The sequence below is a fragment of the Dendropsophus ebraccatus genome, chromosome 9 (genome assembly GCF_027789765.1).
Source record: "Dendropsophus ebraccatus isolate aDenEbr1 chromosome 9, aDenEbr1.pat, whole genome shotgun sequence".
NCBI lineage: Eukaryota > Metazoa > Chordata > Amphibia > Anura > Hylidae > Dendropsophus > Dendropsophus ebraccatus.
The window spans coordinates 121580605-121652693 of record NC_091462.1 but is presented as its reverse complement, the minus strand read 5'-3'; the positions used below and the strand labels follow the sequence as shown (position 1 = coordinate 121652693).

The 72089-nt window shown below is 50.2% G+C and overlaps 3 protein-coding genes across 4 annotated transcripts in view; 2 read left to right on the top strand and 1 right to left on the bottom strand.

The window, feature by feature from the left end:
* The first annotated feature begins 17571 nt into the window (after nucleotides 1–17571).
* On the top strand, nucleotides 17572–47384 carry LOC138801951 (carbonic anhydrase 4-like). Its single transcript, XM_069985047.1, has 9 exons — nucleotides 17572–17661; nucleotides 19006–19237; nucleotides 22776–22802; nucleotides 28400–28564; nucleotides 33349–33491; nucleotides 39732–39821; nucleotides 43039–43108; nucleotides 43430–43593; nucleotides 47178–47384. The coding sequence occupies exons 1-9, from the start codon at nucleotides 17572–17574 to the stop codon at nucleotides 47382–47384; spliced, it is 1188 nt and encodes a 395-aa protein (XP_069841148.1).
* Nucleotides 47385–48617: 1233 nt separating this feature from the next.
* Nucleotides 48618–70642, bottom strand: RNF25 (ring finger protein 25). Its single transcript, XM_069982424.1, has 10 exons — nucleotides 70474–70642; nucleotides 65265–65336; nucleotides 65095–65191; nucleotides 60814–60881; nucleotides 52144–52213; nucleotides 50771–50842; nucleotides 49492–49590; nucleotides 49333–49419; nucleotides 49120–49254; nucleotides 48618–49048 (listed from the first exon to the last, which is right to left on the bottom strand). The coding sequence occupies exons 1-10, from the start codon at nucleotides 70494–70496 to the stop codon at nucleotides 48659–48661; spliced, it is 1113 nt and encodes a 370-aa protein (XP_069838525.1). The 5' UTR covers nucleotides 70497–70642; the 3' UTR covers nucleotides 48618–48658.
* A 1109-nt stretch (nucleotides 70643–71751) lies between these two features.
* The window catches only part of STK36 (serine/threonine kinase 36), a 146743-nt gene continuing 146405 nt past the window's right edge, over nucleotides 71752–72089 (top strand). Inside the window, exon 1 of one of the 2 annotated variants that reach the window (XM_069984782.1) lies at nucleotides 71752–71822. The gene's annotated coding sequence lies outside the window, so the exon portion shown is untranslated. The remainder of the gene's footprint in view (nucleotides 71823–72089) is intronic. The other variant, XM_069984783.1, reaches the window with a different exon arrangement.

Here is a 72089-nt window from a genome sequence, read left to right as displayed (position 1 = left end):
CCACTACTTTTCACGGTGTGCCGTCCGAGCCCTACACCAGTTGTTGAGCGTGTATGGCCTGAAGAGGAGGATTTGGTGGAGGAGGAGGAAATTAAGGCTAGTGAGGAGAGGGAGTTTTTGCGTGTTGGGACCCTGGCGCACATGGCTGACTTTGTTAGGCTGTCTTTCCTGTGACCCTCAGGTTAAAAATTTTTTGACAACACTGATTACTGGGTGTTCACCCTCCTGGACCCTCGGTACAAACAGAACTTGGCCACTCTTATTCCTGCCGTGGAACGCAGTATGAGAGGGAATCAATATCAACAGGCCCTGGTGCAGAAGCTGAAAATGTACTTCCCATCTGACACCACTAGCGCCAGAGGACGTAGTTATGTGGGCCAAAGAGCGGGGGAGAGGAGCGGTGGAGCAGGCAGCTTGTCAAGGGGCAGGGAACACTCTCCAAGGCCTTTGACAGTTTCATGGCACCCCAGCAAGACTATGTCAACCGTCCCCAGTCTAGACAAAGTAGGGTCTGGCCTAATTATTGGGAGGCTCAATTGCTTCCTCACTCACTTCTAATGGTTCTCTCTGTCCTCACTGCCATGCTCTGACGTCACACTACGTCTGCGGAGGAGCGGGACTGGTTGCCGGGGGCCCGCCGATCACGCCCCCGTCAGCCAGCCAGCTGTTTTATTTTAGTTTTTTTGGTCTAGCCGTGGCCAGGGCCTCACCACCCCTGGTCAAGAGGCATCAGGTGTACCCTTGATGGTGACTGACAGCTGGCCTAGCCAGTTAGCTGTCAGCACCCGGGTTTGTGTGTAATTAGCAGTGAGCTTGGTTGCGTGTGACAAGGGGCGGAACCTGGTGGCAGCTCTGCAACTTGGCAGCCTCACAGATGTACCATGCCTGGCCCACGTCTTCAACCTAATGTTGCTGCGGTTCCTTAAAACTTACCCCAGTGTGGCTGACTTGCTCAATAAGGTGCACCACATCTGTGCACATTTCCGCAAGTCAACCAGTTAAACTAACCCCAACTGCTACAGTCCAATTCAAAGTCAAATTCAAACTCAAAACAACGGTGGGGGAGAAATGGGGAGTCACATGATGCAGGGAATGTTACCCCAACTGCTACAGTCAAATTCATAGTCAAATTCAATTTACCTTCCTTGTCTTGTCCATTTCGAACCATATTATCTGTGGATGTTATCTTACGGGTGTCCTCTGTCCTCTTCTTTCACCAGTACCTTCGACCTTTTTTCGATGTTGTAGCCGTTTTTAAGGCAGGATTGACCAGAGCAGTAATAGACATCCATGTTGACTACTGGTGTGCCTGCCCTTGCCTCCATGTTGGCTACTGCTGGGCCTTAAGTGGCATCCATGTTGACTACTGCTGACTACTGGTGTGCCTGCCTTTGCCTCCATGTTGGCCACTGCTTGGCCTTAACTGGCATCCATGTTGACTACTGGTGTGCCTGCCCTTGCCTCCATGTTGGCCACTGCTTGGCCTTAACTGGCATCCATGTTGACTACTGGTGTGCCTGCCCTTGCCTCCATGTTGGCGACTGCTGGGCCTTAACTTGCATCCATGTAGACTACTTCTTGGCCTTTACTGGCATCCATGTTGACTACTGCTGTGCCTGCCCTTGCCTCCATGTTGGCTACTGCTGGGCCTTAACTGGCATCCATGTTGACTACTGCTGACTACTGGTGTGCCTGCCCTTGCCTCCATGTTGGCCACTGCTTGGCCTTAACTGGCATCCATGTTGACTACTGGTGTGCCTGCCCTTGCCTCCATGTTGGCGACTGCTGGGCCTTAACTTGCATCCATGTAGACTACTTCTTGGCCTTTACTGGCATCCATGTTGACTACTGCTGTGCCTGCCCTTGCCTCCATGTTGGCTACTGCTGGGCCTTAACTGGCATCCATGTTGACTACTGCTGACTACTGGTGTGCCTGCCCTTGCCTCCATGTTGGCCACTGCTTGGCCTTAACTGGCATCCATGTTGACTACTGGTGTGCCTGCCTTTGCCTCCATGTTGGCTACTGCTGATCCTGCCTAGCCTCCATGTTAACTACTGTTACTCCTGCCTGGCCTCCATGTTGGCTACTGCTGTTACCGGGAGTTCTCTGTGTGCTCTATGCCATGCAGTGTTTGGCCTAATTTTAAGGAGGCTTACTTGCTTCCTCACTCACTCTTAATGGTTCTCTGTGTGCTCACTGCCATGCTAGGTCTGGTATAATTTTTGGAAGGCTGACTGGCTACCGCTTCTACCTTGTTCACTCTGTCCTCACCGCTATGCTGTGTCAGGCTGAATTTTTGGGTAGTTCATGATATGCTACCTCTGTTTTAATGGTTCCCTGTGTTCTCACTGCCATGCTGTGTCAGGCTGAGTTTTTGGGTGGTCCATATGCCTACCTCTGTTTTAACCAGGCTGTTGCACAGAATTAGGCATAATGGTGCCATTAGGCAGCCTCAGAGGCATCAATACATGCTGCCCCTGCTGTTCCTGCCCATTTCCGTTGTGTTTCCATCAATTTCTGAGGTTGACAGGTTTTCACACGACCTTCTCTCTACCAAACTTGAGTCTCCTGCAAAAAAGCTCAAGTCTCCCATTGACTTCAATGGGGTTCGTTACTCAAAACGAGCACTCGAGTATCAGGAAATACTCGTCTCAAGTAATGAGCACCCGAGCATTTTAGTACTCGCTCATCACTAATAGTAACTGTATAACCCGGATAACACTGCAGCAGCTGAATATGTGATATATAAGTTACTGTACAGAATAGCAATCAGCATGTGGTATATAATGTATAGTAACTGTATAACCCTGATAACACAGCAGCTGGATATGTGATATATAAGTTACTGTATAGTATAGCAGCATGTGGTGTATAATGTATAGTAACTGTATAACCCTGATAACACAGCAGCAGCTGGATATGTGATATATAAGTTACTGTACAGTATAGCAATCAGCATGTGGTGTATAATGTATAGTAACTGTATAACCCTGATAACACAGCAGCAGCTGGATATGTGATATATAAGTTACTGTACAGTATAGCAGCATGTGGTATATAATGTATAGTAACTGTATAACCCTGATAACACAGCAGCTGGATATGTGATATATAAGTTACTGTACAGTATAGCAGCATGTGGTATATAATGTATAGTAACTGTATAACCCTGATAACACAGCAGCAGCTGGATATGTGATGTATAAGTTACTGTACAGTATAGCAGCATGTGGTGTATAATGTATAGTAACTGTATAACCCTGATAACACAGCAGCTGGATATGTGATATATAAGTTACTGTACAGTATAGCATCATGTGGTGTATAATGTATAGTAACTGTATAACCCTGATAACACAGCAGCTGGATATGTGATATATAAGTTACTGTACAGTATAGCAGCATGTGGTATATAATGTATAGTAACTGTATAACCCTGATAACACAGCAGCTGGATATGTGATATATAAGTTACTGTACAGTATAGCAGCATGTGGTGTATAATGTATAGTAACTGTATAACCCTGATAACACAGCAGCTGGATATGTGATATATAAGTTACTGTACAGTATAGCAGCATGTGGTATATAATGTATAGTAACTGTATAACCCTGATAACACAGCAGCTGGATATGTGATATATAAGTTACTGTACAGTATAGCAACATGTGGTGTATAATGTATAGTAACTGTATAACCCTGATAACACAGCAGCTGGATATGTGATATATAAGTTACTGTACAGTATAGCAGCATGTGGTATATAATGTATAGTAACTGTATAACCCTGATAACACTGCAGCTGGATATGTGATATATAAGTTACTATACAGTATAGCAATCAGCATGTGGTATATAATGTATAGTAACTGTATAACCCTGATAACACAGCAGCAGCTTGTAGCTATATGATGGAGCTGCAGATCCCCATAATGCAGTAGTGTAGTACAACAGGCTAGAATAGAGAAGCAGGGCTGCTGTCAGAGGTCTGTGTGGTCATATGACAGAAATGGGGAAGGGGGTGTGCTCAGCATGGACCAATCAGGAAGTGATCATCACAGAGCTGTGCAGGAGGACAGGGGCAGAAACTTTATATTAAGCAGTGTGTATAGCTGAGTGTAAGTGCAGGCACATTATAGCAGCAGTCTGTATAGCTGAGTGTGAGTGCAGGCACATTATAGCAGCATTGTGTATAGCTGAGTGTGAGTGCAGGCACATTATAGCAGGAATGGAGAGGATGGGAAACACAAGGGCTATGACTGTAGGGAGCATGAAGGAATGAGCAGGGCAGATGTGGGCACATAGAGGGGTTACAGCTATGAAGAGATTACCTCCACAGTCCTGTCCCCTTATGTAAGCCCCAGCCTGAAGTGGCTCTGCTATGATTTGGGAGGTGAGGGAGACTTCCTGGGTCAGAGTACAGGGCTGTAGACCCCACTATGCAGACCATGCCCCTCCCACCCAGCTCTTACACCAAAGCAATGCTCTTACACCAAGTCACAATTTTAAAAAATGGGATCTCTTCTTGCAAAATAACTTTCAATCCAAGTTACTCTTAAATCAAGGTACCACTGTATAGTGATATTATACCATGGGGTATATACATACATAGTGATATTATGCCATGGGGTATATATTATATTTATAGTGACAATATTTCATGAGATATATATATAGTGATACTATATTATTTGGTATTTAGAGAGATGGTGACATTATATCATGGAGTGTATGTATATATATATATATATAGATTTATTAGAGATGAGCCAGTACTAAAATGATGCTCGAGCCCCATTAAAGTCAAAGGGAGACTGGAGCTTTTTTTTTTCGGTGGAGGGGGAGGGTTTGAACTCAGCAGGGGGAGCATGAAGGCATCTTAGACCCCCAGCTCCCTGTATTAACCCTAACCCAGAATAAGGTCCAATGGAGAAAGAGTTACGAAACCCTCTTTCCTGTCCATCTCTTTGTAAATAAACCAATAAGGGAAAGAAAGAAACTCCTCTTACCCCCTTATAAGCCGCCCCATCGCTCACCTTACATCCTGTCATCTCTGACAGCCATAGATGAGGGGGAACTCTAACTGCACCCACTGGTACCTGGCATTGTGTGTGTCTGACATGGTCAGAGCCGCCTGGTTACATTCTGAAGGACGGACTTGTAGACTCCTTAATCCAATGCACATAATATCTACCGAAAAGAGGGAATCCCATACACCCCTCATTACACATAAAGGAGGCCTCATGCACCACTGTTAAAATCTTGTGCCCTCCTTAGGGTAACAGAGCATTGTGGTGACCCCCGTAAAAATTGTTGGCTAGTGCCTGTTGTGCCCCTTTTTATAATTTCGGGAAAGAGCCTGTTGTGGCCGTGGATAAGAGCCTGTTGTGAGCTTCCTGGTGGTGTCAGCCTGATGGTGGTCGCAGCGGCACCTGCTGGTGATGTCAGCCTGATGGTGGTCGCAGCGGCACCTGCTGGTGGTGTCAGCCTGATGGTGGTCGCAGCGGCACCTGCTGGTAATGTCAGCCTGATGGTGGTCGCAGCAGCACATGCTGGTGATGTCAGCCTGATGGTGGTGGTGGCACATGCTGGTGGTGTCAGCCTCATGGTGGTGGCGGCGGCACATAATGGTGGTGTCAGCCTGATGGTGGTGTTGGCAACACATGCTGGTGGTGTCAGCCTGATGGTGGTGGCGGCGGCACATGCTGGTGGTGTCAGCCTGATGGTGGTGGCGGCGGCACATGCTGGTGGTGTCAGCCTGATGGTGGTGGCGGCGGCACATGCTGGTGATATCAGCCTGATGGTGGTGGCGGCACATGGTGGTGGTGGTGGCACATGCTAGTGGTGTTGGAAGCACATGCCGGTGGTGTCAGCCTGATGGTGGTGGTGGCGGCACATGCTAGGGGTGTCAGCCTGATGGTGGTGTTGGAATCACATGCTGGTGGTGTCAGCCTGATGGTGGTGGCGGCGGCACATGGTGGTGTTGTCAGCCTGATGGTGGTCACGGTGGCACATGCTAGTAGTGTCAGCCTGATGGTGGTGGCGGTGGCACATGCTGGTGGTGTCAGCCTGATAGTGGGGGTGGCACATGCTAGTGGTGTCAGCCTGATGGTGGTGGTGTGGTGTCCTACCACGGGTGTTACTATTGGTTACACCCTTCAAAAAAGCCTGTGCTTGTTGTATAGAAATGGTGGAGGTAGTGATAAAGTTTCCCCACTAGATGTCGCTGTATTAGATATGTGTATTCAGATGCTGCACAGCTGAAGTATGTAAAGGGTTATTGTTTATTTGTATAATTTGTCACATGGATCTGCAAACCAATAGGAATCTGTTCTTCTCTCCTATCACCTCTCTTATTACTTCTTCTGTTTGTACTCTTCACCCACTCACAGCACACTTTAGATACACTGAGGAAGGAAGTCACCTGGGTGGAAGGAAGTGCATGGGTCTTTCGAGCTGGACTTTGTAGAGGAAGGACGCAGGCTAGACTGCTCTCTACAGTGGGCCTTTCTGGGCCCTGGCCCTCTGCCAGGTCCCCGTACCCTCAAGGGTCAGTCTTAGTCTGGACCCCGAATGGGTAGGACGTCAGACAGGGCACAGCTAACTGTTTTCTTCTCAGTAACGCTACACAACACTATGCAGTGTTAAACCCCCTTCAAGAGAGAACAAGTCAGAGACAACCTCAACCCACGCGTGGACTAGGAGAGTCACAGAGCAGGACAGTATCCACAGACAGCAGTAAGCTAGGAACTGATCCAGATAGAGCAAAGTTGCAATAAGCCTAGGAACTCTATCTCGCAGCGCGGTTGTCAGCAGGGAACCCTCGGCCTTCTGCTCATCCCAGGTAACATGGTCTGGGCCTAGTGTCACCCTCTAGGACGCGGGTCCTAGAAGGACAGCCTGATGGTAGTGGCGGCTCATGCTGGTGGTGTCATCCTGATGGTGGTGTCATATTGACGGTGGTGGCGGTGGCACATGCTGGTGGTGTCAGCCTGATGATGGTGGCGGCACATGTGGCACTATGGGTCACTATGGATTAGGGCTGTAGGGTTGTAAGGTACTATTAGTTGTAGGTATGGATGCACTATGGGTGACCATGGATTAGGGTTGGAGGTTAGCCCTGTGGGATTTTGGGATGATATGGAGCAGCCAGGTTGCCCCATTACATTTGAATAGATCTAAATGAGCGGTTTAGATGTTGCCCAGTACATGGTGTAAGGTTGGGCACCCTCCAGGGCAACAAGCTGCACAGTGCTGTCCTACATAATATACAGTCATGGCCAAAAGTTTTGAGAATGATACAAATATTTTTTATTTATTTATTTATTTTTTCCCAATAAAAACGAACAGTAAAATGCCATAAACCATGTCCTGTCATATGGACAATAAGAAAAGGCTTCTAGTTACATTGCATATACAAGCATTTCAATATAACTCACATTTCCATATGCCATACATTTACAAATGAATCACATACGTTTCCATGTGGCATACATTATTGCATACAAAACCCTTATGATCCCCCCCACCCCTGGCCGCTCGGAGGAGGAAAAAAAAAGGGGGGGGGGGGGAGAAAACCCCCTCCCCACCTTCCTTTTATTCAAATCCAACATATTAACACTTCCCCTCTACCAAACATGCAATTTCTTTCAGATAGTAGCTTCTCTCCCTCTTTCTCCATACAACAAGCCTCCCTCCAGTTTTTTGTCAACCTGGTTTATCCCTTCCTGTTTTGTTGGTCCGGGGTCACTCAACCAATTCCTTAGCACCACCAACCTTGCTTGGAACAGAAGAGTGTTGATGTCTTCACCCAATATTGCCCTTTCAAAAGACAGAGTTTCGGAGAGAATCCCCCTACCTTGTAACTCATCTGTTACCTGGAGCCAAAAGGTTCTCACCACCTGACAAGACCAAAAACTGTGAATCTGTCCCGCCTCTTCCATACCACATCTATGGCAAGTAGAATCTTTATGGAAACCAATACGTTTCATAAGGACAGGGGTATAATAAAATCTGTGTAAAATTTTAAACTGAGTAAGTCTGTGTTCTGGATTCGAGGCTACCCTCACTATCCCCCCAATTATACTATCCCAGCTCTCCTCTGTGAAAGGACCCAAGTCCTTCTCCCATTGTTTCCTAAACCCATTAACTGCATTATCATATTTCTGTTCCAATAATATTTTATGTATTTTTTAGAAATTAAGTGCCAGCCCCTCACTGAGCCAGGAGAGTCTTGTATTCATCCGTCTTGACCGATTGGTCCCAGTAGAACCATGTCATGACCATGCATCTGTGCAGTGAGATCTTCCATGTGCTTAATGTCCTCGACTTTGCGGATCCACATGGCGTTTATCAGGTGTCGGAGAACAGAGTGCTGGTAGGTCTTGAGGGGAATGTCCACAATGTGCAAGAGAGAGCGCTGGGGAGAAAGGCAGCTGCTGATCGGTGAAGGTGGAGGAGATACGCCACACCTCCTTCCAGAAGGGTACCAATTTGGGACAACTCCAGATGATGTGTAGGAGGATTCCCTCCTCACCGCAACTTCTCCAGCACAGTGGCGAGACGTCAGAGAAGATCCGGTGAAGCCGTGTGGGGACCCTATACCAACGAGAGAGTAATTTGTAGCCCGCCTCCTGGAGGCGAGAAGATATAGAACCGGAGTGTGTACAGGTTAGAACTCTGTCAACTTGGGCCGCAGAGAGGGAGATACCTAGATCTTCCTCCCAAGCGGTGAGAAAGGGAGGTGGTGGCTGCTCTGGTGTGGAGCCCAACAGGGAGTATAAGAGGGAGAGAGAATGGCGGAGTGGTCCCGAGCCCAGACAAAGAGTTTCAAAGTGCGTGGAAGGGCGGGCGAAGCCAGAGGGGATCGGAAGGGAGCAAAGGAAATGGTGGAGTTAACGCCCTCCAGAACCCCAAGGGAGCCGGGTCCAAGAGATCCTTGAGGTCAGTGAGGGACCGCCACGCCGAGCCCTGGAGAAAAGCGATGGCTGGGAAGGAGCCAGCTCTGGACCAAGCCTGAAAAACTGGATCCTCTGTGCCACTCGGGAAGGAGGGGTTACCCAAGACAGGGAACAGGGGAGAGGGATGAGGGGCCAAAAAGCCAGCAGAGAGATGCTTATGGCCCATCTTCAATGTGGGGACAATAGTGGGATGGGAACCAGCAAAACAAGAGGAAGCTGGGATCCACAGGGCTGCCAGCAATGAGATTGGGGAGACCATTTCCAGACCTACCCATAATTTAGTGGGGGCAATCTAGTACCAAAGAGAGATGAGCAGCAGCATAGTATTGATAAAGGTTAGGAAGACCCAGACCTCCTTTCGCTTTGGGGCGGTACAGTATCACTTTGGCTATGTGGGGTTGCTTATGTGCCCAAATAAACTTCGTAAGAAGTGTAGACAATTGTCGGAAGTAGGACAAGGGCACCGCTACCGGGAGGGCTTGGAAGATGTAAAGCAATCGTGGCAAGAAATTCATCTTGAAGATCGCACAACGCCCAAACCAGATGAAAGGTACCCCCGCGCCACCTGAGCAAGTCTGCATCGATACGACTAAGTAAGGGTGGGAAGTTAGTTTTGAAGAGGTCAGCTACCACAGGCGTTAGCTGGACCCCAAGGTAAGTCAGCGAAGAACGTGACCAACGAAAAGGAAAGGAAGATTCCAGGGAGGCAGTGACAGAGGGGGGAAGAGAAAGGTTAAGCACTTCCGATTTTTGTAGGTTGATTTTATAGTTGGATAGATTTTGGTAACGGGAGAGTTCAGAGAAAAGGTTGGGCAGGGAGACAAGAGGTTGGGTGAGGAAAAATAAAAGGTCATCTGTATAAGCTGCGACTGTGTGGCTAATTCTTTTTCTCCCCCATATCAGTGGGTTCAGAACCCGCTCCTGCCCCTTGAACCATTTATCTTTGATCCATATTGGGGATGCAGACAAGTAGAACCCGATCTGGGGGAGAACCACTATTTTAATCAGAGCTATCCTTGATGTCATAGATAGGGGAAGCTTCTCCCATAATTTAACATTATCCTCAGTTTTCTTTAGTATTTTATTGAGGTTGTCTTCCTTAAATCTCCGGGGGTCTGCTGTTATAACTACACCCAAATATTCTAATCCCTCATCTACAGAGAGGATCTTTATATCCTTTATAGGATTGCCTATAGGGCTATCTAAAGGGAGTACCGACGACTTGGTCCAGTTTATCTCCAGGCCCATCGGGCCACCCATCTTCTGAAATCCTTTCATAATGTCCTCCAAGCAGTCCTTGGGCCTGGAGACAAAGAGGAGCACGTCGTCGGCATAAAGCAAAATCTTTTCTCTCTAACCTCGAACCCCAAACCCCTGAAACTGACAACACCCCCTTACCAATTCTGCCAAGGGTTCAACATATAAACAAAACAACATGGGAGAGAGGGGGCATCCTTGCCTGGTGCCTCTATTTATCGTAAAGGGGGAGGAGGAGGTCCCATTTATACTGACCCGGGCATGAGGATTTCTATAAAGTAATTGAATCATCCCCAAAAATAAATCCCCAAAACCAAATTTCTCCACAGCTTTCCAAAGGTATAACCATTCTACCCGATCAAAAACTTTGGTGGCTCTATCTTCCCCCTCCTTTATTTGCATATTAATGTATGTACGTTTAATGTTGGTAAAAACAGTGTGTCCAGGCATAAATCCACTTTGGTCCTCCTTAATTAGATCCTCAATCACCGTCCCCACTTCTAGCTAGTAACTTTTGTAGTCGTGTTGAGTAGTGAGATCGAACAATATGACTCAATCTCAGATGCCTCCTTACCCTTCTTTTTAATTAAAATAATAAAAGCCTCCTCCATAGAGCCAGGCAATGCCCCCTCACGGCAGGATTCATTAAGAACCCTTGTCATAACTGGAGGAAGTATCTTAGCAAATCTACAATAGAATTCATATGGGAGGCCATCGGGGCCCGGGGCGGAGTTCCCTTTAATAGAAGCGAATGTCTCCTCCGTTTCAGAGATGGTAATGGAATCCTCGAGTTGTAATTTCTGCTCCGCCTTTAATGTAGGAAGGTTAATCTGGGCAAACATCTCGCTGTCTAGAAAATCCAAGCTAGGATTAGAAGAGGTGTATAACTGAGAAAAATAGTTTCTAAATTTTTCCTTTATCTGATTTGAGTCCCTAATTAATTCCCCGCCCTCCCCCGGACCACTTTAATCTCATTTATCTCTCTCTGATTTTTTTTACTAGGTCGGCAAGTAGCTTCCCTGGTCTATTCCCCTCCTGATAAACCTTCCTATCCCAAAAAAGCCTCTTATTCTTTGCCTTATTCCCTATGTATGCAGCGTAGTCCTCTTGTGCTGCCCTCAGTTCCTCAAGACAAACTGGGTCGGGGTCCTCGGAGTATGTTTCCTGTGCTCGTTGTATATTTTGTAATAGCTGTGCTTCTCTAGCCCTAAATTCCTTTTTCTTAACGCTAATCTCTTTGAAATACATTCCTCTAACAAAGGCTTTTAACGTGTCCCAAACCACTTTTTTGGATCCTACATTAGATTCCCCCCAAAAATTAATTTCCTTACCCACTCGCTCATCATTATCCAACAAGCACAACCACTGTGGGTTCAGATTGAACTGCGGACTTAAATCCTGGTTTCTTCTCATCCCTCGGGTCTCCCACACCAGTGGGGCATGATCCGAAACGGTTTTAGGGGCGTAGAAGACCTTACTAAGTTCCCTGAGCCCACAGTGGTTGCATAGTAGAATATCTATCCTTGAAGCTGCATTGTATGAGGTACTAAAACATGAGAAGATGTTAGTATTTGGATGTAGAAGCCTCCATGCATCAACCCAACCCCCTTCTTCCGTGAATTTTTTTTTTTTAATAACACTTTAAGATTTTTCATATAACATATACATACATAACAGTTTACCATATGCAGATACCAAGCAGACTTCCGTCATATGGTATAGACATAATCAGTAATGATCACTGGTGAATGCGCGCATAAGTTGAGCTCTCTATTACTCCTGCTGAGGCATTGGAGAAGCAGCTGTGGACTGTACACAGTGGGTACACATTGGGGTGGGGGTGGGGGGAAGATAAGGCATGAGGCAATAGGAGGTAAGAAATAGTCAAGGGGTAGGGAGGGGGACCAGTGAAAGGAACTAGGAGAGGAAGGGAGGGGAGGGAAGAAGAGAAATAGGGACATAGGATCACTGGGCCAGGGACAACAAAGACCAACACATAACTATAAACCAATCAAACTATCAGGCAAGTAGGATAACAGCATATCAGGCTATAATAACAATGCAATGTATCTACAGCAGTGGTGGTGAGCTTTATACATTAAGGCTCTCGTCGTTGGAATAATAGTTAGGACTCTCCCCTGGTCTACCAGGATTGACCACTTCTCTCATAAATTAGCTGTGGGCCACTCCGCCCATTTGAGTAGAAATTGTTTGTTTGTGCCTTGGCGGCGAGCTAATAAGTCCTCTAGTGAGTAATAAGAGTTCACCATCTTCATAATATGAGTTAGGGAAGGGATAGATGTGGATTTCCAGTTTTTTGCAATGGAAGTTCGAGTTGTAGTAAGGATATGGAAAATCGTGTAAGATCCTAAGGACAGGAGAGCCACTTCAGGTCCCCACGGAATACGGTAGCCAATTAGGGTAGTTATTTTTTCCTCCACTCTTTTCCACAATTTTTTGATGTGTTCGCACTCCACCATATATGAGGAGTGGACCTATGTGAGAGGCACAGCGCCAACATAACGGAGACACAGAGGGGTCGATTTTTGACAGGCGATAAGGTGTATAGTACCATCAATACAATAATTTGCGGGAGGCCTCTAAATGGTTCACACATTTGGATACCCGTTTCGGCAATGTATAAACGAACTGCCATTGCTCGTCTGTCTGTGTATGATTTTCCCAGGTCTGTCTCCCATTTAGTGCGAAAGGTCAGGAGTTCATTCTGGCCTACCCCCATGATGCTAAGGTATGCCATTGATATTCCCTTATTCACTTTCCCTTTGTTAAGAAAGTAGGCTTCATAAGGTGTTGGAGACACGTCCTGCTGCCATTCTAAAGTGGCCACTACATGCCTTATCTGGAGGTACTTGAAGAATTCAGGGAGGGAAAACCTGGAAGCGATATATTCAAACGTATGCAATCCATTCTGGTCACCAATGTCTCCTAGGACATTGATGCCTGCCTCTGACCAGTTATGAAGGTTAGTATGGGGAAGGAGTAACTGGATGGCCTGAATGGGCATATCCTTCAATCAGAGGGGGCAAATCGTCCTGCTAGGGGATACCAGGGACCACACTTTCAATGCGGCTACAATTGTGGGAGATACAGAAGGACGGTGGCGGGGAGACAGGCCTGCTGCCCACAACATGTTCCATAAGGATGAGGTGCCCAGCATTTGGGCTTCTATGTCTACCCACTTTGCAGATCCCAAGTCCTTCCACCACCACTTCTTCACCTGATCGAGTATCATTGCTCTATAATATGTGAGGAGGCAGGGACACGCAAGGCCTCCCTGGGCTACTGGTAAGTATAGTATCTTTGCTTCTACCCTTGGCCTCCGACTTAACCAGATAAATTTCATAATCGTTGATTGTAGTTTACGAATCAGAGGCAAAGGCACAAGCACAGGAAGGTTACGAAACATATAAAGAATTTTGGGGAGAATCATAATTTTTACTACTGATATGCGTCCTATCCACGAGATAGGCAGATAGGCAGTGAGGAAAAGGCAAGTATATCTTTGTTAATTTGTTCCATCAACGCCGTATAGTTAGCAGATACTAGTTTGTTAGGTGAGACTGTAAGTAAAATGCCCAAGTAGGTTATTGAGCTGGGGGACCATTGAAAGGGGAACAGTTGAGCTAATTGGGATTTCACCAGTTGGGGTACATGAATGTCTAAGATCACCGACTTAGTAACATTCAGTTTGTAGTAACTAACTGCACCAAAATCGGTGATGATCAACATAACCGCCGGCAGCGAGACAATAGGTTCAGTTATAGCTATAATTACATCATCTGCAAAGAGGCCAATACGGTGTTCAGTCATACCGAGTTTAACTCCATGCAGATGGGGGGAGAGCCTCACATCCTGTGCAAAGGGTTCCATCACTAAGGCAAAAATCAAGGGTGGCAGAGGGCACCCCTGCCGGGTGTCATTATTGATGGAAAATGGTTTGGACATGGTCCCCATATTATATACCTTAGCGGTGGGCCGGGAGTAGAGGGCCATAATTGCTGAGATCAATCTAGAGGGAAATGCCAGGCGTTCCAGCACCCCCCTTAGATAACCCCAGTGTACCCAGTCGAACACCTTCTCTGCGTCAAGTGAGACCAGCAGAGAAGGCATTCGGCTCGTATGCACCCCATGGATAATATTCAGAAACCTATGTGTACCATCTATGGTCTGGTCGTTGTTCACTAGAAGTGGGAGGACACCAACAAGTCTCGCCGCTAGTAGCTTTACATATAGCTTCAGGTCCGAGTTCAGAAGTGAAATGGGCCTAAAGTTAGAGGGTGCATCCATAGCTTTACCTGGTTTAGGGAGTGTCACGACTACTGCCTCTAACATCTCTATAGGGGGTAACTGCCCAGCCACAAAGTCATTAAATAGCCTAGTGAGATAAGGGGCCAATGTGGGGCCATATAGTTTGTAAAATTCGTTCGTCATCCCATCAGGGCCCGGGGATTTAGCAGGTTTAAGACTTTAGAACAGCGCAGTCACCTCCTGTTCTAGGAACGGTCCTGCAAGGACAGAAGCCTGTTCACTTGATAGTGGTGGTAGCTGGGCTGTAGCCTGGAATATAGAGGATATAGCCTCCTGGGTGGGTTGTGGGGTAAGGGGGTCCTTCTCAAGGCTGTAAAGGGATGAGTAATACTGAGCAAAGCAGTCAGCAATCCCTTGTGGATCATACACTTTTCGTCCCTGCCCATCCTGCACATAAGGAATTCTCATTTTAGCATCCCTACGCTTTACTTGACTTGCTAATAAAGCCCCAGCTCTATTTCCTTGCCAGTAAAAGTTTAGTTTAAGTTTACGTAAAGCTAGGTCATATTTATGCAGATTGAGGGCGTGCAGTCGACTGTGTATTTTGGATATTTCCTGCGCCCTTTGGGGGGAATATTTAACTTTATTTTGTCTATGTAAGGAGGCTAGTTCAGTTTGTTAAGTCTATTTGTGCTTAAATACACTTCTTTTTATCATATGCCGTCTGACTGATGAAATGTCCTCTAATGGTCGCTTTAAAAGCGCACCACAAGGTGCTAGTATTAACAGCGTGTGTGTCATTTAACTCGAAGTAATCTTCAATATGGGACATCGTAGCAGGGCGGTATTGGGGGTGCTGTAGTATATAATTGTTGAGACGCCACAGAGTTGACGGGTGGGCGGAGTATTTTTCAGCAATAGTTAACAATATGGGGGCATGGTCAGACCATGTTATAGGATGAATGTCTGAGGAGGTAATTAGTGGCAAGGATGCCTTAGCAACTAAAAAATAATCTATACCTGTATAGATTTTATGTGGAAAAGAACATATAATCTCGCTCAGTGGGATGACCCACGCGCCAGGCATCATATAGACCCATCTTATTCACCACTGTAAATGCCGAAGTTGGTTCGGGCACCTGGGATGAGGAAGAGGAGTCTACCGATGGCCAAAGGGTACAATTGAAGTCCCCTGCATTAATGGATAATCCCTTAGCTGCAGCTGATACTTTACGCAGGGTAGTGCGGAGGTAGGCACATTGTTTTTTGTTGAGGGCGTACAAGGTCGTCAAAGTATAAGTGACATTGTTTATCTGGCATTGTAAGGTAACAAACCTGCCTCCAGTGTCTACCTCTATGGGTCCTTTGGAGAAGCCACAGAATCTCCTATGGCTATTGTCACACCTCCTCTTTTCTTGGTGGCTGGAGCTGCAAAAATGTGCGGATATTTTTTATACTTCAGTCGGAATAAGTCTTTCTCCACCAGGTGGGTTTCTTGCACATACAGCACATCCACATTAGAGGAGAGAGCCTCCTTCCACAGCATCGAGCGCTTAAAGGGTGAATTTAACCCTTTGGCGTTAATGGACAGGAGTTTAATGCCCATAATGGATGGGGGGGGGGGGGGTGTCAACGCTGGAAACAAGCTTACCACCGCTAAGACATCTATGTCACTCATATTCCACCATCTGCCTGTGATTGTACTCGTGGGGTACCAATGAGAATCTTGCCTAGAACTCACAAACAGGAATAAACATAAAACCATACACCAGACCATGTCTGGAGCTAACTGAGGGAAAAACATTAGTAATAGCGTCACATAGTCTTCTACCCCCTGTACGTTTATGTACACTATGAACTTAGTCAACATCATAACATAAGCAGCCCATTCCAGGCCTAATAACAGCACTTAGACCCAGAACCACTCTCCCAAAGAGAACTATGTAAAAGAGAAACTCGGTCCCTTTGGGGTGGAAGGCATAACTGGTCGCAAGGCATACTGTAGATCAATCACTCTGGTCTACGGTTCCTGTTAGATACGGTCGACCACTCTTCTTGAATCCTGTGCGGACGTCCCGATGGGGAGGTGGAGCCAGGAACATCTGCAGGTGATAGATCCCATTTGGAACATAAACGACCCAACGCCTCTGGAGTGGATACAACCCACTGCACACCATGGTGGGACATTATTAACTTCACTGAGAAGCCCCATTTGTAGGGAATTCCATTATCACGCAGAAGCTTGGTGCCCTTTGCAAATTCCCTCCTTTGGGCAAGAGTAGCTGCTGATAAGTCGGTAAAGATTGCAATGTCCCGAAATCTTTCCGGTAGATCCGGAGGGTGACGGGCTGTCGCCATGAGTTGCTCCTTTACATGAAAGAAATGTATGCGAGCAATTGTATCCCTGGGTTTTGTAGAGGGGAGATTTTTAGGCTTGGGGAGCCTGTGTGCACGGTCAATGAGCAAGTCAGCATTACCCGCCCGTGGTAACAGCGCAGTAAAGTAATCGGTCAGGAAGTCATGCAAGGCGTCCCCTCTAATTTCTTCTGGGATGCCCCTGAAACGCAGATTGTTCCTTCTGGAACGGTCTTCTATGTCTGCTATTTTAAGTTTAAGAGCAGCCACTTCCTCTTCTAAATTGTTGGCAGTGTCTTCTACTTCATTGTGGGACTTAGCAAACTCCTCCATCTTAGATTCAATATGGGAGGTACGCGCTCCAATAGCCATTACATCCTGGCGCATAGTATGCATAGCCGGCTTGAAATCCTCCTGCAGAGTGGACTTTAGATCAGCGATCAGTGTCCGCAGCAGTTCCTCCGTAATAGGGGTTATGGAGGTCTTCTCTACTGTAGGAGCCGGGCTGGAGCCAAAGACCTGCTCCTCCACATGTGGCTGCAAAGATGGCGCCCGCTTACCCACTCCTGCAGGGTTGCGTTGTCCCGATCCTCCTGAGCCACCGCTCATTGCTATCGGTGAGTAGCCCTGGCTGTCAGATCGAGCAGAGGAAGAGGAGCCCGGGGATCCGCTACTGTCCGGTGCAGACACTTGTGACGCCGGCAAGAGCGCGTCTCTGTGTGGAGCAGATGTCTTGGGACGGGTCCGCCGTTGTAAAGAAGTGGGTGAGCTTCATCGAACTCTCAGATGCCCGGGCCACCGTCTGGGTCAGAATTCGGGTCAGTGTGATGCAGTGAGCCGCGTATATAGGCCAGTCTCAGAGCGGAGCTCCTGCACTAAGCATCCGCCGCCATTCGTTGCAGGCCACGCCTCCCCTTCCGTGAAATTTTTAAGTGGGGAATTAACTATCCCCCCTCTCCTAGCTGAAGACCTCCTATCTCGTGGTTCCATCACACAGTTAGGCTATGTTCACACTACGTAAATCTACGGCTGTAGTTCTCGCCGCAGAACTACAGCCATAGATTTGCGGGGTGGAACATAGCATTATTTGCTATGGGATCCTGGCCGGAGCGTACACACATCGTATACGCTCCGGCCGGTTCCCATGCGACACCACAAACTCAATGAATTCCGCCCGCAGAAGGACCTGTCAGTTCACACAGTGAACCGCTTGCTTCACTCTGTGCTATGGGAAGCTCTGAAGCGTCCGCATCAGAGCTCCACGGAGGAAAGATCATCCGAACGGAACGGCCGGTCTCATACGCAGTGTGAACATGGCCTTATAGTCACCTGATACAAAAATGGCCTTTGCAAAATAACACATTTTTGATCTTCGCTCAAAATTTCACCAAGTTCAGGGTGGGTGGGAGATTCATTCCCCCCCCCCCCCCCCCATCACCTCACCAGGAGGGGCCTCCCCGAGCACCGAAATTCTAGAGCCCGGGGTTCCTCCAGCCGAGGTGAGGGAGAGCCTGTCCTTCCCAACCACCCTTTTCCCTATTGGCGGGGTCTTCAAGAATTTATCCAGCTTGCTAGTTTCCCCTTTACCTTTTGGCGATGTTTTGGCCGCTCCCCTATTACCTGCCTTGGTGGGCATTCCCACCCGGCACCTGAGTGTATATCACCAAATGAAAGATCTTATCCGCATATTAACAATAAAACAACTTATAATATGTTGTGCAGGGGAGAACAAAAGGGCATAAGCGTCTTGCATAAGAGATTATATAGTTTGAGTATTTCCAAGTACAAACTGTTCAGATGAGTCCAAGCCTGAAGCCGGTAATGTTACAGCGGAGGAATCGCACAATGACGAATCACATCAATTCCACCAGTTTGAGTGATGGCTCCATATGAAGCTGCAGATAGTCCAAGTCTAGAACTTTTATGTAGTTTGAGTCCAGACCGGCTCACTTAGATAGGAGTAGCCTGCTGCCACTGTTTCCAAGAGGAAAGAGCTAATCCCAGCACTAACTGAAAGAGGGCAGTTGCCTGCTCTGACATACCTGGAGTATTATAAAAGTGAGGTAGCGGTCTCACAGGGTCAGCGTCCCGGGACCAGCCACGTGCAGCTTTCCAGTAGGGGAACCTGGACCAGAGGAATCCTCTCCCGGACCCCGCCGCAGGTCCGCAAGCATCCACCATCCCCGCCCGGCGCTCCCATTGGGGCCCACCCCAGCACTCCATCCAACCACCGGAGGCCCTCCGAGCCTCCTCTCCTACTCCACGGCAACCGCGCCGTGCCGCTCATCAGCTTGGACTCTGGCACACTCCTCCAGCTCAATGCCTCCCTGAAGGCCCGCACACCGGCCCACAGGATCGCGGATCCCCAGGCACCCATCCTCCACCCGGCCAGAGGTACCCAACGCTAGCGGCTAATCCCCACGCATGGGGGGGAGGTGATGGACGGCGGCAGCGATGTTACATCATGCCGCGCATTCTCCTGCTTCAGTTTTTAAAATGTCAATTTGCATATACTCCAGAATGTTATACAGAGTGATCAGCTTAACAGCAATTACTTGCAAAGTCAATTTTTGCCTAGAAAAACCTATCTCACCATCATTTCAGCCCTGCCTTACAAGGACCAGCTAACATTGTTTCAGTGATCGCTCCAGTAACACAGGTGTGGGTGTTGATGAGGACAGGGCTGGAGATCAATCTGTCATGATTAAGTAAGAATGACACCACTAGACACTTTAAAGGAAGGCTGGTGCTTGGCATCATTGTTTCTCTTCTGTTACCATGGTTATCTCTAAAGAAACACGCGCAGTCATCATTGCACTGCACAAAAATGGCCTAACAGGGAAGAGTATCGCAGCTAGAAAGATTGCACCTCAGTCACCAATCTATCACATCATCGAGAACTTCAAGGAGAGGTGTTCCATTGTTGCCAAAAAGGCTCCAGGGCGCCCAAGAAAGACCAGCAAGCGCCAGGACCGTCTCTTAGAAGTGTGATCAGCTGCGGGATGGGGCTACCAGCAGTGCAGAGCTTGGTCAGGAATGGCAGCAGGCAGGTGTGAGGGCATCTGCACTGTGAGACTGCGGAGACTCTTGGAGCAAGGCCTGGTCTCATGGAGGGCAGCAAAGAAGCCACTTCTCTCCAGAAAAACATCAGGGACAGACTGATATTCTGCAAAAGGTCCAGGGAGCGGACTGCTGAGGACTGGGGGAAAGGTCCAGGGAGAGGACTGCTGAGGACTGGGGGAAAGGTCCAGGGAGCGGACTGCTGAGGACTGGGGGAAAGGTCCAGGGAGCCGACTGCTGAGGACTGGGGAAAGGTCCAGGGAGTGGACTGCTGAGGACTGGGGGAAAGGTCCAGGGAACGGACTGCTGAGGACTGGGGGAAAGGTGCAGGGAGAGGACTGCTGAGGACTGGGGGAAAGGTCCAGGGAGTGGACTGCTGAGGACTGGGGGAAAGGTACAGGGAGTGGACTGCTGAGGACTGGGGGAAAGGTGCAGGGAGTGGACTGCTGAGGACTGGGGGAAAGGTCCAGGGAGAGGACTGCTGAGGACTGGGGGAAAGGTCCAGGGAGCCGACTGCTGAGGACTGGGGGAAAGGTGCAGGGAGTGGACTGCAGAGGACTGGGGGAAAGGTCCAGGGAGTGGACTGCTGAGAACTGGGGGAAAGGTACAGGGAGTGGACTGCTGAGGACTGGGGGAAAGGTGCAGGGAGCGGACTGCTGAGGACTGGGGGAAAGGTGCAGGGAGTGGACTGCTGAGGACTGGGGGAAAGGTGCAGGGAGTGGACTGCTGAGGACTGGGGGAAAGGTGCAGGGAGTAGACTGCTGAGGACTGGGGGAAAGGTGCAGGGAGGGGACTGCTGAGGACTGGGGGAAAGGTGCAGGGAGTGGACTGCTGAGGACTGGGGGAAAGGTGCAGGGAGTGGACTGCTGAGGACTGGGGGAAAGGTCCAGAGAGTGGACTGCTGAGGACTGGGGGAAAGGTCCAGGGAGTGGACTGCTGAGGACTGGGGGAAAGGTCCAGGGAGTGGACTGCTGAGGACTGGGGGAAAGGTCCAGGGAGTAGACTGCTGAGGACTGGGGGAAAGGTGCAGGGAGTGGACTGCTGAGGACTGGGGGAAAGGTCCAGGGAACGGACTGCTGAGGATTGCGGGAAAGGTCCAGGGAGCGGACTGCTGAGGACTGGGGGAAAGGTCCAGGGAGTGGACTGCTGAGGACTGGGGGAAAGGTGCAGGGAGGGGACTGCTGAGGACTGGGGGAAAGGTGCAGGGAGTGGACTGCTGAGGACTGGGGGAAAGGTGCAGGGAGTGGACTGCTGAGGACTGGGGGAAAGGTCCAGAGAGTGGACTGCTGAGGACTGGGGGAAAGGTCCAGGGAGTGGACTGCTGAGGACTGGGGGAAAGGTCCAGGGAGTGGACTGCTGAGGACTGGGGGAAGGTGCAAGGAGTGGACTGCTGAGGACTGGGGGAAAGGTCCAGAGAGTGGACTGCTGAGGACTGGGGGAAAGGTCCAGGGAGTGGACTGCTGAGGACTGGGGGAAAGGTCCAGGGAGTGGACTGCTGAGGACTGGGGGAAAGGTCCAGGGAGCGGACTGCTGACGACTGGGGGAAAGGTCCAGGGAGCGGACTGCTGACGACTGGGGGAAAGGTCCAGGGAGCGGACTGCTGAGGACTGGGGGAAAGGTCCAGTGAGCGGACTGCTGAGGACTGGGGGAAAGGTCCAGGGAGCGGACTGCTGAGGACTGGGGGAAAGGTCCAGGGAGCGGACTGCTGAGGACTGGGGGAAAGGTCCAGGGAGCGGACTGCTGAGGACTGGGGGAAAGGTCCAGGGAGCGGACTGCTGAGGACTGGGGGAAAGGTCCAGGGAGCGGACTGCTGAGGACTGGGGGAAAGGTCCAGGGAGCGGACTGCTGAGGACTGGGGGAAAGGTGCAGGGAGTGGACTGCTGAGGACTGGGGAAAGGTCCAGGGAGAGGACTGCTGAGGACTGGGGGAAAGGTCCAGGGAGTGGACTGCTCAGGACTGGGGGAAAGGTCCAGGGAGCGGACTGCTGAGGACTGGGGGAAAGGTACAGGGAGCGGACTGCTGAGGACTGGGGGAAAGTCATTGTCTCTGATGAATCCCCTTTCCGATTGTTTGGGACATCTGGAAAACAGCTTATTGGGAGAAGATGAGGTGAGCGCTACCACCAGTCTTGTCTCATGCCAACTGTAACCGGCATCCTGAAACCATTCATGTGTGGGGTTGCTCCTCAGCCAAGGGAATCGGCTCTCTCACAGTCTTGCTTAAAAACACGGCCATGAATAAAGAATGGGACCAGAATGTCCTCCAAGAGGAACTTCTCCCAACCGTCCAAGAGCAGTTTGGCCACCAACAATGCCTTTTCCAGCATGATGGAGCACCTTGCCATAAAGCAAAGGTGATAACTAAATGGCTCAGGGAAGAAAACATAGAGATTTTGGGTCCATGGCCTGGAAACTCCCCAGATCTTAATCCCATTGAGAACTTGTGGTCAATCATCAAGAGACGGGTGGACAAACAAAAACCAACAAATTCTGACAAAATGCAAGCATTGATTGTGCAAGAATGGCCGGCTATCAGTCAGGATTTGGTCCAGAAGTTGTATGAGAGCAGCCGGGGAGAATTGAAGAGTCCTGAAGAACGGCCAACACTGCAAATATTATAGACTTGCTGCAGTAACTCATCTACCTGTCAGTATAAGCTTCTGTTACTCCTAATATGATTGCAATTATATTTCTGTATGTGATAAAACATCCGACAAACACACAGAAAAAACAGAGGGCAGAGGATCATGGGAAAATGGAAGCTTTGTGTCATTCTCAAAACTTTTGGCCATGACTGTATAACCTCCATACTATCCTCTATATAGTGTATATACACCTGAGCCCTGTATACAGCCATCTCTCTTCTCTTACAGATTGGTGTTACACGGAAGAGGCTTGCGGTGAGTCTTATTAAGTGTTTTTGCACTTTTTGTCTCGGCTTTTCACTATTGATCTCAGCACCAAGAAGGAGAGGTTGTGGAGGTCCCAGGATGGGCGGATACAGTGAGTGTGAGCTCCGCAGGTACACCCGCACACTCGCATGCCATGACTACCCATCAGGCAGTATGGTTGTGAGGAATCACTCCACACTCGCACACTTATCTTTAAACTTGGCGACCAATTAGGAGGTGACACGTCTAGCCCCATAGTAACACAAGGAGCCTGCCCCCTGGTGGTGTGGTACTGTATAACAGCTTCCACTTCCACCACTAAATCAATGGATTGCTGAGCTGTTGGTGTAAAGGGAAGACAAAAGGGTTCTGGCTACAGCCCCCCGCACCATAATCCCAGAGAGGAACCGCTGTCATGTCCCTATCTTCATGGTGTTGTCTGCATGGTCTACAGATCTATCCTAATCTGGACAGAAGCAGACTCATCGCTGAGTAGGAGAGGCCTCCACCCTAGCTTCTGCTCCAGCCTCCACCCTAGCCTCTGCTCCAGCCTCCACCCTAGCCTCTGCTCCAGCCTCCACCCTAGCTTCTGCTCCAGCCTCCACCCTAGCTTCTGCTCCAGCCTCCACCCTAGCTTCTGCTCCAGCCTCCACCCTAGCCTCTGCTCCAGCCTCCACCCTAGCCTCTGCTCCAGCCTCCACCCTAGCTTCTGCTCCAGCCTCCACCCTAGCCTCTGCTCCAGCCTCCACCCTAGCCTCTGCTCCAGCCTCCACCCTAGCCTCTGCTCCAGCCTCCACCCTAGCTTCTGCTCCAGCCTCCACCCTAGCCTCTGCTCCAGCCTCCACCCTAGCCTCTGCTCCAGCCTCCACCCTAGCTTCTGCTCCAGCCTCCACCCTAGCCTCTGCTCCAGCCTCCACCCTAGCCTCTGCTCCAGCCTCCACCCTAGCCTCTGCTCCAGCCTCCACCCTAGCCTCTGCTCCAGTATCTGCTCCAGCCTCCACCCTAGCCTCTGCTCCAGCCTCCACCCTAGCCTCTGCTCCAGTATCTGCTCCAGCCTCCATCCTAGCCTCTGCTCCAGTATCTGCTCCAGCCTCCACCCTAGCCTCTGCTCCAGTATCTGCTCCAGCCTCCATCCTAGCCTCTGCTCCAGTATCTGCTCCAGCCTCCATCCTAGCCCCTGCTCTCCAGTATCTGCTCCAGCCTCCACCCTAGCCTCTGCTCCAGTATCTGCTCCAGCCTCCATCCTAGCCTCTGCTCCAGTATCTGCTCCAGCCTCCACCCTAGCCTCTGCTCCAGTATCTGCTCCAGCCTCCATCCTAGCCTCTGCTCCAGTATCTGCTCCAGCCTCCATCTTAGCCTCTGCTCCAGCCTCCACCCTAGCCTCTTCTCCAGCCACCACCATGGCCTCTGCTCCATGACGGCCTCTGAGAGCCCTGAAGTGAGGTCAGTGGGGTGCATGTAGCTGGATGTCCCATAGCCTAAGTGCAGCGCCCTATGTTGGTTGTGGACCTGTATTCTCACAGTACAGACTGGATCACAAGGCCCCATTCTCCTAATCTGATGATCCATACGGGCAGAGATTGGGCTATGTCCTCCTCCTCCTGTCACTGGACTTTGCTGATGGTCGTACAACCACTGGGACACACGACATTGAACAGCGCTGACCTTTTCGATGTATGCACGACCTGCCAGTGATGACCCCAGGGGTCGCAGGTCAAGGATTCTGCCCTCTCACTCTGTGATAACTGGCAGATGGAAGAAGAGGAGGCATCGCCCAATCACTGACTGTCAATCAGTGAGGTAGCTTCCATAGAGGCAGGGAAGGCAGTTGCTATGGGGCCCTTAGAGGGAGGGGGCCCGTGGATGAACAGGGAAGATAAGAGCCTCCTGTGTCCTTTTGCTTAACCCCTTATGTACTGCAGTGTGTAAGTGACCCAGTGTTCTCTTACATGCTGCAACACAAAAAAGGGTTAACAATTAGCTCTCTGCCTGACTACTCTGATAACCTCTGACCTCTGTTCTCTGAGCTCCTGCAGAGGTCAGGGGTTATCAGTGCAGGAGTAGTGAAGCAGAGAGCTAATTGTCTTCTGTATTAACCATTTTTTCTGTTGCAGCATGTAAGAGAACACTGGGTCACTTACTGCAGTAAATAAGGGGTTAAGCAGAAGGTAGTCTGCTCCTGCACCTGTGTATATAACCATGAGCTCCTAATAGGCTGTTATAGTTACATACAGGGGATGGACAGAAGAAGCAGACATTGGCTTTCTCCTCTGCCAGTCACTGTTGTGGCTGCACACGGGATTCTGCCTCTGGCCACAAGAGATTTATTCTTTGGCCACATCACCGAGTGTGTGTGTGTGTATATATGTGTGTATGTATATATATATATATTTAGTGTTTAGGGGAGGGGGGCCCCATACGGTTTTTTGTTATGGGGCCCCATTAATCCTAGCTACGCCCCTGCTGTCAATCACCTATTTCTCAGGTTTCATCAGGCTGAAAACAATTGCTCTTGATTTGGCTTTTGTAGCAGTGAAGCCCCGCCCATTGGCCGCAGATGGTCGCCAAGTATCCGCACCTTTAGATGTCAGCGACGTTGGTCGCTTTCTCACTTTACGTCACCTCACAGCAAGTCCTTCTATGTGCTGACATTTCAGTGTTGAGAAGCGTACACATTAGTGGCTTAAAGTATACAGCCGAAATATTACGCGACTTCTATGTGTATGCCATGTGATCACCCCGTCACCCCGATAAGACTGCTGCGAACTCACAGTGTGACCCCGATAAATAAGACTGTAGATTACACAACGTATCACCCTGATAAGTCTGCAGCATACTCATCGGGTTGACAGGAGTCAGGGGGCATATGCCACAGTCTTATCGTGGTGACAGTAATCAGGGTGAGTACACCATAGTCTTATCGGGGTGACAGTAATCAGGGTGAGTACACCATAGTCTTATCGTGGTGACAGTAATCAGGGTGAGTACACCATAGTCTTATCGGGGTGAGTACACCATAGTCTTATCAGGGTGAGTACACCATAGTCTTATCAGGGTGAGTACACCATAGTCCTATCGGGGTGACAGTAATCAGGGTGAGTACACCATAGTCTTATCGGGGTGACAGTAATCAGGGTGAGTACACCATAGTTTTATCGGGGTGAGTACACCATAGTCTTATCGGGGTGACAGTAATCAGGGTGAGTACACCATATTCTTATCAGGGTAAGTACACCATAGTCTTATCAGGGTGAGTACACCATAATCTTATCAGGGTGAGTACACCATAGTCTTATCAGGGTGAGTACACCATAGTCTTATCAGGGTGACAGTAATCAGGGTGAGTACACCATAGTCTTATCAGGGTGACAGTAATCAGGGTGAGTACACCATAGTCTTATCAGGGTGAGTACACCATAGTCTTATCAGGGTGAGTACACCATAGTCTTATCAGGGTGAGTACACCATAGTCTTATCAGGGTGACAGTAATCAGGGTGAGTACACCATAGTCTTATCGGGGTGACAGTAATCAGGGTGAGTACACCATAGTCTTATCGGGGTGACAGTAATCAGGGTGAGTACACCATAGTCTTATCGGGGTGACAGTAATCAGGGTGAGTACACCATATTCTTATCAGGGTGAGTACACCATAATCTTATCAGGGTGAGTACACCATAGTCTTATCAGGGTGAGTACACCATAGTCTTATCAGGGTGACAGTAATCAGGGTGAGTACACCATAGTCTTATCGGGGTGACAGTAATCAGGGTGAGTACACCATAGTCTTATCGGGGTGACAGTAATCAGGGTGAGTACACCATAGTCTTATCAGGGTGACAGTAATCAGGGTGAGTACACCATAGTCTTATCGGGGTGACAGTAATCAGGGTGAGTACACCATAGTCTTATCAGGGTGACAATAATAAGGGTGAGTACACCATAGTCTTATCGGGGTGACAGTAATCAGGGTGAGTACACCATAGTCTTATCAGGATGAGTACACCATAGTCTTATCAGGGTGAGTACACCATAGTCTTATCAGGGTGAGTACACCATAGTCTTATCAGGGTGAGTACACCATAGTCTTATCAGGGTGACAGTAACCAGGGTGAGTACACCATAGTCTTTTCAGGGTAACAGTAACCAGGGTGAGTACACCACAGTCTTATCAGGGTGACAATAATCAGGGTAAGTACACCATAGTCTTATTAGGGTGACAGTAATCAGGGTAAGTACACCATAGTCTTATCGGGGTGATAGTAATCAGGGTGAGTACACCATAGTCTTATCAGGGTGAGTACACCATAGTCTTATCAGGGTGACAATAATCAGGGTAAGTACACCATAGTCTTATCGGGGTGATAGTAATCAGGGTGAGTACACCATAGTCTTATCAGGGTGAGTACACCATAGTCTTATCAGGGTGACAATAATCAGGGTGAGTACACCATAGTCTTATCAGGGTGAGTACACCATAGTCTTATCAGGGTGAGTACACCATAGTCTTATCAGGGTGAGTACACCATAGTCTTATCAGGGTGAGTACACCATAGTCTTATCAGGGTGACAGTAACCAGGGTGAGTACACCATAGTCTTATCAGGGTGACAGTAATCAGGGTAAGTACACCATAGTCTTATCGGGGTGATAGTAATCAGGGTGAGTACACCATAGTCTTATCAGGGTGAGTACACCATAGTCTTATCAGGGTAAGTACACCATAGTCTTATCGGGGTGATAGTAATCAGGGTGAGTACACCATAGTCTTATCAGGGTGACAATAATCAGGGTGAGTACACCATAATCTTATCAGGGTGACAATAATCAGGGTAAGTACACCATAGTCTTATCAGGGTGAGTACACCATAGTCTTATCAGGGTGAGTACACCATAGTCTTATCAGGGTGACAGTAACCAGGGTGAGTACACCATAGTCTTATCAGGGTGAGTACACCATAGTCTTATCAGGGTGACAGTAATCAGGGTAAGTACACCATAGTCTTATCGGGGTGATAGTAATCAGGGTGAGTACACAATAGTCTTATCAGGGTGAGTACACCATAGTCTTATCAGGGTAAGTACACCATAGTCTTCCCCTGACTTCTGTCACCCCGATAAGACTGTGGCAAACTCACTCTGACTCCTATCACCCTCATAAGCTGTGGCGTACACACCCTCACTCCTGTCACCCCGATAAGACTGCGTACTCACCCTGACAAGACTGTGGCATACTCATTGGAGTGACAGTGGTCAGGGTGAGTACGCAGTCTTATCGGGGTGACAGGAGTAAGGGTAAGACTATGGTGTACTAACCCGGACTCCTGTCACCCTGATAAGACTGCGGTGTACTCATCTTGACTTCTGTCACCCCAATAAGATTTCAGCATACTCACCCTGACTCCTGTCATCCTTTCTGACCCTATTACTAACATTGCTCCCTGACTATCTGACCTCTGGCTTGGCTCTGACTATATGACTACTGTCATCCCATGAAGCCCCTATGAGACTGCAGTCTATTCAGTGACTTCATAGTCTTCTCTGTGTGCTTTGTGGTGAGTTCCGCCATCTTGTTACTGGTCCTATCACTGACCATATTCCTCCACAGGTCCCAGTACTTGGGCATCATTGGGCTCCTGTAATGGATCCCGGCAGTCCCCAATAGATATCCCTGAGGCTTCCGTTCTGTTCAATGCGAGCTTAAGCCAACTTGTGTTTGTGAACTACAGTAACAATCAATCCTTACAGACCATCAGCAACAATGGACACACAGGTAGGAACCACTACAGGGGAAGAGGGAGACCCCCCGCTACAGGGGAAGAGGGAGGCCCCCAACGCTACAGGGGAAGAGGGAGGCCCCCAACACTACAGGGGAAGAGGGAGGCCCCCAACACTACAGGGGAAGAGGGAGGCCCCCCACTACAGGGGAAGAGGGAGGCCCCCAACACTACAGGGGAAGAGGGGGCTCCAACACTACAGGGGAAGAGGGAGGCCCCCCACTACAGGGGAAGAGGGAGGCCCCCCACTACAGGGGAAGAGGGAGGCCCCCCACTACAGGGGAAGAGGGAGGCCCCCCACTACAGGGGAAGAGGGAGGCCCCCAACACTACAGGGGAAGAGGGGGCTCCAACACTACAGGGGAAGAGGGAGGCCCCCCACTACAGGGGAAGAGGGAGGCCCCCCGCTACAGGGGAAGAGGGAGGCCCCCAACACTACAGGGGAAGAGGGAGGTCACCCACTACAGGGGAAGAGGGAGGCCCCCAACACTACAGGGGAAGAGGGAGGCCCCCAACACTACAGGGGAAGAGGGAGGCCCCCCACTACAGGGGAAGAGGGAGACCCCCGCTACAGGGGAAGAGGGAGGCCCCCCACTACAGGGGAAGAGGGAGGCCCCCCACTACAGGGGAAGAGGGAGGCCCCCCGCTACAGGGGAAGAGGGAGGCCCCCAACACTACAGGGGAAGAGGGAGGCCCCCAACACTACAGGGGAAGAGGGAGGCCCCCCGCTACAGGGGAAGAGGGAGGCCCCCAACACTACAGGGGAAGAGGGAGGCCCCCAACACTACAGGGGAAGAGGGAGGCCCCCCGCTACAGGGGAAGAGGGAGACCCCCAACACTACAGGGGAAGAGGGAGGCCCCCAACACTACAGGGGAAGAGGGAGGCCCCCCGCTACAGGGGAAGAGGGGGCTCCAACACTACAGGGGAAGAGGGAGGCCCCCCACTACAGGGGAAGAGGGGGCTCCAACACTACAGGGGAAGAGGGAGGCCCAACACTACAGGGGAAGAGGGAGGCCCCCCACTACAGGGGAAGAGGGAGGCCCCCAACACTACAGGGGAAGAGGGAGGCCCCCCACTACAGGGGAAGAGGGAGGCCCCCCGCTACAGGAGAAGAGGGAGGCCCCCAACACTACAGGGGAAGAGGGAGGCCCAACACTACAGGGGAAGAGGGAGGCCCCCAACACTACAGGGGAAGAGGGAGACCCCCCACTACAGGGGAAGAGGGAGGCCCAACACTACAGGGGAAGAGGGAGACCCCCCACTACAGGGGAAGAGGGAGGCCCAACACTACAGGGGAAGAGGGAGGCCCCCAACACTACAGGGGAAGAGGGGGCTCCAACACTACAGGGGAAGAGGGAGGCCCCCCACTACAGGGGAAGAGGGAGACCCCCCGCTACAGGGGAAGAGGGAGGCCCCCAACGCTACAGGGGAAGAGGGAGGCCCCCCACTACAGGGGAAGAGGGAGACCCCCCGCTACAGGGGAAGAGGGAGGCCCCCAACACTACAGGGGAAGAGGGAGGCCCCCAACACTACAGGGGAAGAGGGAGGCCCCCCGCTACAGGGGAAGAGGGAGGCCCCCAACACTACAGGGGAAGAGGGAGACCCCCCGCTACAGGGGAAGAGGGAGGCCCCCAACACTACAGGGGAAGAGGGAGGCCCCCCACTACAGGGGAAGAGGGAGGCCCCCAACACTACAGGGGAAGAGGGAGGCCCCCCACTACAGGGAAAGAGGAAGCTCCAACACTACAGGGGAAGAGGGAGGCCACCCACTACAGGGGAAGAGGGAGGCCCCCACTACAGGGGAAGAGGGAGGCCCCCCACTACAGGGGAAGAGGGAGGCCCCCCACTACAGGGGAAGAGGGAGACCCCCCGCTACAGGGGAAGAGGGAGGCCCCCAACACTACAGGGGAAGAGGGAGGCCCCCAACACTACAGGGGAAGAGGGAGGCCCCCCACTACAGGGGAAGAGGGAGGCCCCCAACACTACAGGGGAAGAGGGAGACCCCCCGCTACAGGGGAAGAGGGAGGCCCCCAACACTACAGGGGAAGAGGGAGGCCCCCAACACTACAGGGGAAGAGGGAGGCCCCCCGCTACAGGGGAAGAGGGAGGCCCCCAACACTACAGGGGAAGAGGGAGACCCCCCGCTACAGGGGAAGAGGGAGGCCCCCAACACTACAGGGGAAGAGGGAGGCCCCCCACTACAGGGGAAGAGGGAGGCCCCCAACACTACAGGGGAAGAGGGAGGCCCCCCACTACAGGGAAAGAGGAAGCTCCAACACTACAGGGGAAGAGGGAGGCCACCCACTACAGGGGAAGAGGGAGGCCCCCACTACAGGGGAAGAGGGAGGCCCCCCACTACAGGGGAAGAGGGAGGCCCCCCACTACAGGGGAAGAGGGAGACCCCCCGCTACAGGGGAAGAGGGAGGCCCCCAACACTACAGGGGAAGAGGGAGGCCCCCAACACTACAGGGGAAGAGGGAGGCCCCCCACTACAGGGGAAGAGGGAGGCCCCCAACACTACAGGGGAAGAGGGAGACCCCCCGCTACAGGGGAAGAGGGAGGCCCCCAACACTACAGGGGAAGAGGGAGGCCCCCCACTACAGGGGAAGAGGGAGGCTGCCCAACACTACAGGGGAAGAGGGAGGCCCCCCACTACAGGGAAAGAGGAAGCTCCAACACTACAGGGGAAGAGGGAGGCCCCCCACTACAGGGGAAGAGGGAGGCCCCCCACTACAGGGGAAGAGGGAGGCCCCCCACTACAGGGGAAGAGGGAGGCCCCCACTACAGGGGAAGAGGGAGGCCCCCCACTACAGGGGAAGAGGGAGGCCCCCAACACTACAGGGGAAGAGGGGGCTCCCCACTACAGGGGAAGAGGGAGGCCCCCAACACTACAGGGGAAGAGGGGGCTCCAACACTACAGGGGAAGAGGGAGGCCCCCAACACTACAGGGGAAGAGGGGGCTCCAACACTACAGGGGAAGAGGGAGGCCCCCCACTACAGGGGAAGAGGGAGGCCCCCCACTACAGGGGAAGAGGGAGGCCCCCAACACTACAGGGGAAGAGGGAGGCCCCCCACTACAGGGGAAGAGGGAGGCCCCCAACACTACAGGGGAAGAGGGAGGCCCCCAACACTACAGGGGAAGAGGGAGGCCCCCCGCTACAGGGGAAGAGGGAGACCCCCAACACTACAGGGGAAGAGGGAGACCCCCCACTACAGGGGAAGAGGGAGGCCCCCAACACTACAGGGGAAGAGGGGGCTCCCCACTACAGGGGAAGAGGGAGGCCCCCCACTACAGGGGAAGAGGGAGGCCCCCCACTACAGGGGAAGAGGGAGGCCCAACACTACAGGGGAAGAGGGAGGCCCCCAACACTACAGGGGAAGAGGGAGGCCCCCACTACAGGGGAAGAAAGAGGCCCCCCACTACAGGGGAAGAGGGAGGCCCCCCACTACAGGGGAAAAGGGGGCTCCAACACTACAGGGGAAGAGGGAGGCCCCCCACTACAGGGGAAGAGGGATGCCCCCAACACTACAGGGGAAGAGGGGGCTCCAACACTACAGGGGAAGAGGGAGGCCCCCCACTACAAGGGAAGAGGGAGGCCCCCCACTACAGGGGAAGAGGGAGACCCCCCACTACAAGGGAAGAGGGAGGCCCCCCACTACAGGGGAAGAGGGAGGACCCCACTACAGGGGAAGAGGGAGCTCCAACACTACAGGGGAAGAGGGAGGCCCCCCACTACAGGGGAAGAGGTGGTTCCAACACTACAGGGGAAGAGGGGGCTCCAACACTACAGGGGAAGAGGGAGGCCCCCCACTACAGGGGAAGAGGGAGGCTCCCAACACTACAGGGGAAGAGGGAGGCCCCCCGCTACAGGGGAAGAGGGAGGCCCCCCACTACAGGGGAAGAGGGAGACCCCCAACACTACAGGGGAAGAGGGAGGCCCCCAACACTACAGGGGAAGAGGGAGGCCCCCCACTACAGGGGAAGAGGGGGCTCCAACACTACAGGGGAAGAGGGAGGCCCCCAACTACAGGGGAAGAGGGGGCTCCAACACTACAGGGGAAGAGGGAGCTCCAGCATTACAGGGGAAGAGGGAGGCCCCCCACTACAGGGGAAGAGGGAGGCCCCCCACTACAGGGGAAGAGGGAGGCCCCCAACACTACAGGGGAAGAGGTGGTTCCAACACTACAGGGGAAGAGGGAGGCCCCCCACTACAGGGAAAGAGGGAGGCCCCCCCACTACAGGGGAAGAGGGAGGCCCCCCCACTACAGGGGAAGAGGAAGGTCCAACACTACAGGGGAAGAGGGAGACCCCCCACTACAGGGGAAGAGGGGGCTCCAACACTACAGGGGAAGAGGGGGCTGCACTACTACAGGGGAAGAGGGGGCTCCAACACTACAGGTGCAGAGGGGGCTCCACCAGTACAGGTGCAGAGGGGGCTCCACCAGTACAGGGGCACAGAGGGCTCCACCAGTACAGGTGCAGAGGGGGCTCCACCAGTACAGCGGCAGAGGGGGCTCCACCAGTACAGGGGCACAGGGGGCTCCACCAGTACAGGGGCAGAGGGGGCTCCACCAGTACAGGGGCAGAGGGGGCTCCACCAGTACAGGGGCACAGGGGGCCCTCCAGCACAGGGGATGTAACCAACCACTGCTATAGTTGTACATAGTAGGTTTTCCCCCCCTGCTCTGACACCCATCCCGCTGATCACAGTTGGCATCAGGCCACTGATATTCTGTTCTGACATATCTCAGTGAATTACTTGATGCTTTTGTCTTCCAGTGGAGATTTCCATCAGTAATGGCGTCTCACTATCGGGGGGCGGCCTCCCTTCTACATATGTTGCTACTGCATTTCATTTTCATTGGGGAAATGGAAGATTGGGCTCTGAGCACAGGTTGTCTGGGAAGCAGTATCCTATGGAGGTAATATCATCCTTAGTATCCTATAGTACCATATAGAAGTAATATCATCCATAGTATCCTATGGAGGTAATATCATCCTTAGTGTCCTATGGAGGTAATATCATCCTTAGTGTCCTATGGAGGTAATATCATCCTTAGTATCCTATAGAGGTAATATAATCCATAGTATCCTATAGAGGTAATATCATCCATAGTATCCTATAGAGGTAATATAATACATAGTATCCTATAGAGGTAATATAATCCATTGTATCCTATAGAGGTAATATAATCCATTGTATCCTATAGAGGTAATATCATCCATAGTATCCTATAGAGGTCATATCATCAATCTGCACATAACCAGAGATATCTGCACCCATCTATATGTAACCAGAGATATCTGCAGCCATCTATACATCACCAGTGTGAGATATCTGCAACCATCTATACGTAACCAGTGTGAGATATCTGCACTCATCTATATGTAACCAGTGTGAGATATCTGCACCCATCTATACATAACCAGTGTGAGATATCTGCACCCATCTATACATCACCAGTGTGAGATATCTGCAGCCATCTATACATCACCAGTGTGAGATATCTGCAGCCATCTATACATCACCAGTGTGAGATATCTGCAGCCATCTATACGTAACCAGAGATATCTGCAGCCATCTATACGTAACCAGTGTGAGATCTCTGCAGCCATCTATACATAACCAGTGTGAGATCTCTGCAGCCATCTATACGTAACCAGAGATATCTGCAGCCATCTATACGTAACCAGTGTGAGATATCTGCAGCCATCTATACATCACCAGTGTGAGATATCTGCAGCCATTATACATCACCAGTGTGAGATATCTGCAGCCATCTATACATAACCAGTGTGAGATATCTGCAGCCATCTATACATAACCAGTGTGAGATATCTGCAGCCATCTATACATCACCAGTGTGAGATATCTGCAGCCATCTATACATCACCAGTGTGAGATCTCTGCAGCCATCTATACATAACCAGTGTGAGATATCTGCAGCCATCTATACATAACCAGTGTGAGATATCTGCAGCCATCTATACATAACCAGTGTGAGATATCTGCAGCCATCTATACATTACCAGTGTGAGATATCTGCAGCCATCTATACGTAACCAGAGATATCTGCAGCCATCTATACATAACCAGAGATATCTGCAGCCATCTATACATAACCAGAGATATGTGCAGCCATCTATACATAACCAGTGTGAGATATCTGCAGCAATCTATACATAACCAGTGTGAGATATCTGCAGCCATCTATACATAACCAGTGTGAGATATCTGCAGCCATCTATACATAACCAGTGTGAGATATCTGCAGCCATCTATACATCACCAGTGTGAGATATCTGCAGCCATCTATACATCACCAGTGTGAGATCTCTGCAGCCATCTATACATAACCAGTGTGAGATATCTGCAGCCATCTATACATAACCAGTGTGAGATATCTGCAGCCATCTATACATAACCAGTGTGAGATATCTGCAGCCATCTATACATTACCAGTGTGAGATATCTGCAGCCATCTATACGTAACCAGAGATATCTGCAGCCATCTATACATAACCAGAGATATCTGCAGCCATCTATACATAACCAGAGATATGTGCAGCCATCTATACATAACCAGTGTGAGATATCTGCAGCCATCTATACATAACCAGTGTGAGATATCTGCAGCCATCTATACATAACCAGTGTGAGATATCTGCAGCCATCTATACATAACCAGTGTGAGATATCTGCAGCCATCTATACATAACCAGTGTGAGATATCTGCAGCCATCTATACATAACCAGTGTGAGATATCTGCAGCCATCTATACGTAACCAGAGATATCTGCAGCCATCTATACGTAACCAGAGATATCTGCAGCAATCTATACGTAATCAGAGATATCTGCAGCCATCTATACGTAACCAGAGATATCTGCAGCCATCTATACGTAACCAGAGATATCTGCAGCCATCTATACATAACCAGAGATATCTGCAGCAATCTATACATAATCAGAGATATCTGCAGCAATCTATACATCACCAGTGTGAGATATCTGCAGCCATCTATACATAACCAGTGTGAGATATCTGCAGCCATCTATACATAACCAGAGATATCTGCAGCCATCTATACATAACCAGTGTGAGATATCTGCAGCCATCTATACATCACCAGTGTGAGATATCTGCAGCCATCTATACATCACCAGTGTGAGATATCTGCAGCCATCTATACGTAACCAGTGTGAGATATCTGCAGCCATCTATACATCACCAGTGTGAGATATCTGCAGCCATCTATACGTAACCAGAGATATCTGCAGCCATCTATACATAACCAGTGTGAGATATCTGCAGCCATCTATACATCACCAGTGTGAGATATCTGCAGCCATCTATACGTAACCAGAGATATCTGCAGCCATCTATACATAACCAGAGATATCTGCAGCCATCTATACATAACCAGAGATATGTGCAGCCATCTATACATAACCAGTGTGAGATATCTGCAGCCATCTATACGTAACCAGAGATATCTGCAGCCATCTATACGTAACCAGAGATATCTGCAGCCATCTATACATAACCAGTGTGAGATATCTGCAGCCATCTATACATAACCAGTGTGAGATATCTGCAGCCATCTATACATAACCAGTGTGAGATATCTGCAGCCATCTATACATAACCAGTGTGAGATATCTGCAGCCATCTATACGTAACCAGAGATATCTGCAGCCATCTATACGTAACCAGAGATATCTGCAGCCATCTATACATAACCAGAGATATCTGCAGCAATCTATACGTAATCAGAGATATCTGCAGCCATCTATACGTAACCAGAGATATCTGCAGCCATCTATACGTAACCAGAGATATCTGCAGCCATCTATACATAACCAGAGATATCTGCAGCAATCTATACATAATCAGAGATATCTGCAGCAATCTATACATCACCAGTGTGAGATATCTGCAGCCATCTATACATAACCAGTGTGAGATATCTGCAGCCATCTATACATAACCAGAGATATCTGCAGCCATCTATACATAACCAGTGTGAGATATCTGCAGCCATCTATACATCACCAGTGTGAGATATCTGCAGCCATCTATACATCACCAGTGTGAGATATCTGCAGCCATCTATACGTAACCAGTGTGAGATATCTGCAGCCATCTATACATCACCAGTGTGAGTTATCTGCAGCCATCTATACGTAACCAGTGTGAGATATCTGCAGCCATCTATACATCACCAGTGTGAGATATCTGCAGCCATCTATACATCACCAGTGTGAGATATCTGCAGCAATCTATGCGTAATCAGAGATATCTGCAGCCATCTATATGTAACCAGAGATATCTGCAGCCATCTATATGTAACCAGAGATATCTGCAGCCATCTATATGTAACCAGAGATATCTGCAGCCATCTATATGTAACCAGTGTGAGATATCTGCAGCCATCTATACGTAATCAGAGATATCTGCAGCCATCTATATGTAACCAGAGATATCTGCAGCCATCTATACATAACCAGAGATATCTGCAACCATCTATATGTAACCAGAGATATCTGCAGCCATCTATATGTAACCAGTGTGAGATATCTGCAGCCATCTATACGTAATCAGAGATATCTGCAGCCATCTATATGTAACCAGTGTGAGATATCTGCAGCCATCTATACGTAACCAGTGTGAGATATCTGCAGCCATCTATACATCACCAGTGTGAGATATCTGCAGCCATCTATACGTAATCAGAGATATCTGCAGCCATCTATACATAACCAGAGATATCTGCAGCCATCTATACATAACCAGTGTGAGATATCTGCAGCCATCTATACATAACCAGTGTGAGATATCTGCAGCCATCTATACGTAACCAGTGTGAGATATCTGCAGCCATCTATACATCACCAGTGTGAGATATCTGCAGCCATCTATACATAACCAGTGTGAGATATCTGCAGCCATCTATACGTAACCAGTGTGAGATATCTGCAGCCATCTATACATCACCAGTGTGAGATATCTGCAGCCATCTATACATAACCAGTGTGAGATATCTGCAGCCATCTATTTGTAACCAGTGTGAGATATCTGCACCCATCTATACATAACCAGAGATATGTGCAGCCATCTATACATAACCAGTGTGAGATATCTGCAGCCATCTATACATAACCAGTGTGAGATATCTGCAGCCATCTATAAGTAACCAGAGATATCTGCAGCCATCTATACATAACCAGAGATATGTGCAGCCATCTATACATAACCAGAGATATGTGCAGCCATCTATACATAACCAGTGTGAGATATCTGCAGCCATCTATACATCACCAGTGTGATATATCTGCAACCATCTATACATCACCAGTGTGAGATATCTGCAGCCATCTATACATAACCAGTGTGAGATATCTGCAGCCATCTATACATAACCAGTGTGAGATATCTGCAGCCATCTATACATAACAAGTGTGAGATATCTGCAGCCATCTATACATCACCAGTGTGAGATATCTGCAGCCATCTATACATCACCAGTGTGAGATATCTGCAGCCATCTATACGTAACCAGAGATATCTGCAGCCATCTATACGTAACCAGAGATATCTGCAGCCATCTATACATAACCAGAGATATGTGCAGCCATCTATACATAACCAGAGATATGTGCAGCCATCTATACATAACCAGTGTGAGATATCTGCAGCCATCTATACGTAACCAGAGATATCTGCAGCCATCTATACATAACCAGAGATATCTGCAGCAATCTATACGTAATCAGAGATATCTGCAGCCATCTATACGTAACCAGAGATATCTGCAGCCATCTATACATAACCAGAGATATCTGCAGCCATCTATACATAACCAGTGTGAGATATCTGCAGCCATCTATACATAACCAGTGTGAGATATCTGCAGCCATCTATACGTAATCAGAGATATCTGCAGCCATCTATACGTAACCAGTGTGAGGTATCTGCAGCCATCTATACGTAACCAGTGTGAGATATCTGCAGCCATCTATACGTAACCAGAGATATCTGCAGCCATCTATACGTAACCAGAGATATCTGCAGCCATCTATACGTAACCAGAGATATGTGCAGCCATCTATACATAACCAGAGATATCTGCAGCAATCTATACGTAATCAGAGATATCTGCAGCCATCTATACGTAACCAGAGATATCTGCAGCCATCTATACATAACCAGAGATATCTTCAGCCATCTATACATAACCAGTGTGAGATATCTGCAGCCATCTATACATAACCAGTGTGAGATATCTGCAGCCATCTATACATAACCAGTGTGAGATATCTGCAGCCATCTATACATCACCAGTGTGAGATATCTGCAGCCATCTATACATAACCAGTGTGAGATATCTGCAGCCATCTATACATAACCAGTGTGAGATATCTGCAGCCATCTATACATAACCAGTGTGAGATATCTGCAGCCATCTATACATAACCAGAGATATCTGCAGCCATCTATACATAACCAGTGTGAGATATCTGCAGCCATCTATACATAACCAGTGTGAGATATCTGCAGCCATCTATACATAACCAGTGTGAGATATCTGCAGCCATCTATTTGTAACCAGTGTGAGATATCTGCAGCCATCTATACGTAACCAGAGATATCTGCAGCAATCTATACGTAACCAGAGATATGTGCAGCCATCTATACATAACCAGAGATATCTGCAGCCATCTATACATAACCAGAGATATCTGCAGCCATCTATACGTAACCAGTGTGAGATATCTGCAGCCATCTATACGTAACCAGTGTGAGATATCTGCAGCCATCTATACATAACCAGTGTGAGATATCTGCAACCATCTATACATAACCAGTGTGAGATATCTGCAGCCATCTATACATAACCAGTGTGAGATATCTGCAGCCATCTATACATAACCAGTGTGAGATATCTGCAGCCATCTATACATCACCAGTGTGAGATATCTGCAGCCATCTATACGTAATCAGAGATATCTGCAGCCATCTATACGTAATCAGAGATATCTGCAGCCATCTATACATGAAGGGTAGGATGGATTCTGAGGATTATTTGGTTTCTGGTGCTGATTGATCGCCGCCGCCACAGGTTTGTTCTTTTACATTGACTTTTCTTTGTTTTTGGTAGATGCACATTGTGCACATAAAGGAAGGAATGAACCTGTCACAAGCAAAACAAGACCCCAGTGGAATTGCCGTTCTGGGCTTTTTTATTGATGTGAGTAATGCTGCCGTTTGTCCAGCTCTCCCTTCTTTATTGATGTGAGTAATGCTCCCCTGTTTGTCCAGCTCTCCCTTCTTTATTGATGTGAGTAATGCTGCCCTGTTTGTCCAGCTCTCCCTTCTTTATTGATGTGAGTAATGTTGCCCTGTTTGTCCAGCTCTCCCTTCTCTATTGATGTGAGTAATGCTCCCCTGTTTGTCCAGCTCTCCCTTCTTTATTGATGTGAGTAATGTTGCCCTGTTTGTCCAGCTCTCCCTTCTCTATTGATGTGAGTAATGTTGCCCTGTTTGTCCAGTTCTCCCTTCTCTATTGATGTGAGTAATGTTGCCCTGTTTGTCCAGCTCTCCCTTCTTTATTGATATGAGTAATGTTGCTGTTTGTCCAGCTCTCCCTTCTTTATTGATGTGAGTAATGTTGCTGTTTGTCCAGCTCTCCCTTCTTTATTGATGTGAGTAATGTTGCCCTGTTTGTCCAGTTCTCCCTTCTTTATTGATGTTAGTAATGTTGCTGTTTGTCCAGCTCTCCCTTCTTTATTGCTGTGAGTAATGCTGCCCTGTTTGTCCAGCTCTCCCTTCCTCATTGATGTAATAATGCTCCCCTGTTCATCAAGCTCTCCCTTTTTCATTGACGTAATGCTGCCCTGCTCTTCCTGTTCTACCTTCATTGAGTAATGCTACCCTATTTTTCCTTTTCTCCCTTCTCCATTAAGTAATGCTGCCCTGTTCATCCAGCTCTCCCTTTCTCATTGACATGGGTAATGCTGCCCTGTCCTCCTGTCTAACCCACCCTCTTGTCCACTCAATGCCTCCCATATAAGTCCCAGTAATGTATTGAATCTTCTTAGTCTAAATACAAGAGGATTAAGAATTCTGCCCCATCTTCCACTATTCCAACCTTTTGATGTTCCTCCAGTGGTGATTGTCTCCCGGAGCTCGCGTCTATATGAGCATGGTCATCCATTTCATAGGAAATGCTACAACACACAGCAATGTGAATAACCATGTATCAGTGGGAAAACGGGGGTGTAAATGAGCTTGGGGGTAGTCCAGCCCATGTCGTCTTCATGTCGTGCCCCAGTGTAACGGCCTGGATAGTAGAAAGACCAAAGTTACTGGTACTTGTAGTCCAAGTTCCTATAAAGGGTCCATAGATGTAATTACAGGCGGCTTGTAGTGGATATGGGCAGGGAAGCAGTGGGGGGCAGCACAGTAAATGTTAGACAGCTTAAGAGTTCTTACCTGTTTGGGACACTTCATACATGGGAGATAAGACATGTATGCTCGAAATGAGACTCCCTATCAGGCCCCAGGATTATGTACACCCCTGCAAATAGTTTTCTGCTGACAGGGAAACCACCAGAGCTAAAGGGTCAAGGAGGCCGTGCTTAGGAGCCTTCTGATCTGCTCTGATTGGTGGGCAGCTATTTCACTGATCTGATTGGTGGGCAGCTATTCCACTGATCTGATCGATGGACAACTATTTCCCTGATCTGACCCCCCATGTAGATGTGTTCCCCTTTTGAATGGTCACCTTCTGTACTGTGACCTCAGTAGTGGTGGGAGCTTCCTGTAGGTCCTGGGATGAAGTTCTGGCTTCTTAGGGAGGTCTTCCACCATCTTGTGTTCTTCAGCTGATCTTCCTGGACAGTGAAGGTCTCCTCCAGGCCCCCAATGTAGATGTGTTCCTCTCTCTAATGGTAACGCCATAAGAGAAATGGATTGCTGAACTCAGGCAGACCAGCCAAACGACAACACTGCCAGGTGCTAGTGAAAGCGCTCAATGCAGTAGAGTCCTAGGTGCATTGCAAAAGAAGAACCTGTGGAGACTCATTGAAGAGTTCAGCAATCTGTTTCTCTTATGGCTCTACTAGGCATTGCTCCCACCTAGCCAGAATCCTGCTCCACACTGATGAGAGGCAACACCCCGAAACAGCTGTATGTGGATGGTTACTTAGCCTTGGTTTATCCCTTGTCATTACATTGACTAATAGGGCCACTTAATATGGTGGTTTCCTAACAGGAGCTGCCCCTTGGCTAGGTCCTTCCCGGAGGGATATCTGGCTAGTCCTGTGTTTTGAGACTCTTCAATGAGGCTCCACGGGCTCTTCTTTTGCATATTCATGTTTCCCAGGGGGCAATGCACCTAGGACTCCACTGCATTGAGCACTTTCATTAGCAGCCGGCAGTGTTGTCGTTTGGCTGGTCTCCCTGAGTTCAGCAATCTGTTTCTCTTATGGCTCTACTAGGCATTGCTCCCACCTAGCCAGAATCCTGCTCCACACTGATGAGAGGCAACACCCCGAAACAGCTGTATGTGGATGGATACCTGGCCTTGGTTTATCCCTTGTCATTACATTGACTTATAGGGCCACTTAATATGGTGGATTTGGTGGTTTCCTAACAGGAGCTGCCCCTTGGCTGAATCTTTCCTGGAGGGATATCTGGCTAGTCCTGTGTTGAGGCTCCATGGGCTCTTCTTTTGCTCTCTAATGGTCACCTTCTGTACTGTGACCTCATTAGTGGTGGGAGCTTCCTGTAGGTCCTATGATGAAGTTCTGGCTTCTTAGGGAGGTCTTCCACCATCTTGTGTTCTTCAGCTGATCTTCCTGGACAGTGACTGTCTCCTCCAGGCCCCCATGTAGATGTGTTCCCCTTTCGAATGGTCACCTTCTGTACTGTGACCTCAGTAGTGGTGGTAGCTTCCTTTAGGTCCTGGGATGAAGTTCTGGCTTCTTAGGGAGGTCTTCCACCATCTTGTGTTCTTCAGCTTATCTTCCTGGACAGTGATGGTCTCCTCTAGGCCCCCATGTAGATGTGTTCCCCTTTCGGATGGTCAGCCTCTGTACTGTGACCTCAGTAGTGGTGGTAGCTTCCTGTAGGTCCTGGGATGAAGTTCTGGCTTCTTCGGGAGGTCTTCCACCATCTTGTGTTCTTCAGCTTATCTTCCTGGACAGTGATGGTCTCCTCTAGGCCCCCATGTAGATGTGTTCCCCTTTCGGATGGTCAGCCTCTGTACTGTGACCTCAGTAGTGGTGGTAGCTTCCTGTAGGTCCTGGGATGAAGTTCTGGCTTCTTCGGGAGGTCTTCCACCATCTTGTGTTCTTCAGCTGATCTTCCTGGACAGTGGTGGTCTCCTCCTGGCTATGGGGATACTTTTGGACATCACTATACATGACAGAATTTATGGATATTTATCAGTTCTATTTCCACAGATCATGAACTCCACTACTAAGTCACGACTTGCTGTTTTGTGTGACCGGCTGGATAGCGTATCCACTCCTGGTACGTACCATGGGAGGTTGTTTGGGGAGGGGGGGCGGTGACTTTACCCTGCACAACATTATAGCTCATTGCTCCTGGAGCTGGAGGTTCAATGCCCCAGAAAGAATGGTACCTGCAAAATGTTGCATGTTGTAGCATGGTATCTCCTTGTTCTGAGCCTCTTGGGGAGACAACAGGTCTTGTGTTTCCTATACGGTGGTGGTGGGAATATCCTTGCCAGTTTGTGCCCATGATCCTGTCCGCTCAGGTTTGCCTATACCCCCGTCTTGTCAGTAACGTGACTCTTCTACATCCCTCTCGATTTCTTCCTTTGGTTTCCAGGAACAACCCTGCCGCTAAATGTGAACATATCTCTGGCTGATCTGCTGGGGGAGGTCAATCTTGGTCTGTATTACCGCTATAAGGGCTCACTCACCACCCCCACCTGTGAGGAGGCCGTGCTCTGGACTATCTTTAAAACTCCAATAACCATCCCCTCCAACTTGGTGAGTTTCACAGTGTGTACGCAGCTCTAGGAGGGCTGGAAACTCATTTAGCTGTAGGTAGTAATCTTTGCGGGCCCAGATGCTGAGAATACCAAGCTGGTTGGGGGTAAATTCATTACTACAAATGTATAGGTAGGGTGTACATGTGTGATGTATGTGTAGGGAATATATGTTGCAGATATGGGCAGTAAGGGGTATGTATGATGTAGAAGGGGGTAGATGTATGTTTAGTAGGGGATATATGTAGCGGCTACTGGGTATAAAGTGTGTGTGTAAGGGGGGGGGGGGGGGGGTACATACATTATGTGAAAGGTAGCTGCAAGATTAGGTGCTGTGCCAATAAAAATGCCATAATTGGTCCATAGGGTTGTTTTTTTTTGCTTGAAAATGCTGAAGCTAGATATTAGCCGTGAGTCAATAAGAGACACCATTTTGTCAGGGCAGTTTTGCCATACACGTGTCAAGCAAAGTGCGTGTGATGTGGATGTAGCGGGGAAGGAGGAGGTGGTGCATGTGATGTGGATGTAGCGGGGAAGGAGGAGGTGGTGCATGTGATGTGGATGTAGCGGGGAGAAGGAGGTGCGTTTGTCGTGGATGTAGCGGGGGAGGAGGTGGTGCATGTGATGTGGATGTAGCGGGGAAGGAGGAGGTGGTGCATGTGATGTGGATGTAGCGGGGAGAAGGAGGTGCGTTTGTCGTGGATGTAGCGGGGGAGGAGGTGGTGCGTGCGTCGTGGATGTAGCGGGGAAGAGGAGGTGGTGCATGCGATGTGGATGTAGCGGGGAAGGAGGTGGTGCATGTGATGTGGATGTAGCAGGGGAGAAGGAAGGGGCGCGTGTTATGTGGATGAAGCGGGGGAGGAGGAGGGGGCATGTGTGATGTGGATGTAGTGGGGGAGGAGGAGGCGGCATGTGTGATGTGGATGTAGCAGGGGAGGAGGCGGCATGTGTGATGTGGATGTAGCGGGGGAGGAGGCGGCATGTGTGATGTGGATGTAGTGGGGGAGGAGGAGGGGGTGGTGCATGTGATGTGGATGTAGCAGGGAAGGAGGCTGCATGTGTGATGTGGATGTAGCGGGGGAGGAGGAGGGGGCACGTGTGATGTGGATGTAGTGGGGGAGGAGGAGGGGGTGGTGCATGTGATGTGGATGTAGCAGGGAAGGAGGCTGCATGTGTGATGTGGATGTAGCAGGGGAGGAGGAAGGGGCGTGTGTTATGAGGATGAAGCGGGGGAGGAGGAGGGGGTGGTGCATGTGATGTGGATGTAGTGGGGGAGGAGGAGGGGGTGGTGCATGTGATGTGGATGTAGCGGAGGAGGAGGGGGTGGTGCATGTGATGTAGATGTAGCGGAGGAGGAGGGGGTGGTGCATGTGATGTAGATGTAGCAGGGGAGGAGGGGGTGGTGCATGTGATGTGGATGTAGTGGGGGAGGAGGAGGGGGTGGTGCATGTGATGTGGATGGAGAGGAGGAGGAGGGGGTGGGTGCATGTGATGTGGATGTAGCGGAGGAGGAGGGGGTGGTGCATGTGATGTAGATGTAGCGGAGGAGGAGGGGGTGGTGCATGTGATGTAGATGTAGCAGGGGAGGAGGGGGTGGTGCATGTGATGTGGATGTAGTGGGGGAGGAGGAGGGGGTGGTGCATGTGATGTGGATGGAGAGGAGGAGGAGGGGGTGGGTGCATGTGATGTGGATGGAGAGGAGGAGGGGGTGGTGCATGTGATGTGGATGTAGCGGGGGAGGAGGAGGGGGTGGTGCATGTGATGTGGATGTAGCGGGGGAGGAGGAGGTGGTGGTGCATGTGATGTGGATGTAGCGGAGGAGGAGGGGGTGGTGCATGTGATGTGGATGTAGCAGGGGAGGAGGAGGGGGTGGTGCATGTTATGTGGATGTAGCAGGGGAGGAGGCGGCATGTGTGATGTGGATGTAGCGGGGGAGGAGGTGGGGGCACGTGTGATGTGGATGTAGCAGGGGAGGAGGGGGTGGTGCATGTGATGTGGATGTAGCAGGGGAGGAGGGGGTGGTGCATGTGATGTGGATGTAGCAGGGGAGGGAGGAGGGGGTGGTGCATGTGATGTGAATGTAGCGGGGGAGGAGGTGGTGGTGCATGTGATGTGGATGTAGCGGGGGAGGAGGAGGGGGTGGTGCATGTGATGTAGATGTAGAGGGGGAGGAGGAGGGGGTGGTGCATGTGATGTAGATGTAGCAGAGGAGGAGGGGGTGGTGCATGTGATGTGGATGTAGCGGGGGAGGAGGGTAGGTGCATGTGATGTGGATGTAGCGGGGGAGGAGGAGGTGGTGGTGCATGTGATGTGGATGTAGCGGGGGAGGAGGAGGGGGTGGTGCATGTGATGTGGATGTAGCGGGGGAGGAGGGGGTGGGTGCATGTGATGTGGATGGAGAGGAGGAGGGGGTGGTGCATGTGATGTGGATGTAGCGGGGGAGGAGGAGGGGGTGGTGCATGTGATGTGGATGTAGCGGGGGAGGAGGGGGTGGGTGCATGTGATGTGGATGGAGAGGAGGAGGGGGTGGTGCATGTGATGTGGATGTAGCGGGGGAGGAGGAGGGGGTGGTGCATGAGATGTGGATGTAGCGGGGGAGGAGGAGGGGGTGGTGCATGTGATGTGGATGTAGCGGGGGAGGAGGAGGGGGTGGTGCATGTGATGTGGATGTAGCAGGGGAGGAGGCGGCATGCGTGGTGTGGATGTAGCAGGGGAGGAGGCGGCATGTGTGATGTGGATGTAGCAGGGGAGGAGGGGGTGGTGCATGTGATGTGGATGTAGCGGGGGAGGAGGAGGGGGTGGTGCATGTGATGTAGATGGGGAGGAGGAGGGGGGTGGTGCATGTGATGTAGATGTAGCGGGGGAGGAGGAGGTGGTGGTGCATGTGATGTGGATGTAGCGGGGGAGGAGGAGGGGGTGGTGCATGTGATGTAGATGTAGCGGGGGAGGAGGAGGTGGGGGTGCATGTGATGTAGATGTAGCAGGGGAGGAGGGGGTGGTGCATGTGATGTGGATGTAGCGGGGGAGGAGGAGGTGGTGGTGCATGTGATGTGGATGTAGCGGGGGAGGAGGAGGGGGTGGTGCATGTGATGTAGATGTAGCGGGGGAGGAGGAGGGGGTGGTGCATGTGATGTGGATGTAGCGGGGGAGGAGGAGGGGGTGGTGCATGTGATGTAGATGTAGCGGGGGAGGAGGAGGGGGTGGTGCATGTGATGTGGATGTAGCGGGGGAGGAGGAGGGGGTGGTGCATGTGATGTAGATGGGGAGGAGGAGGGGGGTGGTGCATGTGATGTGGATGTAGCGGGGGAGGAGGAGGTGGTGGTGCATGTGATGTGGATGTAGCGGGGGAGGGGGTGGTGCATGTGATGTAGATGTAGCGGGGGAGGAGGAGGGGGTGGTGCATGTGATGTGGATGTAGCGGGGGAGGAGGAGGGGGTGGTGCATGTGATGTGGATGTAGCGGGGGAGATGTGGAGTGGGGGATATATTGTGAGCAGGAGAGCTGGTGTGGATTCGGGGGCCAGTTGCCCTACACTGATCGCTGTCCTCAGTGGGAGACATACTATCTTGTCTTATTCCGTTTCAGGTAAACATCTTCTCCTCTGCTGTAAAGCACAACGTTTCGGGATCTCTGGAGACCCTGCAGAATAATTTCCGTTCTCCCCAACCTCTTAGTGGGCGCAGCGTGCAGGCCTCGTTCTCAAGCTCTGTGGCCCCATCTACCAGCAGAGCAGGATCGCCCAGCACAACACTTTCTGTGGTCTTGTTCCTGCTTCTTCTTCTGACAAGATAACGTCCATCTCCTGAGCTGTACTACACCCAATAATCCTGCTGGGAGCGTCACCCTCTTTACAGTTCTGATACCATTACTACTTCATCTGACAAGATAGTGATCATCCGACGTCCTCCGGAGCTGTATTACTCAGTATACGTCTGCTGGTGCCATGCTCTCCACAGTTGTTACCTCTTTTTGCTCTCCTTCTGACGAGATGACGACCATCTCTGGAGCGGCTTCTCTGCTCTCCCTGCTGACTTCTCCCCCTCCATCGGTTGCACTGGACCTAGCAAAACCAGGCTTTATTCCTCTGTAATGAAGATGGCTTTGCCCGATAATTGGGAGGGGGGGGGGCTAGAAAACAGCTTTTTGAGTACAGAAAGAGGCTTTTTTGCTTAATAAAATCTATTACAGTTTCTTAAAGAGGATGTATCACCAGGTGCATTCTCATTAACCTGATACAGGGATAGAATGGCACCGTCACGGGGAAGCCGGTGCCAAGGTCCGTTTTTCGAACCGCGGCCTGGTTCCTGTGTACGGCGCCGTTCTATCCACGGTTATTGGCTGGTGCTCAAGCACTGGAGGTAGGCCGGGCCGCCCCCAATGGGAGGGAATTCCCTCCCCTCTATGACGTGGCTTCATTGATTCGAACGGAGCCACGTCATACCTCCCATCACTGGGGGCGGGGGCTTGAGCACCGGCTGGTAACCGTAGATAGAATGGCGCCGTACACGGGAACCAGGCTGCGGTTCAAACAAACGGACGGCGGCACCGGCTTCCCCGTTACGGCACCATTCTATTCCTGTGTCCGGTTAAAGAGGATGCACCTGGTGGTACATCCTCTTTGAAATCACTTGTACTATTGATTTATGCAATAAAAATTTAAAATGACAGTAACACTTCAAATTAATTGGAGGATGCAGCAGATAGGCAGCCACAGCGCACACCATCCTGCTTCATCCTATCCAGAGTTCAGATTGTACAGTGTATGAAACAAGGTGTGAATACTGCCCGAGTGTGGCACTGTTTCTTTGTGCAGTCCATATCCTTATGACATCTGGATTGTAAGGTCAGGGATACAGGAGAGCAGTGTGCGCACCGCAGGGGAGGGGACAGGCATATACCTAATGGCTATGGCTTCCTGAAATACTCTGCACTCCTCATTGCCCTGTTCACATTATACCCTTCTCCTCTCTGACACTATCCCATGTGTAGACCCAGGCAACAAACACAAACTGGTGGTCTGGCTGCTCAAAGTTCATTATACTTTATTCTATCACTTATAATAACTGTTAGGGATCAAGCTTTCCCCCCTCAGAGCTGTCACTGGCAGCCCTTGGAGAGGCCTGGACAGTCCCATTGTTCCGGCAGCTTCTTGCCATCACCCTTCCTCTGGCTGGGGTTTCGTCTATGGAAGTTGCTTCAGCTCTCCAGACTCTACGGGCATCCGGCCGCCACCTGCCCCGAGCTGTCCATCCTCTGCTATCTCGCCATGGCTGGCTATCAGGGTGGTCACTACGGGGAGGTCTGCTTCCACACAGATGTGTCCTTCCTCCACCCCGGTGCTTGGAGACCAGGGGCGGCTGGTTATGGTCTAGCCCGGTTTCAGGAGGTGGGCTGACCTGATCCACAGAGACTTGCTCAGCCTGTAGCACTTGAGTTTCATGTTCATTGGTGGAAGTCTAGATACAAGACAAAGAGTGAGAGTCAGAGATGGAACTGGTAACATGGAGACCGGCAGACCTATCCTCACCTCCTGGATACTGATAAAGAAACGATTCTTCTCGGCTTCAAGGTCGATTATTCCTCCATTTGCTAACTGCCGCTCATAAACCTGGCGCAATTCCTTTTCCCTCTCTAATGTAAGCAGATCTGGAACATACAGCTCCTAGGGATGAAGCAGCGACTCAATCAGCCCCTTTACTTTATAAAGAGAAGCTAGTAGGGCACTATGGGGGTCTCTTACCTCTTGTTGCTGGGGGGGTGCGGCTGCCTGGAGCTTGGTAAAGTCAAGGTTCAGACTCTCTCGACAAACAGGACATTCAACTGATTCCTAAAAGAAGATTCACTGAATAGGGTAAAGGGAGGTTTTATGCAGGGAACTGGGGTTGCTATAGACACTTACCTCTCTATGGCTGGCATCCAGGCAATGCTGGACATAGCGGCCCAGACAGTAAGAGTGAAAATGATGGAAACACTGTGTCTTTGTAAGACTGTCCTCCTCCTATGGGAAATCTTATATTTACAGAGAGAAACAGCAAAGGCAGGAAGAGACCAGGAGCCCAATGTGGTGCCGCCAACCCACCCAGCAGGGCGCCTAATGTGGTGCCGCCAACCCACCCAGCAGGGCGCCCAATGTGGTGCCGCCAACCCACCCAGCAGGGCGCCCAATGTGGTGCCGCCAACCCACCCAGCAGGGCGCCCAATGTGATGCCGCCAACCCACCCAGCAGGGTGCCCAATGTGGTGCCGCCAACCCACCCAGCAGGGCGCCCAATGTGGTGCCGCCAACCCACCCAGCAGGGCGCCCAATGTGGTGCCGCCAACCCACCCAGCAGGGCGCCCAATGTGGTGCCGCCAACCCACCCAGCAGGGCGCCCAATGTGGTGCCGCCAACCGACCCAGTAGGGCGCCCTCCTGCTGTTCACACGCAGCCCCTAGATGCCTTGGGGTTTCGTGTGCACAGATGATGGTAGATAATATGGGGACAGTGATGAGCTCCCCCCTCCACCAATAGCAGTGATCACCCCCTGCTCCAATAGCAGCAGCGACCCCAGTGCATCAGTAACCTCATCTCCCCTCCACATACATCTATAGCAGGATAATATGTAAATCAGGGATGGGAAACCTTCTGCAAAATTACTATTCCCAACATCCCTGGGCAGAAAGCTTTAGCTCCCCATCCCCGATGTAAATCATCATAAAAAGGAGTACGCGCCATTGCGGGTGGACTCCTTTGTGTACTAGGGGCAAACACTCCACTCTGGTCCTGCCCCTAAGATGTAGAGAGAGTGAGGAATATCTGTGCACCATGGAGGGGGCCCCCAGGGGCCACTAACATCACCTGTTACCACTGTGAACCAGTTATACCGATCTTTCGGAGAAGAGTATAACTATCTTACAAGGGACACAAGGACGGATTTGTTTACTCTGCTACCTAAGTGGCAATAACTGTTAATTTACTGGCCAAGGCTTACAATGGTACCATGAAGAAGCTCACAATAAGGGGAATAGGTAAAATAATCAAGACGTAAAGACCACATGCAGCGACATCAGGTGCACGATACAAGCCTTGGTCCTAAGGGGATAAAGCTGTGCCAGAGATCACGCCCGCCCATGTGACCCGATGCCCCGCGTGACGGAATGGCTAGGGACATGCCGATCACAGATAAAACAAGGGATTACCTGGAACTCATAGAGGCAGATGACACAGTGACCACGAGGAAGATTACTGGCCGTCAGCATCTCCTTACCCTTCTACAGAGACACAAGAGAAACAGGTCAGAGCCGGGCAAAGTGGTAACTACGGATAAGGCACCAATCCAAGCAATGGATTAAGGGAGAATAAAACTGGAGGTTGTCACATAATGAAGAAAGCTTCCCCAACACCATACAATGAGTGGCAACTATGGTCACCTAGATCTATGTCCTCCAGATAACGTCCTCCACCATAACCTAGATCTATGTCCCCCAGATAACGTCCTCCACCATAACCTAGATCTATGTCCCCCAGATAAAGTCCTCCACCATAACCTAGATCTATGTCCCCCAGATTACGTCCTCCACCATAACCTAGATCTATGTCCCCCAGATTACGTCCTCCACCATAACCTAGATCTATGTCCCCCAGATAACGTCCTCCACCATAACCTAGATCTATGTCCCCCAGATAAAGTCCTCCACCATAACCTAGATCTATGTCCCCCAGATAAAGTCCTCCACCATAACCTAGATCTATGTCCCCCAGATAAAGTCCTCCACCATAACCTAGATCTATGTCCCCCAGATAAAGTCCTCCACCATAACCTAGATCTATGTCCCCCAGATAAAGTCCTCCACCATAACCTAGATCTATGTCCCCCAGATAAAGTCCTCCACCATAACCTAGATCTATGTCCCCCAGATTACGTCCTCCACCATAACCTAGATCTATGTCCCCCAGATAAAGTCCTCCACCATAACCTAGATCTATGTCCCCCAGATTACGTCCTCCACCATAACCTAGATCTATGTCCCCCAGATTACGTCCTCCACCATAACCTAGATCTATGTCCCCCAGATAAAGTCCTCCACCATAACCTAGATCTATGTCCCCCAGATTACGTCCTCCACCATAACCTAGATCTATGTCCCCCAGATTACGTCCTCCACCATAACCTAGATCTATGTCCCCCAGATAAAGTCCTCCACCATAACCTAGATCTATGTCCCCCAGATTACGTCCTCCACCATAACCTAGATCTATGTCCCCCAGATAACGTCCTCCACCATAACCTAGATCTATGTCCCCCAGATAACGTCCTCCACCATAACCTAGATCTATGTCCCCCAGATAAAGTCCTCCACCATAACCTAGATCTATGTCCCCCAGATAAAGTCCTCCACCATAACCTAGATCTATGTCCTCCAGATAACGTCCTCCACCATAACCTAGATCTATGTCCTCCAGATAATGTCCTCCACCATAACCTAGATCTATGTCTCCAGGATAACGTCCTCGACTATAGCCCTACACCTGTCTCCAGGATGCTAACCTATATTATTACACGATTACTAACCTCAATAAGTGCATAAAGGTTTGGACATCCAATGGACTGTGAAGCCATTTTGCGCAGAGCGTCGATAATACTGCAAGAGAAAACATAGGAAGAGAATATAGGACATGTAACCTACAGTATATTACATCTCCTCTCACAATGGGACTGAGATATGTCAGCAGACAGTACAGGGGGATATATATCTCTCAGCAGGGTATATATATATATATATGTAAGCAGACAGTACAGGGGGATATACATCTCTCAGCAGGGTATATACAATATATGACAGCAGACAGTACAGGGGGATATACATCTCTCAGCAGGGTATATACAGTATATGACAGCAGACAGTACAGGGGGATATATATCTCTCAGCAGGGTATATACAATATATGACAGCAGACAGTACAGGGGGATATATATCTCTCAGCAGGGTATATACAGTATATGACAGCAGACAGTACAGAGGGATATATATCTCTCAGCAGGGTATATACAGTATATGACAGCAGACAGTACAGAGGGATATACATCTCTCAGCAGGGTATATATATGTAAGCAGACAGTACAGGAGGATATATATCTCTCAGCAGGGTATATACAGTATATGACAGCAGACAGTACAGGGGGATATATATCTCTCAGCAGGGTATATATATGTAAGCAGACAGTACAGGAGGATATATATCTCTCAGCAGGGTATATACAGTTTATGACAGCAGACAGTACAGGGGGATATATATCTCTCAGCAGGGTATATATATGTAAGCAGACAGTACAGGGGGATATATATCTCTCAGCAGGGTATATATATGTAAGCAGACAGTACAGAGGGATATATATCTCTCAGCAGGGTATATATATGTAAGCAGACAGTACAGGAGGATATATATCTCTCAGCAGGGTATATACAGTATATGACAGCAGACAGTACAGAGGGATATATATCTCTCAGCAGGGTATATATATATGTCAGCAGACAGTACAGGGGGATATATCTCTCAGCAGGGTATATACAGTATATGACAGCAGACAGTACAGGGGGATATATATCTCTCAGCAGGGTATATACAGTATATGACAGCAGGCAGTACAGGGGGATATATATCTCTCAGCAGGGTATATATATATGACAGTACAGGGGGATATATATCTCTCAGCAGGGTATATACAGTATATGACAGCAGACAGTACAGAGGGATATATATCTCTCAGCAGGGTATATATACAGTATATGACAGCAGACAGTACAGGGGGATATATATCTCTCAGCAGGGTATATACAGTATATGACAGCAGGCAGTACAGGGGGATATATATCTCTCAGCAGGGTATATACAGTATATGACAGCAGACAGTACAGGGGGATATATATCTCTCAGCAGGGTATATACAGTATATGACAGCAGACAGTACAGGAGGATATATATCTCTCAGCAGGGTATATACAGTATATGACAGCAGACAGTACAGAGGGATATATATCTCTCAGCAGGGTATATATACAGTATATGACAGCAGACAGTACAGGGGGATATATATCTCTCAGCAGGGTATATACAGTATATGACAGCAGACAGTACAGGGGGATATATATCTCTCAGCAGGGTATATACAGTATATGACAGCAGACAGTACAGGAGGATATATATCTCAGCAGGGTATATACAGTATATGACAGCAGACAGTACAGAGGGATATATATCTCTCAGCAGGGTATATATATATGACAGTACAGGGGGATATATATCTCTCAGCAGGGTATATACAGTATATGACAGCAGACAGTACAGGGGGATATACATCTCTCAGCAGGGTATATATATGTAAGCAGACAGTACAGGGGGATATATATCTCTCAGCAGGGTATATACAGTATATGTCAGCAGACAGTACAGGGGGATATATATCTCTCAGCAGGGTATATATATATATGTCAGCAGACAGTACAGGGGGATATATATCTCTCAGCAGGGTATATATATGTCAGCAGACAGTACAGGGGGGATATATATCTCTCAGCAGGGTATATACAGTATATGACAGCAGACAGTACAGGGGATATATATCTCTCAGCAGGGTATATACAGTATATGACAGCAGACAGTACAGGGGGATATATATCTCTCAGCAGGGTATATATATATGACAGCAGACAGTACAGGAGGATATATATCTCTCAGCAGGGTATATACAGTATATGTCAGCAGACAGTACAGGGGGGATATATATCTCTCAGCAGGAGATATATATGTGTGTATATACATGACAGCAGACAGTACAGGGGGATATATATCTCTCAGCAGGGTATATATATATATGTCAGCAGACAGTACAGGGGGATATATATCTCTCAGCAGGGTATATATATGTCAGCAGACAGTACAGGGGGGATATATATCTCTCAGCAGGGTATATACAGTATATGACAGCAGACAGTACAGGGGATATATATCTCTCAGCAGGGTATATACAGTATATGACAGCAGACAGTACAGGGGGATATATATCTCTCAGCAGGGTATATATATTTAAGCAGACAGTACAGGAGGATATATATCTCTCAGCAGGGTATATACAGTATATGTCAGCAGACAGTACAGGGGGGATATATATCTCTCAGCAGGAGATATATATGTGTGTATATACATGACAGCAGACAGTACAGGGGGATATATATCTCTCAGCAGGGTATATACAGTATATGACAGCAGACAGTACAGGGGATATATATCTCTCAGCAGGGAATATAGGTCAGCAGACAGTACAGGGGAATATATATATATAACCTCCTGAGAGATATACAGTATGTCAGCAGACAGTACAGGGGGGGATATATATCTCTCAGCAGGGTATATACACTCACCGGCCACTTTATTAGGTACACCTGTCCAACTGCACGTTACCACTTAATTTCTAATCAGCCAATCACATGGCGGCAACTCAGTGCATTTAGGCATGTAGACATGGTCAAGACAATCTCCTGCAGTTCAAACCGAGCATCAGTATGGGGAAGAAAGGTGATTTGAGGCCTTTGAACGTGGCATGGTTGTTGGTGCCAGAAGGGCTGGTCTGAGTATTTCAGAAACTGCTGATCTACTGGGATTTTCACGCACAACCATCTCTAGGGTTTACAGAGAATGGTCCGAAAAAGAAAAACCATCCAGTGAGCGGCCGTTCTGTGGGCGGAAATGCCTTGTTGATGCCAGAGGTCAGAGGAGAATGGGCAGACTGGTCCGAGGTGATAGAAAGGCAACAGCGACTCAAATAGCCAACCGTTACAGCCAAGGTAGGCAGAAGAGCGTCTCTGAGCGCACAGTACGGCCAACTCTGAGGCAGATGGGCTACAGCAGCAGAAGACCACACCGGGTGCCACTCCGCTCAGCTAAGAACAGGAAACTGAGGCTACAATTTGCACAAGCTCATCGAAATTGGACAGTAGAAGATTGGAAAAACGTTGCCTGGTCTGATGAGTCTCGATTTCTGCTTGAACATGACAATGAGTTCACTGTACTCCAATGGCCTCCACAGTCACCAGATCTCAATCCAATAGAGCATCTTTGTGGTGGAACGGGAGATTGGCATCATGGATGTGCAGCCGACAAATCTGCGGCAACTGTGTGATGTCATCATGTCACTATGGACCAAAATCTCTGAGGAAGCTTCCAGCACCTTGTTGTATCTATGCCACCAAGAATTGGGGCAGTTCTGAAGGCAAAAGGGGGTCCAACCCGTTACTAGCATGGTGTACCTAATAAAGTGGCCGCTGAGTGTATATATGTGTATATACCTCAGCAGGGTATATATATATATATATATATATATATGTCAGCAGACAGTACAGGGGTATATATATATATATCTCTCAGCAGGGTATATATGACAGCAGACAGTACAGGGGGATATATCTCTCTCAGCAGGGTATATATGTCAGCAGACAGTACAGGGGTATATATATATATATCTCTCAGCAGGGTATATATATATATATATATATATATATATATATATATATATATATATATATATATATATATATATATATATATATATATATGTCAGCAGACAGTACAGGGGTATATATATATATATATATATATATATATATATCTCTCAGCAGGGTATATATGTCAGCAGACAGTACAGGGGTATATGTATATATATATATCTCTCAGCAGGGTATATATGACAGCAGACAGTACAATGTGTTATATAAGCAATAGAATGGAGTGCACTCCCAGGCTGGTGTATAGAGTGCCAGCAGTGCAGACTGGATCCACGTCCCCTCTTCCAATAAAATTATGAGGCTGCAGCACATCCAAATAGTGAAAAACTTGTGGTGTTTATTGGTAAATCATCAGCAACGTTTCTGTCTCATCTCGAGACCTTTCTCAAGCAATAGTATTCAGTGACTCCTATCCTCGTATATCAGACGTGTAATCAAAGTGTGAAATCATTATACAGTGAGAAAACATGATCAGCTTCCAATCCGGCCCAATTGTGCATAAGGTATACAAGGTATAAATGTATACAGAAACATACAGTGTTAGCAATAGATACAGTGTAATATACAAAAGTTGATAGGCGGGATCGGCTTCCACCCACCACTTCTCCGGGATAAAGAAAGCAACCTCCATATTCGGTTTCCCACGTTGCAGATAGTTTGTAAACATTGTTATCCGGCATGCGCGGGTCCGTGGGTCCATTCATCTCAGTATACGTCATAGTAGGAGAAACGTCAGAGACATGTGATGCTCCGGAACCAATCAGATAAGTATTCAGTGAGTCCATGAAAACATACATGTCGGCTGGAAACAATGTGAATACTGCCAAATCCAGAGAACCAGTCGGAAAATCCGAGATATGTTGTATATGGGAGGAGACATCCTCGAGTGCACTGTTGGTCTGTGTATAGCCCTTTCAGCATTCTATGTAAAAGCGCAGATATATACGAGAACCGCAGGTGTACTAGAGTATAGGTCTGAATACTGTCAGTTACCAGGGCACAAAGACAAATAGTAAGGATAAGGCCATTTAGGTATCGGGGAAAGGAACTCCTTCCAGTGATGTGGGGTTATCCGGCAGAGTGGCAAGTGTCCCCGCAGAGCGGGGTAGCTCACCAGTCATATAACTGTGGGCCAACCGTGGCCAACATTGTCGATCTCGGGACCCTGAGAGTATCACCCAAACTCCTATAGGAAAATGTGATCCCCCCCGTATTTTTACCTTGACCTAAATCCACATCTTTGCTGCAGACTAGTACTCTACTGGATGTCCAAGATTAACAGCCGTGGTGTGAACTGAGAGCAATATGGAGGTAACACGCCAGAGCCGTGATTGGTAGGAAGCTTTCCTCGCCACATCCAAGTCAAATCTAAAAAACCAGAAAGGATATAAGAAACATAATTATACAAAGTAATTAAGCAAAATCATGGAGCGAACCACCGGGACAAACCCCTATCTATCACATTTCATCTGTACATTCTTGTAGGGATTTTGAGTTGCACATTCAAGCCCTTTGGTTGCAATGTATCTGGTTTATGAATCCACATTAATAATTGACGTTTTCTGAGGAGTGTGTCCTATCTCCTCCCCTCTTGAGAGGAGGGATGTGATCCAGGATCATAAATCATGATGACCCCGATCCAGGAAATGTTTAGAGACTGGTAAATCCTCTCTCATCTTTCTAATCGAGTACCTGTGTTGGTTTTACCTAGTTCTCGTATCACAGGTCGTCTCTCCGCCATACAAGTCTACATGGGCACCAGAGCAGGTATATCACCCAACTAGACGTAGGTGTAAGATAAAATAGCAAAAGATTTCCCAGTAAGTGGGTGTGTGAACTCCGTGCCCTTCTCCATGTATGTGCAGCTTACACACGGTCTGCAGGGGATGAACCTTTCTTCTTAACCATAAGGAATTTTTGTCCCCTTGAAGTGTCTTAACATCTGGCTGAATGGGAAGTTGCGAACCATGGGACTAGGGTGGCAGCTATCAAAACGTAAGCATAAATTAGTGTCTGTAGGTTTTCTAAAAATTTCTGTACAAATCTCTCTGTTTACGATAGAAACACTTACAGAAAATGAATAACTTCCTTTGAATGTGTAAGTGTAAATTGGATGTTAGTTTTTTGAATGGGATTGAACCTAACATCCAATTAATACTTACACATTCAAAGGAAGTTATTAAAGGACAACTCCCACGAAAAAATTCTTTGGCTTATTTAACACACATTACAAAGTTATATTACTTTGTAATGTGGTTAAATACCCGCTCTGGCCCCCTTCCCCCACTTTCTGACCCACCCCCCCGGAAGTTAAAGAATGTATACATTACCTATTACGATCGTCACGGTCCTCTTCTCCCGGGCGGCATCTGGTGACGACTAGGTCAGAGCTGGGGGGCGGTCCGGGTCTTCTTCCTCCTTGGCGTCTTCATTGAAAGTGAATGGGACGGAAAAGGCTGCTGGTGCACATGCGCACCAGCAGCCTTTTCATTGGCTGGAGCGCATCACATGGCTTCCAGTTTGCTCAGCCCTGATTGGCTTAGCTTGCTGGAAGCCGTGTCATGCGCTCCAGCCAATGAAAAGGCTGCCGGTGCACAAGCGCACTGGCAGCCTTTTCTCTCCTATGGACCCGGAAGTAAAAGGCATCGCTGGACGGCGGACACAGGTGACGGTGAGGCGTACGGCGGGCGAATGGAGTGGCGATCGTCACCGGAGGGATGGTGAGTATGGTGTCTGTGTGTGTCTGTGGGTTTTTTTTTTGGGGGGGGGGGTCCTGCCGGAGTTGTCCTTTAAATTTAAGTGTTTCTATCGTAAACAGACAGATTTGTACAGAAATTTTTAGAAAACCTACAGACACTAATTTATGCTTACGTTTTGATAGCTGCCACCCTAGACCCATGGTTCGCAACTTCCCATTCAGCCAGATGTTGAGACACTTCAAGGGGACAAAAATTCCTTATGGTTAAGAAGAAAGGTTCATCCCCTGCAGACAGTGTGTAAGCTGCACATACATGGAGAAGGGCACGGAGTTCACACACCCACTTACTGGGAAATCTTTTGCTATTTTATCTTACACGTACGTCTAGTTGGGTGATATACCTGCTCTGGTGCCCATGTAGACTTGTATGGCGGAGAGACGACCTGTGATACGAGAACTAGGTAAAACCAACACAGGTACTCGATTAGAAAGATGAGAGAGGATTCACCAGTCTCTAAACATTTCCTGGATCGGGGTCATCATGATTTATGATCCTGGATCACATCCCTCCTCTCAAGAGGGGAGGAGATAGGACACACTCCTCAGAAAACGTCAATTATTAATGTGGATTCATAAACCAGATACATTGCAACCAAAGGGCTTGAATGTGCAACTCAAAATCCCTACAAGAATGTACAGATGAAATGTGATAGATAGGGGTTTGTCCCGGTGGTTCGCTCCATGATTTTGCTTAATTACTTTGTATAATTATGTTTCTTATATCCTTTCTGGTTTTTTAGATTTGACTTGGATGTGGCGAGGAAAGCTTCCTACCAATCACGGCTCTGGCGTGTTACCTCCATATTGCTCTCAGTTCACACCACGGCTGTTAATCTTGGACATCCAGTAGAGTACTAGTCTGCAGCAAAGATGTGGATTTAGGTCAAGGTAAAAATACGGGGGGGATCACATTTTCCTATAGAGTTTGGGTGATACTCTCAGGGTCCCGAGATCGACAATGTTGGCCACGGTTGGCCCACAGTTATATGACTGGTGAGCTACCCCGCTCTGCGGGGACACTTGCCACTCTGCCGGATAACCCCACATCACTGGAAGGAGTTCCTTTCCCCGATACCTAAATGGCCTTATCCTTACTATTTGTCTTTGTGCCCTGGTAACTGACAGTATTCAGACCTATACTCTAGTACACCTGCGGTTCTCGTATATATCTGCGCTTTTACATAGAATGCTGAAAGGGCTATACACAGACCAACAGTGCACTCGAGGATGTCTCCTCCCATATACAACATATCTCGGATTTTCCGACTGGTTCTCTGGATTTGGCAGTATTCACATTGTTTCCAGCCGACATGTATGTTTTCATGGACTCACTGAATACTTATCTGATTGGTTCCGGAGCATCACATGTCTCTGACGTTTCTCCTACTATGACGTATACTGAGATGAATGGACCCACGGACCCGCGCATGCCGGATAACAATGTTTACAAACTATCTGCAACGTGGGAAACCGAATATGGAGGTTGTTTTCTTTATCCCGTAGAAGTGGTGGGTGGAAGCCGATCCCGCCTATCAACTTTTGTATATTACACTGTATCTATTGCTAACACTGTATGTTTCTGTATACATTTATACCTTGTATACCTTATGCACAATTGGGCCGGATTGGAAGCTGATCATGTTTTCTCACTGTATAATGATTTCACACTTTGGTTACACGTCTGATATACGAGGATAGGAGTCACTGAATACTATTGCTTGAGAAAGGTCTCGAGATGAGACAGAAACGTTGCTGATGATTTACGAATAAACACCACAAGTTTTTCACTATTTGGATGTGCTGCAGCCTCGTAATTATATGTATATATATATATATATATATATATATATATATATATATATATGTAGCCTGTCTCTCATGGTGGAGGACCCCCTCACACCCGGCATTCTGTATGGGGTCTTACCTCTCTATCTGCTCATCGCCAAGGCCGCGGGGGTTGGCGACTGTGATCTCAGGAGGCTCCCCCGGATACTGCAGGAAACAATGTGTGAGATTATACATCACATGGGGCAATGACCTGTGGGAGGGAAGGGAAGACATACAGGGAACACAGACTCATGAAGTGGAGGAGGAGGAGGAGACACTAGACCAGTGGTTCTCATACTCTGAGGCCCCCCCCCCTAGGTGTTGGTGAGGCCCCCCCCCTAGGTGTTGGTGAGGCCCCCCCCCTAGGTGTTGGTGAGGCCCCCCCCCTAGGTGTTGGTGAGGCCCCCCCCCCTAGGTGTTGGTGAGGCCCCCCCCCTAGGTGTTGGTGAGGCCCCCCCCCCTAGGTGTTGGTGAGGCCCCCCCCCCTTCCTAGGTGTTGGTGAGGCCCCCCCCCTTCCTAGGTGTTGGTGAGGCCTCCCCCCCCTTCCTAGGTGTTGGTGAGGCCCCCCCCCCCTAGGTGTTGGTGAGGCCCCCCCCCCTCGGGGTTGGTGAGGCCCCCCCCCCTAGGTGTTGGTGAGGCCCCCCCCCTCGGTGTTGGTGAGGCCCCCCCCCCTAGGTGTTGGTGAGGCCCCCCCCCCCTAGGTGTTGGTGAGGCCCCCCCCCCTAGGTGTTGGTGAGGCCCCCCCCCTAGGTGTTGGTGAGGCCCCCCCCCTAGGTGTTGGTGAGGCCCCCCCCCCTAGGTGTTTGTGAGGCCCCCCCCCCTAGGTGTTGGTGAGGCCCCCCCCTAGGTGTTGGTGAGGCCCCCCCCCTAGGTGTTGGTGAGGCCCCCCCCCTAGGTGTTGGTGAGGCCCCCCCCCTAGGTGTTGGTGAGGCCCCCCCCCTAGGTGTTGGTGAGGCCCCCCCCCTAGGTGTTGGTGAGGCCCCCCCCCTAGGTGTTGGTGAGGCCCCCCCTAGGTGTTGGTGAGGCCACCCCCCCCCCTAGGTGCTGGTGAGGCCCCCCCCTAGGTGTTGGTGAGGCCCCCCCCCCCTAGGTGTTGGTGAGGCCCCCCCCCTAGGTGTTGGTGAGGCCCCCCCCCCTAGGTGTTGGTGAGGCCCCCCCCCTAGGTGTTGGTGAGGCCCCCCCCCCTAGGTGTTGGTGAGGCCCCCCCCCCTAGGTGTTGGTGAGGCCCCCCCCCCTAGGTGTTGGTGAGGCCCCCCCCTAGGTGTTGGTGAGGCCCCCCCCCATGGTGTTGGTGAGGCCCCCCCTAGGTGTTGGTGAGGCCCCCCCCCCCTAGGTGTTGGTGATGCCCCCCCCCCCTAGGTGTTGGTGTGGCCCCCCCCCCCTAGGTGTTGGTGAGGCCCCCCCCCCCTAGGTGTTCGTGAGGCCCCCCCCCTAGGTGTTGGTGAGGCCCCCCCCTAGGTGTTGGTGAGGCCCCCCCCCCTAGGTGTTGGTGAGGCCCCCCCCCCCTAGGTGTTGGTGAGGGCCCCCCCCCCCCTAGGTGTTGGTGAGGCCCCCCCCCTAGGTGTTGGTGAGGCCCCCCCTAGGTGTTGGTGAGGCCCCCCCCCCTAGGTGTTGGTGAGGCCCCCCCCCTTCCTAGGTGTTGGTGAGCCCCCCCCCCCCCCTTCCTAGGGTGTTGGTGAGGCCCCCCCCCCCTAGGTGTTTGGTGAGGCCCCCCCCCTAGGTGTTGGTTGAGGCCCCCCCCCCCTAGGTGTTGGTGAGGCCCCCCCCCCCCTAGGTGTTGGTGAGGCCCCCCCCCCTAGGTGTTGGTGAGGAGCTTAGGAGATGGGTGATAGGTAGCCCTAGCATTAGTTTCAGTTTTTATATGGACTTTCACCACAGATGGTGAGGCCCCGGCGCCCTCCTGGTCAGTCTGGTGAGGCCCCGGCATTGCCTTGATCTGCGGCCCTCCAGCTGTTGCAATACTACATTTCCCATCATGCCTGGAGAGCTAAAGCTTTGGATTTGACTGTCCAGGCATGATGGGAAATGTAGTATCGCAACAGCTGGAGGGCCGCAGTTTGAAGGCCCATGAAGCAGAGGAGGAAGAGGAGGACACAGCAGATACATGAAGCAGAGGAGGAGGACATAGCAGGTACATGATACAGAGGAGGAGGAGGAGGAGGACACAGCAGATACATGAAGCAGAGGAGGAGGACATAGCAGGTACATGATACAGAGGAGGAGGAGGAGGACACAGCAGATACATGAAGCAGAGGAGGAGGAGGACACAGCAGATACATGAAGCAGAGGAGGAGGAGGAGGAGGACACAGCAGGTACATGAAGCAGAGGAGGAGGAGGAGGAGGAGGACACAGCAGGTACACGAAGCAGAGGAGGAGGAGGACACAGCAGATACATGAAGCAGAGGAGGAGGACACAGCAGATACAAGAAGCAGAGGAGGAGGAGGAGGACACAGCAGATACAAGAAGCAGAGGAGGAGGACACAGCAGATACATGAAGCGGAGGAGGAGGAGGAGGAGGACACAGCAGATACATGAAGCAGAGGAGGAGGAGGAGGAGGACACAGCAGATACATGAAGCAGAGGAGGAGGAGGAGGAGGACACAGCAGATACATGAAGCAGAGGAGGAAGAGGAGGACACAGCAGATACATGAAGCAGAGGAGGAGGACACAGCAGATACATGAAGCAGAGGAGGAAGAGGAGGACACAGCAGATACATGAAGCAGAGGAGGAGGAGGAGGAGGAGGACACAGCAGGTACATGAAGCAGAGGAGGAGGAGGAGGACACAGCAGATACATGAAGCAGAGGAGGAGGAGGAGGACACAGCAGGTACATGAAGCAGAGGAGGAGGAGGAGGACACAGCAGATACATGAAGCAGAGGAGGAGGACATAGCAGATACATGATACAGAGGAGGAGGAGGAGGACACAGCAGATACATGAAGCAGAGGAGGAGGAGGACACAGCAGGTACATGAAGCAGAGGAGGAGGAGGAGGACACAGCAGATACATGAAGCAGAGGAGGAGGACATAGCAGGTACATGATACAGAGGAGGAGGAGGAGGAGGACACAGCAGATACATGAAGCAGAGGAGGAGGAGGAGGAGGAGGAGGAGGACACAGCAGATACATGAAGCAGAGGAGGAGGAGGAGGAGGAGGACACAGCAGATACATGAAGCAGAGGAGGAAGAGGAGGACACAGCAGATACATGAAGCAGAGGAGGAGGAGGAGGAGGACACAGCAGGTACATGAAGCAGAGGAGGAGGAGGAGGACACAGCAGATACATGAAGCAGAGGAGGAGGAGGAGGACACAGCAGGTACATGAAGCAGAGGAGGAGGAGGAGGACACAGCAGGTACATGAAGCAGAGGAGGAGGAGGAGGAGGAGGACACAGCAGATACATGAAGCAGAGGAGGAGGAGGACACAGCAGGTACATGATACAGAGGAGGAGGAGGAGGAGGAGGACACAGCAGATACATGAAGCAGAGGAGGAGGAGGAGGAGGACACAGCAGATACATGAAGCAGAGGAGGAGGAGGAGGAGGAGGAGGACACAGCAGATACATGAAGCAGAGGAGGAGGAGGAGGAGGAGGACACAGCAGATACATGAAGCAGAGGAGGAGGAGGAGGAGGACACAGCAGATACATGAAGCAGAGGAGGAGGAGGAGGACACAGCAGATACATGAAGCAGAGGAGGAGGAGGAGGAGGAGGAGGACACAGCAGGTACATGAAGCAGAGGAGGAGGACACAGCAGGTACATGAAGCAGAGGAGGAGGAGGAGGACACAGCAGGTACATGAAGCAGAGGAGGAGGACATAGCAGGTACATGAAGCAGAGGAGGAGGACATAGCAGGTACATGAAGCAGAGGAGGAGGACATAGCAGGTACATGAAGCAGAGGAGGAGGACATAGCAGGTACATGAAGCAGAGGAGGAGGAGGAAGAGGAGGACACAGCAGATACATGAAGCAGAGGAGGAGGAGGAGGAGGACACAGCAGGTACATGAAGCAGAGGAGGAGGAGGAGGACACAGCAGGTACATGAAGCAGAGGAGGAGGAGGAGGAGGACACAGCAGATACATGAAGCAGAGGAGGAGGAGGAGGAGGAGGAGGAGGACACAGCAGGTACATGAAGCAGAGGAGGAGGACACAGCAGATACATGAAGCAGAGGAGGAGGAGGAGGAGGAGGAGGACACAGCAGGTACATGAAGCAGAGGAGGAGGAGGAGGAGGAGGACACAGCAGATACATGAAGCAGAGGAGGAGGAGGAGGAGGAGGAGGACACAGCAGATACATGAAGCAGAGGAGGACAGGGAGTAGATAGACAATACACAGAGACGGCCATATACACACATATATACTCTAACCACCTGAGGAGGGATGGAGAGCTGCAGCGTCATCCGCACGTACTGGCTCTCAGGGTCGTCCCCAGTGGTCGGGTGTATTGTGATCCTCAGCAGCAGCAGCCTATGGGGGAGACATACGGGGTGAGGACACATAAGGAAGACACCAGGAGGAGGTGCTATATAGTAGTACACACCTGTCCTGCTGACACACCTCCAGCTCATCCAGGTAGATAGACTGAAGAACCTCCAGCTCCTGAGACAGCGACCTGCCGAACCGGGGGGGCAAACCTCTCCTCAGTAAGATACAGCGATAGAAGCCCCCCCCCCCACAAGTTATACAGCAACCACCCCCCCCCCCCCCACAGGCACCCCCAGTTATACAGCAACCACCCCCCCCCCCCCACAGGCACCCCCCAGATATACAGCAACCGCCCCCCCCCCCCCAACAGGCGCCCCCCACATATACAGCAACCACCCCCCCCCCACAGGCACCCCCCAGATATACAGCAAACCGCCCCCCCCCCCACAGGCGCCCCCCAGATATACAGCAACCGCCCACCCCCCCCACAGGCACCCCCCAGATATACAGCAACCGCCCCCCCCCCCCACAGGCGCCCCCCAGTTATACAGCAACCACCCCCCCCCCACAGGCACCCCCCAGATATACAGCAACCGCACCCCCCCCCCCACAGGCGCCCCCCAGTTATACAGCAACCACCCCCCCCCCCCACCGGCGCCCCCCAGATATACAGCAACCCCCCCCCCCCCCCCACAGGCGCCCCCCAGTTATACAGCAACCGCCCCCCCCCCACAGGCACCCCCCAGATATACAGCAACCGCCCCCCCTACACCCACAGGCGCCCCCCAGATATACAGCAACCCCCCCCCCCCACAGGCGCCCCCCAGTTATACAGCAACCGCCCCCCCCCCACAGGCGCCCCCCAGATATACAGCAACCCCGCCCCCCCCCCCACAGGCGCCCCCAGATATACAGCAACCGCCCCCCCTACACCCACAGGCGCCCCCCAGATATACAGCAACCGCCCCCCCCCCCCACAGGCGCCCCCCAGATATACAGCAACCGCCCCCCCTACACCCACAGGCGCCCCCCAGATATACAGCAACCGCCCCCCCACAGGCGCCCCCCAGTTATACAGCAACCGCCCCCCCCCCACAGGCGCCCCCCAGATATACAGCAACCGCCCCCCCCACAGGCGCCCCCCAGATATACAGCAACCGCCCCCCTACACCCACAGGCGCCCCCCAGATATACAGCAACCGCCCCCCCCACAGGCGCCCCCCAGATATACAGCAACCGCCCCCCCTACACCCACAGGCGCCCCCCAGATATACAGCAACCGCCCCCCCCACAGGCGCCCCCCAGATATACAGCAACCGCCCCCCCCCACAGGCACCCCCCAGATATACAGCAACCCCCCCCCCCTACAGGCGCCCCCCAGATATACAGCAACCCCCCCCCCTACAGGCGCCCCCCAGATATACAGCAACCCCCCCCCCCCCCACAGGCACCCCCCAGATATACAGCAACCGCCCCCCCCCCACAGGCACCCCCCAGATATACAGCAACCCCCCCCCCTACTGGCGCCCCCCAGATATACACCAACCCCCCCCCCCCCCCACCCATACCTCTATAGTACACATCAGTTATATACCCCCCCCCCCCCCCCGGTGATATATACCTCTATAGTACACATCAGTTATATACCCCACCCCCCCCCCCGGTGATATATACCTCTATAGTACACATCAGTTATATACCCCCCCCCCCCGGTGATATATACCTCTATAGTACACATCAGTTATATACCCCCCCCCCCCCCCCCCCCCGGTGATATATACCTCTATAGTACACATCAGTTATACCCCCCCCCCCCCCCCCCGGTGATATATACCTCTATAGTACACATCAGTTATACCCCCCCCCCCCGGTGATATATACCTCTATAGTACACATCAGTTATATACCCCCCCCCCCCCCCGGTGATATATACCTCTATAGTACACATCAGTTATATACCCTCCCCCCCCCCGGTGATATATACCTCTATAGTACACATCAGTTTATACCCCCCCCCCCCCCCCCCCGGTGATATATACCTCTATAGTACACATCAGTTATATACCCCCCCCGGTGATATATACCTCTATAGTACACATCAGTTATATACCCCCCCCCCCCGGTGATATATACCTCTATAGTACACATCAGTTATATACCCTCCCCCCCCCGGTGATATATACCTCTATAGTACACATCAGTTATATACCCCCCCCCCCGGTGATATATACCTCTATAGTACACATCAGTTATATACCCTCCCCCCCCGGTGATATATACCTCTATAGTACACATCAGTTATATACCCCCCCCCCCCCCAGTGATATATACCTCTATAGTACACATCAGTTATACCCCTCCCCCCCGGTGATATATACCTCTATAGTACACATCAGTTATACCCCCCCCCCCCCCCCCCGGTGATATATACCTCTATAGTACACATCAGTTATATACCCCCCCCCCCCCGGTGATATATACCTCTATAGTACAAATCAGTTATATACCCCCCCCCCCCCCCGGTGATATATACCTCTATAGTACACACCAGTTATATACCCCCCCCCCCCGGTGATATATACCTCTATAGTACACATCAGTTATATACCCCCCCCCGGTGATATATACCTCTATAGTACACATCAGTTATACCCCCTCCCCCCCGGTGATATATACCTCTATAGTACACAACAGTTATATACCCCCCCCCCCCCGGTGATATATACCTCTATAGTACACATCAGTTATACCCCCTCCCCCCCGGTGATATATACCTCTATAGTACACATCAGTTATACCCCGCCCCCCCCCCCGGTGATATATACCTCTATAGTACACATCAGTTATATACCCCCCCCCGGTGATATATACCTCTATAGTACAACATCAGTTTATACCCCCTCCCCCCCGGTGATATATACCTCTATAGTACACATCAGTTATATACCCCCCCCCCCCCCGGTGATATATACCTCTATAGTACACATCAGTTATACCCCCTCCCCCCCGGTGATATATACCTCTATAGTACACATCAGTTATACCCCCCCCCGGTGATATATACCTCTATAGTAACACATCAGTTATACCCCCCCCCCCCCCCGGTTGATATATACCTCTATAGTACACATCAGTTATATACCCCCCCCCCCCCCCCCCCCCCCCCCCGGTGATATATACCTCTATAGTACACATCAGTTATACCCCCCCCCCCCCCCCGGTGATATATACCTCTATAGTACACATCAGTTATATACCCCCCCGGTGATATATACCTCTATAGTACACATCAGTTATACCCCCCCCCCCCGGTGATATATACCTCTATAGTACACATCATTTATATACCCCCCCCCCCCCCCCGGTGATATATACCTCTATAGTACACATCAGTTATATACCCCCCCCCCGGTGATATATACCTCTATAGTACACATCAGTTTATATACCCCCCCCCCCGGTGATATATACCCTATAGTACACATCAGTTATATACCCCCCCGGTGATAGATACCTCTATAGTACAACAGCAGTTATATAACCCCCCCCCCCCCCGCCGGTGATAATATACCTCTGATAGTGAACACATCAGGTATAAACTACCCCCCCCCCCCCCCGGTGATATATACCTCATAGTACACATCAGTTATCCCCCCCCCACCCCCCCGGTGATATGATACCTCTATAGTACACATCAGTTATACCCCCCACCCCCCGGTGATATATAACCTCTATAGTACACAATCGTTATATACCCCCCCCCCGGTGATATATACCTCTATAGTACACATCCAGTTATATAACCCCCCCCCCCCCCCGGTGATATATACCTCTATAGTACACATCAGTTATACCCCACCCCCCCCCGGTGATATATACCTCTTATAGTAACACATCAGTTATATACCCCCCACCCCCCCCCCGGTGATATATACCTCTATAGTACACATCAGTTATACCCCCCCCCCCCCCCCCGGTGATATATACCTCTATAGTACACTATCAGTTATATACCCCCCCCCCCCCCGGTGATATATACCTCTATAGTACACATCAGTTATACCCCCCCCCCCCCCCCTGGTGATATATACCTCTATAGTACACATCAGTTATATACCCCCCCCCCCCCCGGTGATATATACCTCTATAGTACACATCAGTTATATACCCCCACCCGGTGATATATACCTCTATAGTACACATCAGTTATATACCCCCCCCCGGGTGATATATACCTCTATAGTACACATCAGTTATATACCCCCCCCGGTGATATATACCTCTATAGTACACATCAGTTATATACCCCCCCCCCCCCCCGGTGATATATACCTCTATAGTACACATCAGTTATCCCCCCCCGGTGATATATACCTCTATAGTACACCATCAGTTATATACCCCCCCCCCCCCCCCGGTGATATATACCTCTATAGTACACATCAGTTATATACCCCCCCCCCCCCCGGTGATATATTACCTCTATAGTACACATCAGTTATATACCCTCCCCCCCCCCGGTGATATATACCTCTATAGTACACATCAGTTATATAAACCCCGGTGATATATACCTCTATAGTACACATCAGTTATACCCCCTCCCCCCCAGTGATATATACCTCTATAGTACACATCAGTTATACCCCCCCCCCCCCGGTGATATATACCTCTATAGTACACATCAGTTATATAACCCCCCCCCCCCGGTGATATATACCTCTATAGTACACATCAGTTATACCCCCTCCCCCCAGTGGATATATACTCTATAGTACACATCGTTATATACCCCACCCCGGTGATATATACCTCTATAGTACACATCAGTTATATACCCCCCCCCCCGGTGATATATACCTCTATCGTACACATCAGTTATAACCCCCCCCCCCCGGTGATATATACTCTATAGTACACATCAGTTATATACCCCCCCCCCCGGTGATATATACCTCTATAGTACAACATCAGTTATACCCCCCCCCCCCCGGTGATATATACCTCTATAGTACACATCAGTTATATACCCCCCCCCCCCGGTGATATATACCTCTATAGTACACATCAGTTATATACCCCCTGGTGATATATACCTCTATAGTACACATCAGTTATATACCCCCCCCCCCCCCCCCCCGGTGATATATCCCTCTATAGTACACACCAGTTATATACCCCGCCCCCCGGTGATATATACCTCTATAGTACACATCAGTTATATACCCTCCCCCCCCCCCGGTGATATATACCTCTATAGTACACACCAGTTATATACCCCCGCCCCCCGGTGATCAGTAATAGAACACCGGCTACTATCTCACCCGTCCTCCGGTTCTTCCGCCATTCTCCTCCCGGCTTCAAGTCGCGTATTTAGACGTCACCAGAGCGCGCGGCTCCATGGTAACCATAGTAACCGGGACCCAACGGAAGTGGCGGGAGAAACCCGGGAACTGCAGGTACATAGGTGAGTGAGGTATATAGGTATACTGAGCCCTGTATACTGTATGAGAGGAGGGATATATGTATACTGAGCCCTGTATACTGTATGAGAGGAGGTATATATGTATACTGAGCCCTGTATACCGGTGATATATACCTCTATAGTACACATCAGTTTATATACCCCCCCCCCCCCGGTGATATATCACCTCTATAGTACACATCAGTTATACCCCCTCCCCCCCCCCCCCGGTGAGATATACCTCTATAGTACACATCAGTTATACCCCCCCCCCCCACCCCCACCCGTGATATATACCTCTATAGTACACATCAGTTATACCCCCCCCCCCCCCGCCCGTGATATATACCTCTATAGTACACATCAGTTATACCCCCCCCCCCCCCCGTGATATATACCTCTATAGTACACATCATTTATACCCCCTCCCCCCCGGTGATATTACCTCTATAGTACACATCAGTTATACCCCCCCCCGTTGATATATACCTCTATAGTACACATTCCAGTTAGTACCCCCCCCCCCCCCCCCGTTGATATATACTCTATAGTACACATCAGTTATACCCCCCCCCCCGGTGATATATACCTCTATAGTACACATCAGTTATATACCCCCCCCGGTGATATATACCTCTATAGTACACATCAGTTATATACCCCCCCCCCCCCCCCCCCCCCGGTGATATATACCTCTATAGTACACATCAGTTATATACCCTCCCCCCCCCCCCCCCCGGTGATATATACCTCTATAGTACACATCAGTTATACCCCCCCCCAGTGATATATACCTCTATAGTACACATCAGTTATATACCCCGCCCCCCGGTGATATATACCTCTATAGTACACATCAGTTATATACCCCCCCCCCCCCCCGGTGATATATACCTCTATAGTACACACCAGTTATATACCCCGCCCCCCGGTGATATATACCTCTATAGTACACATCAGTTATATACCCTCCCCCCCCCCCCGGTGATATATACCTCTATAGTACACACCAGTTATATACCCCGCCCCCCGGTGATCAGTAATAGAACACCGGCTACTATCTCACCCGTCCTCCGGTTCTTCCGCCATTCTCCTCCCGGCTTCAAGTCGCGTATTTAGACGTCACCAGAGCGCGCGGCTCCATGGTAACCATAGTAACCGGGACCCAACGGAAGTGGCGGGAGAAACCCGGGAACTGCAGGTACATAGGTGAGTGAGGTATATAGGTATACTGAGCCCTGTATACTGTATGAGAGGAGGGATATATGTATACTGAGCCCTGTATACTGTATGAGAGGAGGTATATATGTATACTGAGCCCTGTATACTGTATGAGAGGAGGTATATATGTATACTGAGCCCTGTATACTGTATGAGAGGAGGTATATATGTATACTGAGCCCTGTATACTGTATGAGAGGAGATATATAGGTATACTGAGCCCTGTATACTGTATGAGAGGAGGTATATATGTAT

Excerpts from the sequence above, each read along its gene's own strand:
- RNF25 (XM_069982424.1), bottom strand. The coding sequence starts at position 70,496 with ATGGCGGAAGAACCGGAGGACGG. Across the intron at positions 49,591-50,770 it reads TCTGCCTCTATGAGTTCCAG|GAGGAGGACAGTCTTACAAA; the intron begins GTAATCCCTTGT and ends GATTTCCCATAG. Across the intron at positions 49,420-49,491 it reads TGGATGCCAGCCATAGAGAG|GAATCAGTTGAATGTCCTGT; the intron begins GTAAGTGTCTAT and ends ATCTTCTTTTAG.
- LOC138801951 (XM_069985047.1), top strand. The coding sequence starts at position 17,572 with ATGTCTTGGGACGGGTCCGCCGTTGTAAAGAAGTGGGTGAGCTTCATC. Across the intron at positions 17,662-19,005 it reads CCGTCTGGGTCAGAATTCGG|GTCCGCAAGCATCCACCATC; the intron begins GTCAGTGTGATG and ends ACCCCGCCGCAG. Across the intron at positions 28,565-33,348 it reads CAGCAACAATGGACACACAG|TGGAGATTTCCATCAGTAAT; the intron begins GTAGGAACCACT and ends TTTGTCTTCCAG.